Source organism: Macaca nemestrina, chromosome 4, assembly GCF_043159975.1.
Source record: "Macaca nemestrina isolate mMacNem1 chromosome 4, mMacNem.hap1, whole genome shotgun sequence".
Lineage (NCBI taxonomy): Eukaryota > Metazoa > Chordata > Mammalia > Primates > Cercopithecidae > Macaca > Macaca nemestrina.
The window spans coordinates 6,135,230-6,207,318 of NC_092128.1; the positions used below are offsets into that span (position 1 = coordinate 6,135,230).

Consider the following 72,089-nt stretch of genomic DNA (forward strand, 5'->3'; position numbering starts at 1 on the left):
TGCAAGGTGTCATGCATTCAGCTACCTTGTGCAATGGAAGGGGGCAGGGAGGTATTCTTCCTCAACCAGCATGGTGAATAATGATAGAACAGCGTGCAGCTGGGAGCCACCAGCAGCCAGGCTATGGGTAAATCATCTCTAAAGAAAGGATCTTGGCAAAGCACCACAATATTCATTAAAGTTAATCCCTTCCACTGCACAGATCAACTTGCTTTTTACATTAAGTTTGTTTCATTTGAGTAAAGCACTGGGACCACTGAGCACCAAAGAGATTCTTCCCTATGCCCATGTGTGGCAGCAGGCCTACCTCCCACTGGTAATGAGTCAATTTTCCCTGCAGATTGTGACTTTTCTCTTCTGGTTGGTTTCTTGGCACCAAGTGATCAAGCAATGCAGCCGTAGGTAAAATTTCTATGAGACTCTCATCATGTCCACTGGTGGAAGTAATTTCCTTCTGGAAGCCAGGACCTCTTAACATGTAGAGCATGAAATTGCAGGGACCAGAGCATAAATTTCAAGTGAGTCGAAGAGAGTCATGAAGAATGTGGTGTCATCTCTATTTTCCATTTCTTACACCAAGTGAAGACTTGGTGTCATATAACAGTCATTGATTTAGGGTATCTATGCTGTCCTGGAAAAGAGCACCTGTGGTAAATTTAAAACGGCTGCAGATTTTTTGCTACTGGTCCCACTGAGATGTCATTGAGAGGGAGAGTCTATATCCCCTCCTCCTGAATCTGGGCCGGGACTGTGACTTCTGTGGTTAATAGTGTGCTACAGAAGTGATATCCCATGACTTTCAAGGCTGGGTCTTAAGAAACCTTGCAGCTAGGCCTGGAATGTTTGCACTTGGGATCATCCCTCTTGGAATAAGCCAAGAGGCTACGAGAAGCCCAAGCCACATGGAGAAGCCACCAGTGAGGGCTCCAGTTGATCATCCCTGTTGAACTCCCAGCCAATAACCAGCATCAACTTTAAGCTACTGGAGCTAGAGGGATGAGTTGCGGGAGAGGTGCCAACACAATAATAGAAGATATGTGGTCTGGGCCACCTGCTCATGTAGCTTACTTGTACCTGCTGGATTTGTTCTTGCCTACACCTACACGCACCATCTCTGTTTTACGATGAATTTCTTCTGGGCTCACTTGCCTATATCTTTGTGGGTGTGACCCGATGCAGTTCATGATGGGGCACTGGTCAGCTGGTCACCTGATGCTCCATGGTCAAACACTGTGCCTCTACCAGAGCCCAGGACAGGGCATGACAGGAGCTACTTTTGGAATGCTTTATAGTTATCTCCTATGGTTGGTAATGTCCTTGGTCCCAGTAGATCCTAAAGAGATACATTCTGATTATCCAGTTGAAGCTTGCCAAACGTTCCACACAGCATCCTTTCCCACCTTTATGATATCTACAGGGTCATACATTGTCAGGTCAAATGGCAAAAATGGGAGGACCAGCTGTGCTGCAGCCTGGAAATGATGTAGATGCCTGCCTGGGCTTTGGTTCCACTCAAAAATGCATAACCGCCATGTCTCCTCTAAATGGGTACAATCAGTATTCCAAAGTGTCAAAGATGTTCACTCCATAATCCAGGGTGCTTGTCAAATTCTTCTCTTCTTTCCTGGTTGTGGGCAATACTAGATTCAACAATTCATCCTTTATTTAGAGGGGATGCCCCAGCAAGTCCCAGACTTCCAGACACCTACAAATTTTGGGACTATGACAGATCCCTGAACCTTCATAACATTTATTTTTCCATCCTCTGAATAATGTGAACATATGCCTTATCAAGTTCTCTAACATATTTGCCATTTCTTGTTCATCCAGTATGATGAAAATGATGCCATAGACAGAGTGCACCCATGTAGTATCACACACAATTCCTAGATGGTCCAGGGATCTTCAGACTATAAAATAACAGATGGTGGGGGAGTTAATATAACCGCAGGGCAAGACTCTGAACATTTACTGTTGTGCTTTTCACAAAAACACAAGCTGTTTTTGATCCACCTACCTGATGAAGATGTTAAAAATGTATTCACCGTCTCATCAGATGCATACCTAACAGAGGAAACTGTGTTAATCATGGCTTAGTATGTGCAATTATCTGGTCCTTTTGATCCTTTCTTCTACCATCTGTCATGACAGCTCTGGCATTTCTGCTTCACTTACTCTGGGCCATTGATTTTCTCAAGAATTTCAAGAGCCATCCTGGCAATGTATCAGCCCCCTTCCCATGGTCCTTGCCAGTTGTTATATCTTCTGTCATAAGGTATTGCTTCCACATCCATAACCTCTCCTTTACCCAATTCTATGTTCTGTCCCCCTTGATCCAGCACCCTTGGGACACACTCCAATGCCTGCTAGTAGACCCTGGAGGACTTCAGATTATGAGCTTCCTCCTCACTTGGCAGCTCAGCATGACTCTCTTTGGGCTCTGTTGGGATTTGACACTTGTTATTAGATTGCTGCCAGAAACACCCTGAAGGGGAAGGCATTGTCTTTTAAGAAACCTGACTCTTTTGAGACCTCTGCATAATCTTCAAGCAAGGAGCCATGTTTTAGCAAGATGGAATAGGCCACTTCTTTAGGACGAGCAATATAAGAGATGCTGGATGCTCAAGTCTCAAGAGCATCTACTCACCCACCCTCATCTCAGACCTCAGGTTTCTACTCTGTTATGGGGCTTAATTTTGTCTTCCCCAAAATATGCTGAAGTCCCAATCTCCAAGACCTGGGAAAGTGACCTTATTTGGAAATAAAGTCTTTACTGAGGTAATCAAGTTAAAATAAGATCATTATAGTGAACCATAATTCAATATAACTGTTGTTCTTATACAAAGGGGAAATCTGGACATAGAAACAAACATGACACAGGGAGAACGCCACATGAAGATGAAGGCAGAGATTGGGGTGATGCATCTAGATGCCAAAAAACACCAAAGACAGAAAACCACTAGAAGATAGGGAAGAGGCACAAAACAGATTCTCCCTCACAGTCCCCAGAAGGAACCCACCCTGCCAACACTTCTGTCTGGGACCTCCAGCCTGCAGAACCATAAGACAACCAATTCCTGTGGTTGAGCCTCAGTCTGCAGTGCTTTGTTACCAGAACCCAAGGACACTAATGCAAACTCCTTCCCCTCTGGGGTTCCCAGGCTGATAGGAACTGCACTTCTATGTGGCTCTCTCTCTTGCCTGTTTGGATTGTCTATTCTGGGGGAAGTGTCAAGAGCAGCCCCATCGAAAGGCCCACATGGTGACGAAATGAAGCCTCCTGCCAAGTCACATGAGTGAGTTTGGGCACAGGACTTCCATCCCCCATTGAGATGGCCATAGCCCTGGCCAACAGCTTGACTGCAACCTCGAGAGACACCTTGAGCCAGACCTACCCAGCTAAGTCAAGCCTGTTCATAATTTTTTTTTTTTTTTTGAGACAGAGTTTTGCTCTTGTTGCCCAGGCTGGTGTACAATGGCACAATCTCAGCTCACTACAACCTCCACCTCCCGGGTTCAAGGGATTCTTCTGCCTCAGCCTCCCAAGTAGCTGGGATTACAGGTGTCCACCACCACGCCTGGCCAAGATGGGGTTTCACCATGTTGGCCAGGCTGGTCTTGAACTCCTGACCTCAGGTGATCCATCCACCTTGGCCTACCAAAGTGCTGGGATTACAGTCATGAGCCATCACGCCCGGCAAGCCTGTTCATAATTTTAAGCTGCTAAGGTTTGGGCTACACTGTGGTGCTACAGTAGTTAATACAGATGGCCTTCAGGATTTCAGAGACTGAGACATTTTCATCTGTATTCCTCATTAACACAGGGTAGTACAAGGTTAGGACATTTTTACTGGGAACAGAGCAGTTTGTTGTGTCAAAAATTAACGTGCTTAAGATAGCTGAGTAGGAACAGCTCCAGTCTGCAGCTCCCAGTGAGACTGATGCAGAAAACAGGTGATTTCTCCATTTCCAACTGAGGTACATGGCTCATCTCACTGGGACTGGTTAGACAGTGGGAGCAGCCCACAGAGGGTGAGCCAAAGCAGGGTGGGGCATCGCCTCACCTGGGAAGTGCAAGGAGTCGGGGAACTCCCTTCCGTAGCCAACGGAAGCCCTGAGGGACTGTGCCATGAGAAACCGTGCTATGGGGCCCAGATGCTATGCTTTTCCCATGGTATTCACAACCTGCAGATCAGGGGGTTCCCTCCAGTGCCTATACCATCAGGGCCTTGGGTTTCAAGCACAAAACTGGGCAGCCATTTGGGCAGACACCAAGCTAGCTACAGGAGGTTTTTTTTTTTTTTTTCATAACCTAGTGGTACCTGGAATGCCAGCGAGCTAGAACTGTTCACCCCACTGGATATGGAGCTGAAGCCAAGGAGCCAAGTGGTCTAGCTCAGCAGATCCTACCCCCGTGGCGCCCAGCAAGCTAAGATCCACTGGCTTGAAATTCTCGCTGCCAGTGCAGCAGTCTGAAGTCCACCAGGGACGCTGGAGCTTGGTAGGGGGAGGGGAGTCTGCCCTTACTGAGGCTTGAGCGGCAGTTTCCCCCTCACAGTGTAAACAAAGCTGCAGGGAAGTTCCAACTGGGCAGAGCCCACCACAGCTCAGCAAAGCCGTTATAGCCAGACTGCCTCTCTAGATTCCTTCTCTCCGGTCAGGGCATTTCTGAAAGAAAGGCAGCAGCCCATCAGGGGCTTATAGATAAAAGTCCCTTCTCCCCTGGGACAGTGCACCTAGGGGAAGGGGTGGATGTGAGTGCAGCCTCAGCAGACTTAAACATTTCTGCCTGCCAGCTCTGAAGACAGCATAGGCTCTCCCAGCACAGCACTCGAGCTCTGCTAAGGGTCAGAATGCCTCCTCAACCACTTGACCCCCATGCCTTCTGACTGGACGATACCTCCAAGCAAGGGTTGACAGACACTTCATACCCGAGAGCTCCAACTGGCAATTAGCAGGTGCTCCTCTGGGATGAAGCTACCAGAGGAAGGAACAGGCAGCAATCTTTGCTGTTCTGCAGCCTCTGCTGGTGATACCCAGGCAAACAGGATCTGGAGTGGACCTCCAGCAAACTCCAGCAGACCTGCAGCAGAGGAGCCTAACTGTTAGAAAGAAAACTAACAAACAGAAAGGAATAGCATCAACATCAACACAAAGAATGTCCACACAAAAACCCCATCCAAAGGTCACCAGCATCAAAGACCAAAGATAGATAAATCCACAAGATAGGGAAAAAACAGCACAAAAAGAGTGAAAATTCCCAAAACCAGAACGCCTCTTCTCCTCCAAAAGATCACAACTCCTCGCCAGCAAAGGAACAAAACTGAATGGAAAATGAGTTTGATGAATTGACAGAGTAGGCTTCAGAAGGTAATAACAAACTCCTCCAAGTTAAAGGAGCATGTTCTAACCCAATACAAGGAAGCTAAGAACCTTGATAAAAGGTTATAGGAACTGCTAACTAGAATAACCAGTTTAGAGAAGAACATAAATGACCTGATGGACCTGAAAAACACACCACAAGAACTTCATGAAGCATGCACAAGTGTCAATAGCTGAATTCATCAAGTGGAAGAAAGGATATCAGAGATTGAAGATCAACTTAATGAAATAAAGCATGAAGACAAGATTAGAGAAAAAAGGACGAAAAAGAATGAACAAAGCCTCCAAGAAATATGGGACTATGTGAAAAGACCAAATCCACATTTGATTGGTGTACCTGAAAGTGACGGGGAGAATGGAAGCAAGTTGGAACACACTCATCAGGATATTATCCAGGAGAATTTCCCCAACCTAGCAAGACAGACCAACATTCAAATTCAGGAAATACAGAGAACACCACAAATATACTCCACAAGAAGAACAACCCCAAGACACATAATCATCAGATTCACCAAGGTTGAGATGAAGGAAAAAATGTTAAAGGCAGCCAGACAGAAAGGTTAGGTTACCCACAAATGGAAGCCCATCAGACTAACAGTGGATATCCCTGCAGAAACCATACAAGCCAGAAGAGAATGGGGGCCAATATTCAACATTTTTAAAGAAAAGAATTTTCAACCCAGAATTTCATATCCAGCCAAACTAAGCTTCAGAAGCAAATGAGAAATAAAATCCTTTACAGAAAAGCAAATGCTGAGAGATTTTGTCACCACCAGGCCTGCCTTACAAGAGCTCCTGAAGGAGGCACTAAACATGGAATAGAAAAACTGGTACCAGCCACTGCAAAAACATACCAAATTGTAAAGACCATCAACACTATGAAGAAACTGCATCAACTAATGGGCAAAATAACCAGCTAGCATCATAATGACAGGATCAAAATCACACATAACAGTATTAACCTTAAATGTAAATGGGCTAAATGCCCCAATTAAGACACAGACTGGCAAATTGGATAAAGAGTCAAGACGTATTGATATGCTGTATTCAGGAGACCAATCTCACATGCAAAGATACACATAGGCTCAAAATAAAGGGATGGAGTAAGATTTACCAAGCAAATGGAAAGAAAAAAAAAAAAGCAGGGGTTCTAATCCTAGTCTTTCATAAAACAGACTTTAAACCAACAAAGATCAAAAAAGACAAAGAAGGGCATTACACAATGATAAAGGGATCAATGCAACAAGAAGAGCTAACTATCCTAAATATATATGCACCCAGATTCATAAAGCAAGTTCCTAGAGACCTACAAAGAGACTTCGACTCCCACACAATAATAGTGGGAGACTTTAACACCCCACTGCTAATATTAGACAGATCAATGAGACAGAAAATTAACAAGGATATTCAGGATTTGAACTCAGCACTGGACCAAGCGGACCTAATAGACATCTACAGAACTCTCCACCCAAAATCAACAGAATATACATTATTCTCAGCACCACATGGCACTTATTCTAAACTTGAGCATATAATTGGAAGTAAAACACTTCTCAACAAAAGCAAAAGAAGAGAAATCGTAACAGTCTCTCAGACCAAAGTGCAATCAAATTAGAACTCAGGATTAAGAAACTCACTCAAAACCACACAACTACATGGAGACGAAAGAACTGTTCTTGAAAGACTATTGGGTAAATAACAAAATTAAGGTAGACATAAATAAGTTTTTTGAAACAAGTGAGAATAAAGACACAATGTACCAGAATATCTGGGACACAGCTTAAGCAGTGTTTAGAAGGAAATTTATAGCACTAAATGCCCACAGGAGAAAGCGGGAAAGATCTAAAATTGACACCCTAACATCACAATTAAAAGAACTAGAGAAGCAAGAGCAAATAAATTCAAAAGCTAGCAGAAAACAAGAAATAACTAAGATCAGAGCAGAACTGAAGGAGACAGAGACACAAAAAAAAACCCTTCAAAATATCAATGAATCCAGGAGCTAGTTTTTTGAAACTATTAACAAAATAGACTGCTAGCCAGATTAATGAAGAAAAGAGAGATGGATCAAATAGACACAATAAAAAAATGATAAAGGGGATATGACTACTGATCCCACAGAAATACAAACTATCATCAGAGAATACTATAAACACCTCTATACAAATAAACTAGAAAATCTAGAAGAAATGGATAAATTCCTAGACACATACACCCTCCCAAGTCTAAACCAAGAAGAAGTTGAATCCCTGAATAGACTAATAACAAGTTCTGAAATTGAGGCAGTAATGAATAGCCTACCACCAAAAAAAAAAAAAAAAGCCCAGGACCAGAAGGATTCACAGCTGAATTCTACCAGAGGTACAAAGAGGAGCTGGTAGCATTCCTTCTGAAACCATTCCAAACAATAGAAAAAAAGGGTCTCCTTTCTAACTCATTTTATGAGTCCAGCATCATCCTGATACCAAAACCCAGCAGAGACACACGAAAAAAGAAAATTTCGGGCCAATATCCCTGATGAACATCAATGCAAAAATCCTCAATAAAATACTGGCAAACTGAATCCAGCAGCACATCAAAAAGCTTATCCACCACTATCAAATCGTCTTCATCCCTGGGATGCAAGGATGGTACAACATCAATAAATGTAATCCATCATATAAACAAGTGACCAAAACTGCATGATTATCTCAATAGATGCAGAAAAGGACTTTGATACAATTCAACACCGCTTCATGCTAAAAGCTCTCAATAAACTAGGTATTGATGGAACCTATCACAAAAAATAAGAGCTATTTATGACAAACCCACAGCCAATATCATACTGAATGGGCAAAAGATGGAAGAATTTCCTTTGAAAACTGGCACAAGACAAGGATGTACTCTCTCACCATTCCTATTCAACATAATCTTTCCAGGGCAATTAGGCAAGAGAAAGAAATAAAGGTATTCAAATAGGAAGAGAGGAAGTCCAATTGTCTCTGTTTGCAGATGACACGATTGTACATTTAGAAAACCCCATCATCTCAGCCCAAAATCTCCTTAAGCTGATAAGCAACTTCAGCAAAGTCTCAGGATACAAATAAATGTGCAAAAATCACAAGAATTTCTACACACCAATAATAGACAAACAGCCAAATCATGAGTGAACTCCTGTTCACAATTGCTACAAAGAGAATAAAATACCTAGGAATACAACTTACAAGGGATGTGAGGGACCTCTTCAAGGAGAACTACAAACCACCGCTCAAGGAAATAAGAGAGGACACAAACAAATGGGAAAATATTTCATGCTCATAGATAGGATGAATCAATATCATGAAAATGGCCATACTGCCTAAAGTAATTTATAGATTCAATGCTATCGTCATCAACCTACCATTGACTTTCTTCACAGAATTATTATGGATCCAAAAAAGAGCCTGTATAGCCAAGACAATACTAAGTAAAAAGAATAAAGCTGGAGGCATCACGCTACCTGACTTCAAACTATACTACAAGGCTACAATAACAAAATCAGCATGGTATTGATACCAAAACAGATATATAGAACAATGGAACAGAACAGAGGTCTCAGAAATAACGCCAAACATCTACTACCATCTGATCTTTGACAAACCTGACAAAAACAAGCAATGGGGAAAGGATTCCCTATTTAATAAATGGTGTTGGGAAAACTGGCTAGCCATATACAGAAAACTGTAACTGGACCCTTTCCTTACACCTTATACAAAAATTAACTCAAGATGGATTAAAGACTTAAACATAAGACCTAAAACCATAAAAACCCTAGAAGAAAACTTAGGTAATACCATTCAGGACATAGGCATGGGCAAAGACTTTATGACTAAAACACCAAAAGCAAGGACAACAAAAGCCAAAATTGACAAATGGGATCTAATTAAACTAAAGAGTTTCTTCACAGCAAAAGAAGCTACCATCAGAGTGAACAGGCAACCTACAGAATGGGAGAAAAATTTTGCAATCTATCCATCTGACAAAGGGCTAATATCCAGAATCTACAAGGAACTTAAACAAATTTACAAGAAAAAAAAACAATCCCATCAAAAAGTGGGTGAAGAATATGAACAGACACTTCTCAAAAGAAGACATTTATGTGCTCAACAAACATACGAACAAAAGCTCATCATCCCTAGTCATTAGAGAAATGCAAATCAAAACCATAATAAGATATCATCTCATGCCAGTAAGAATGGGGATCATTAAAAAATCGGGAAACAACAGATGCTGGAGATCATGTGGAGAAACAGGAACACTTTTACACTGTTGATGGGAGTGTAAATTAGTTCAACCATTGTGGAAGACAGTGTAGTGATTCCTCAAGGATCTAGAACCAGAAATACCATTTGACCTGGCAATCCCATTACTGGATACATACCCAAAGGATTATAAATCATGCTACTATAAAGACACATGAACATGTATGTTTATTGTGGCACTATTCACAATAGCAAAGACTTGGAACCAACCTAAACGCCCATCAGTAATAGACTGGATAAAGAAAGTGTGGCACATATACACCATGGAATACTATGTAGCCATAAAAAAGGATGAGTTCATGTCCTTTGTGGGGACACGGATGAAGCTGGAAACCATCATTCTCAGCAAACTGACACAGGAACAGAAAACCAAAGACTGCATGTTCTCACTCAAAAGTGGGAGCGGAACAATGAGAACACATGGACACAGGGAGGGGAACATCCCACACTGGGGCCTGTCGGTGGGTGGGGAGCCAGAGGAGGGATAGGATTAGGAGAAATACCTAATGTAGACGATGGGTTGATGGGTGCAGCAAACCTCCATGGCATGTGTATACCTGTATAACAAACCTGCACGTTCTGCACGTGTATCCCAGAACTTAAAATATAATTTTTTTAAAAGAGAAATCTCTCAAATCAGTCATTCAGCATTTGGAAGTTATATTTTCACAATGTATTGCTGTGAAGGGTCAAAAATAAACAAAAATTATATGGTAACAAAATTAATGTGCTTGAGCACTAAAGAACAAAGATTCAGTCCTTAAACACAAAGATAATCATAGATTACTGTGCTCATCAACACCCCCTTCTCAGGGCCACTGCAGTCAAATCCAGCTGCTGAGAATATGGGCTGAGAGCTCACAGCTGCACTTCCCACTGGAATTACCCTCAACCACGTGCAACTGCATCAGCCACAGTTATGACCTGTCAGGACTTTATCGATTCAGGGATACAAAGGATGACCCCCTTGCTTCAAACTGGGAGAAATATGAAGATGTACCCACGCTCCAGGTAGAATCGGCTGGAGCAACAGTTGCAACCGCACTGCAGTTCAGTTTTTACCTCTGCCCAATCCTGCATACCTTACTTCCTTACCATTTCAATGGTTAGTCCCCCTTGTCATTTATTTTGTATATTGTGCTTTCATCTTTCCTCAACCAAAGGAGCTGGTGCTTTGTGATGTTTGTTAACTTTCAAAAAAAAAAAAAGGAAGAAGGTTTCAATTTACATATTTGGTACACTCTTTTTTACATTCTTATTCTGATTTTAACTTTACTATTTCCTTCTGTGTGCTTCCTTTTGGTTTGCTTTGTTTCCTTTGGATCCCTAATTTTTTGAAGTGATACTTGATTCATTCATTTTCATTCTTAATGATCAGTGTTTAGTCCTATGAATTTTCTTCTAATCACTGCTTGAAATACATCACACAGATTTGATAGCTCATTTCCACTATCATTGGTTTTGAGAAATTCTTTAATACCAACTTACATTTCCCCTTTTACACAAGCGTTATTTAATAAAATTTTACTAGATGGAAGGGATCTTTTTTCTTTCAGGAGTTTTATTGTATTGTAAAATAAAAATTTGTTTATAGTGTTTTACTTTTTGAAAGTCTCTATTAATATTTGTTAATATACAGTTAATTTTTGTAAATATTCCATGTAAACTTGAGAAGAAGGCATATTCTCTGTTACGAGAATATCTAGTTTGGTATGTATCCACAGATTATCTTTATAATATTATTTCGGTCTTCCATATCCTCCACTGATTTTTGTCAACATGATCTGTCCTGTACTGAGACTGATGTGTTGATATCTCCTTTGTGTTTCCATTACATCTCCTTGCATCTCCGGTAATTTTTATTTCATAAACATTATTATTGTGTGAATTGGTATAGACAAGTTTATTACCATTGTATCTCCATTAAAAATTATGTTTAGCATTTTAAAACATCCTTATTTGTCACACTTAATACTTTCAGACTTCAATTCTGATATTTGGATTAGCAATCTCTTCTCTCATTGTTTTCACTCGCCCGGTATACTTTTTCATCTCTTTATATTTAACCTTTCTGAAGTATTTCATTGTAGGTGTCTCTCTTGTTAGATAAGTCTTCGATTGTATAACAAATTAAAATCTTTGTATTTTAACAGTGCATTCGTAAATGTCAACATGACTAATACTCCAAATAGTAACTTGGTCATAATATTTTAAGTAGTATGTCATTTTTGCTATGTTCTTTTCTCTGCATGACATGCGTGTTTTGCTTTTTATTCTTTTGTATTTAGGAATTTCGTATTTTTGTTGCAGTGTTTCTCTTTGTACCTATTTTTTTCAGCAGCACCAGCTTGTTTTCCTATTTAAATTTTTCCTATCTGATATATCAATATTTAGTGACATACTACAACTCCCACCTACTTTCTAAAAGACAACAAATGGTTCACATTTCCTTTCCCTCTGTCTTTTCCTCTCATTGTTAAAGTCATATTATTTCTATTTTTCATGACATGTAACATTTGTATGCTAGTCTTTCTTCCTTGCCTCTGCCTTTGTTTTAGCCTTATATGTACAATTACATTGCTATGCAGATGACTGGTCGTTTTGCTGAAATTTTTATAGTCATCTCATTTCAATGAAGCTCACCCCTTGTTAGATACACAATCCCCTATGTTGCTTTATGTCTAAAATGGCTTTCTGTAATCTTGGCTCTTAGACAGTTTGACTAGAAATAAAGAACCTTTTCCACATTTCCTTTCTCATGTTTTTTTTTTTTTTTTTTTCTGTTCCATTTTTGCTTTGCCTTTCTTTTTATGTTGTTTTTAAGAACTCTAATTACAGTTTAATCATTTTCTCTCATATGTTACTTAATGTTTTTGCCTGAAAGTATTGGGATTAAACTTGTGCTCTAAATTTCAAACTTAGTTAAAAAGAAGACATTTATATAGCAGTGAATTTTAAAAGACAATAAATAACTAAATTCTAAAACCAGTCTAATAAAAAAAAGAGCTTGTTTTATCTTGGAAGTCCAATGGTTTTACTAGAGTACATCTTGAAGTTCATTAGTCACTCCTGCTCTATCTTCCCGGGTATTCAGTGAGCTCCTTCATTATGTAAATTTGTGTTATTTTATTCCTGGAAAATTTTCTGGATTCAATTTAAATATTAATTCTGTTCTATTGTTTGGTTTTCTACATCAATAACTTTTATGTATGTTGTTTTTTTATGTATGTTGTTTTATGTATGTTGTTTTTTTTTTTGTATGTTGTTTTATGTATGTTGTTTTATGTATGTTGTTTTATGTATGTTGTTTCTTATTGATCTTCCAGTCAACCACTCTCTCCTGGGCCTTTTTACATCTTCCTTCACCTTATTTGCATTTGAAGACTATTTTCTTGCATTTCGTCAATTCTCTTTATGGTCTTCCATTTCAGTCTTCTTCACTCTGAGATGATTTTGTCTTTTTTTTTTTTTTTTTCCATTTCTTTGCTAAGTTCAATCAATTCTGTTCATTTTTTCTGCTTTTTCTATTTTTGCTTTCAGTTTTCGGATTTCTAATTGAAAGTGGTTCTTCAGATTCGAGATTTGTTTTAGTACATTTAACTCATTTTGAATCATTTCTAACATTTTTATTTTGCTTCATGGTTGTTTCTGGAGAGAAATTTCATCCAGCTGAAACGTGTTAATTCTCACTTTTTGTGTCTTTGTGGTAACTTCGCATAGACTTATCCCATTTCATCCTGTGTCCGGAATTGCTTCCTTCCATTGGGTTCTTGTTCTCACTGACTTCAAGAACCAAGCCACGGACCCTCACGGTGAGCTGTTACAGTTCTTAAAAGATGGTGTGTCCAGAGTTTGCACCTTCAGATATTCAGATGTGTCCCGAATTTCTTCCTTCCAGTGGGTTCATGGTCTCACTGACTTCAGGAGTGAAGCTGTAGACCTTTGCAGTAAGTGTTGCAGCTCTTAAAGGCAGCACTTTCGGAGCTGTTTGTTCCTCCCTGTGGGTGGGTGGGTTTGTGGTTTCACTAACTTCAGGAACGAAGTCACAGACCCTCGCAGTGAGTGTTACAGCTCATAAAGTTAGTGCAGACCCAAAGAGTGAGCAGCAATAAGACTTATTATGAACAGCAAAAGAAGACAGCTTCCACATCTTGGAACAGGACCCAATCCAGTTGCTGCTGCTGGTTGGGGGGTGGCCAGCTTTTATATCCTTATTTGGCCCCACCCACATCCTGCTGATTGGTCCACTTTACAGAGTGCTGATTGGTGCATTTACAATCCATTAGCTAGACACAGAGTGCCGATTGGTGCGTTTACAATCCTCTAGCTAGACAGAAAAGTTCTCCAAGTTCCCACTCCACCCAGAAGCTCAGGTGGCTTCACCTCTCAATACTATTCATTTTGCATATTTGTGGTGGTTTACAAGATTTCTAGTTTAATGACTTGTCATCCTCCTCTGTCTATATAGCATGGTTTAGATTTTTTCAGGGATGAGATTTCTGTTGATGCAGGAAGTGGTTATGTACCCTCTGACTTTCACGTTACCCTTTGCCTTGTAAAACTGTAACTTTTCTTTTCACTGCTTTTATTTTTTACCACCCAGCCACTGGAGTCATTCCCTCTTAGTTTTTCATCTTTTTCTTTCAGAAGTTATACCTTTTGAAGACTGCCACCTCAAATCACATGTATTGTAAGTCTCTTCCCTGTAATCAGCACTGTGATGCAGTAATGTACTTTTTTTTTTTCAGTATTTTCACAGTTCGGATAACTTTATCAGCCTGGTGGTGGTTTTAGAAAGATTTTAGATCTGCTGCTCACTCCCTTCTTCTCTCTTCTATGCAAAATTTTTTTTTTATTTTTATTAGACTGCCTTTGCCTACAACAAAGGCTTGCAGCAGAGTCTGAGTTGTATGTGGTTCTCAAGGTTCTTCCCTTGTGTGCTCTTCTGTATTGTGGTGCGGTGGATTTAGGCAGCTATCATTGTCCCCAAGTACCTAGAAGAAAACAAGTACCTTTTTTAAGATCTGTATAGTCTTAACTTATGCTCTAAATTTACAACTTAATTAAAAAGAAGACATTTATACAGCAGTGAATGTTAAAAGATGATAAATAACTAAATTCCAAAACTGGTTTATTAAAAAACTTTACAGGAATTTGGATATGAGAACGAATTTTGAGAGACAGGCTATGGCATAGTGTTTAAGAAGGCAGGCTCTGGAGTCGGTCAGCAGTGAGTTTGAATCATAGCCCTGCTACTCACCAGCGGTGCTGTCTCAGGTAAGGATTTTTATGCTCATTTTACAGATCAGGAAGCTGAGGTCTAGAGAATTAATCACATACCCACTCTCACCGAATACTAATAGCTATGTGAAATAATGCATAAAAAAAGGGGCTTTCGTTAGAGTTTATGATGCATAGCAAATGTTCACAAAGTATTAGCCATTATTGTTAACAAAAAAAATGAAAGAAATTAGGAAAGGCTTCATAGAGTATCAGGGCTTAATGTGTACATTAAAACCTAGGTGATAATGCTGAAAGGGGTTCCTAGGAGAGTTACAGCATGAGTAAAGATGTAGGAGCGATCCGTGGGCCTGATACATGTGCAAAAGATGGTGACGGGGGAGTTGCAGGAAGATGAGACAATCCTTTCCCCCATCTCATGATTTATTTGGAAAGCAGTGGTAGAGAAGATTGGATTGATTTGTGCGCCTGATTGTGGATGGAACTGAATGAGTTTGAGGACTTAGGATTTACCTAATCCAGAGCTTCTGGAAAAACTTGTCCGGATAAATTTAACAATATGCTCTAATACAAATGTGTTCTGAGTCTATATACATTTGGAATGATAATATTGAGTACAGCTAACATAATTTTCCTACGTAAAAACACTCTGAGCTTCAGTAAGCTGGTTTGCATAACGATTCTTCAAACTGCAGATATCCTGTTCCGCAATATGTCTGAAACTTAAGTATCATCTGTGACCCTTTTAATGTAAAAATAAAATAAAACACAGAGGTGCCAGTTTTACTAGGGCAGAAATAGAACTCAGAACAGGGCCGGGCACGGTGACTCACACCTATAATCCCAGCACTTTGGGAGGCCGAGGCGGGTGGATCACCTGAGGTCAGGAGTTCAAGATCAGCCTGGCCAACATGGTGAAACCCCATCTCTACTAAAAACACAAAAATTAGCTGGACATAGTGGCAGGCATCTGTAAACCTGGCTACTCGGGAGGCTGAGGCAGGAGAATGGCTTGAACCCAGAGGCGGAGGTTGCAGTGAGCAGAGATCATGCCACTGCACTCCAGCCTGGCGACAGAGTAAGACTCTGTCTCAATAATAATAATAATAATTAAAAATAAAAATAAAAAATAAGAACTCAGATCAGTCTGAAATCGGCCTGCTAAGGGATGCTGTTCGGAAACTGACCATTGCCACTTCATCCAGAAGCAACTGAAAGACCTAGAGGACATTAAACTAATTATAAAGGCTGAATTTTTTACCTGATGCAATCCTCTTTCCACACGAGGGGCGCTGTTTATTCCCGTCTATTTACATGGTGAGGTCTGAAGATACAAGAAGCCATTAATTCATCTGCTTTCCCCAGTTATCTTCACACGTCTCTGTAACCTTTTCATTCAAGTCGCCTTGCATCCTACGATTGTCTATGGGCACCTTCCTATCAATCACATCACCCTCTGCTCGGGTTTAAATGTGGTCCCGGAAGGTTCGTGTGTTGGAAACGTGGTTGCCGTTGGGGCAGTGTGGAGAGGCGAGGCTCTGGGTCATGAGGGCCCACCCTCATGAGTGGATTAACTCTTATCACAGGAGTGCTGTTTCCACCACAGGCTGTGTCTTGGCCTCCATGCCAGGAAGCAGAGCAGGCTCCTCTGTTTTTGGGACTCTGCAGTAGAAGGAATGCCAACTCTTTTTTTTTTTTTAATTTTTAGTTTTTAAATGTTGTGGGTACCTACTATGTGAATATATCTAAGGGGTATATGAGATACTTGAAACGGGCATGCAGTGCATAATAATCACATCTTTGTGTTACAAACAATTCAATTACTCTCTTTTAGTTATTTTTAAATGTATAAGTAAATGATTTTGACTATACTAACCCTGTTTTGCTGTCACATACTAGTTTTATTCATTCCTTCTAGCATTATTTGTACTCATGTAACCATCTCCACCTCCTCAACATCCCCCTATACCCTTTCCAGCCTCTGGTAACCATTATTTTTCCCTCTATCTCCATGAATTCAATTGTTCTGGTTTTTACATCCCACAAATAAGTGAGAACATGCAGTCTTTTCCTGTGCCTGGCTTATTTCACTTAACATGATGACCTCCAGTTCCATCCATGTCATTCCAAATGACAGGCTCTCATTCTTTTCATGGCTGAATAGTCCTCCATTGTGTGCATGTACCACGTCTTTTTTATCCATTCATCTGTTGATGGACACAGGTTGCTTCCAAATCTTGGCTGTTGTGAATAGTGCTGCAATAAATATGGGAGTGCAGATACCTCTTCAATATACTAATTTCCCTTCTTTCCTGGTATATACACAGCAGTGGGATTGCTGGATCCTATGGTAGCTCTATTTTTAGTTCTGGAGAAACTGCCAAACTGTTCTCCATAGTGGTTGTTCTAATTTACATTCTCACCTCTGTGTACAAGAGTTCCCTTTTCTCCACATCCTCTCCAGGACTTGTTATTACCTGTCTTTTGAATAAAAGCCAATGCTGACTCTTGCAAAACCAAATGGATTTCATTCTCTCATTCCTCTGTCCCATGTGATGTCTGCACCCATCCCACCTCCATACTTATCCTACCAAGCCTCCAATATATCTTGGATTCTGCATTACTATGAGTGCGGGTTTTTTTGGTTTTTTTTTGTTTTTTTTTTTTGTGGGGGGAGCTGAATCTATCATAAAACAGTCGTATTGCCTCAAAGAAAAACCAAAATACTGAACATGTGAGTTTATGTAATCTTTTAGTGGTGACTTTAGAAATGGACCCACATCAAGGCTCGAAAGAGCTCCCCCAGCTCTTAGGGAGTCTGCAGTTCTCCAAGGCACAACTCTTCTGCATCTGTGTCTCTACTGAGGGTCATGCCCATCTGGAGGGGCTCCAGCATCCTTTTGCCTTGTCTTAGAGCCTGCAGAAATGACTCGCTTGTCTTCCCAAAAGCCTACAATGCATCAGCCGTGCCTTGAAGTTGCTGTGATGGTCCTTGTTTATCCTGGACGGACAGCAGAGTTTGAGTTAGAGCTGCTGGATTCACCTTCACTCTCTAGGAACAGTTTCCACTCTCACAAATTCAGAGTCCAATGTAAGGGTCTTAAACATCACAGTGAGCCTCTCATGAAATCTGTAGATAATCTAATCTTATCAGCCAAGGCTAACAAGGCTACACCTGCGCTCTTTCTCCCTCTTTCTTCTCCTTTGTTGATCATCAGGTGCCTGTCCAAGAGCTGGCCAGCACATGAAAGTATTCTTCAACTTGGTGCTGTAAATCAAAAAGCATCTGAGTCAGGTCTCAGTCAATGTAGAAGTTTATTTTTATTTTGCTAAGGTTAAAAACATGCCTGGGAGGGAGCTCACTGCCTTTCTTTAAAGATGATTTTGAGAATTTCAATAACCAATGAGGCAAAGCAGGCTGGAGAGGAAAGAGGGAGGGTATGGTCACATTACTGAATCCACTTGATGCAAGAAAAAACGGAACAGGGGAACCGTATACATTCACGTTCTCACAGTACATCGTGGCACTTTATACAAAATAAGGTGAACATATAGTAGGTACTTGGAGGGATATTTAACTTTTTCTTTGTAGCTCTTTGCTCAAGAACAAAAGGAAAGGCAGTTTCTTGCATGACTCAGCTTTCAGCTTCAATTTTCTTTTGTCAGAGTGAATTGGAAATCCCAAGTCTTTATTTTCTTTTCACAGTGCCATCAGAGGCTACTGGCATTTCCTAATTCAACAGGAATTTTCAGAAGACAGCTCATCTCTCTCCATCTATTTTCCAAAAATATTACTGGTATTGTTTTGAAAAAGAATTAGATTGGATTCAAAGGGCTGTACTCTATCCATGTTATAAGCAATTCACAAGTATGTTTGTTGATTCTAGACTTGGTTACCTCCCATAGTAGCTGTGATGCTCAGCCCAAAAATTCAAGAGAGATAAACAACAGCAACAACAATATTACTTTTGTCCACCATCTTCATTACTTACTGAGGTCCCCATTCCACCAGAACTCTGTTCTGATTAGGATTTTCCCATCTCCAAAGTGCCCAGGCATTTGTGGAGGAGAATCAGTCTTCAGCCACCAGCCCACACAGCTTGCTCCCGAGGTGTCCACAGGGCCCCAGGTCCTGCCTCCCTGCTGTAAGTGGGCCACCAGCATCTTCACAAACACTGTCAGTCCCATCCTTCTAGAGATTCCGTGGAGCCAGCTCCCTCTGAGTTCCGGCTGCAGCTGCCTCTGGGCTCTGGCTACAGCTCCCTCTGAGCTCTGGCTGCGTCTCTAGCAGAAATTCTGAGTAACAGGAGCCAAAAGTCAGTTTTGGTCTCGGTACTGGTCACTCCCTTGCTTCTGCAAGATTTTCTCAATTTGCCCCAAATTCTCCTAAGCTCTGAGCCTGGAGGATGAGTCATACACACCTCTTTACCTTAAACTCTCCCACACACTTATGTTCTTGACATGAAATATTAAACCTGCTCCCTGCTCATATGGGTGAATAGATAGGGGGAAATTGAAGGAGGAAAAAGGAACGAGCCATAAATTAATATTGTAAAACATCATTTTGCTGTATGTGTAAAATATACTGATGAAAGAGGAGAGAAAACAAAATTGTTCCCACACAGGGACAACCATCACCACTGCCGTAGCGCCTCCTTTCACGGGCGAGATTGGGAAAAAATTATCAGCAAAGCTTGCCTTTGAAATTCAATAGAACTGTCCCAGATGGACCCCTGACAATTACCCATCACCCGGCATGAAATTCTGAGTAACAGGAGCCAAAATTCTGTATGAAGGTGGTTTCACTGCAGAGGTAAGGAGAGATGACAAAGAACGTCCTTTACTGCTGGGAAGGAAGTGGTCCTGTTGTGGTGGTGCCCGCTACACCTTAGGACTCGGTGGATCTGACAATGCCCAGTTCCTGATGGGCAGCTCCAGTCTCATGGCATTTGATGACCCATGGTCACAGCATGCAATGCCTACTAGGAGCAGGGAAGTGAGATGGGGAAAGCAGCAAAGGCAATAACAGTGCACTCATGAGTGGTTTATTGCTGTGAGAAGGTGAGGGCCCAACGCCCCTCTGAATCTCCCTATTGAGGGCCAAGGTGGCTGGCATATTCGTCCATAATCTCCCATCCCTCATAGGTGGAGAGGAGGCAGAGGCACAGGGAGTCTTTGTCATGCAGGACCCTTCCCTGGGTCTCTGGGGCAGGACAGGGGATCTGAGTAGGACACCAAAGTGACAGTCAGGGCACAGGTGGCAAGAAAAATTGGGAAGAAGACAGAGAAAGAGGAAAAGAATCACAAGAAAGGGCAAAGCTGAGGCTGCCTCTATCCCAAATAAGGGAGTCAAATTCAAGGGTCCCCTAAAGGTTGCTCTCCTTCTGCACACAGCCACTCCGCAAACAATCTCAATACTTCCACAATTCCATCTTCAATACAAAGAAAACAACAAAGGCATAAGCCCTAGTTGAGCTCCATATCAACGCAGTCTTACCAGACAGCCTCTGCCGCACATTAGGAAAGAGCAGAAGCCTGGGGCCACTCTGTCTGTATCCAAAGTCCTGCTCTGACTCTGGGTGAGGTTCGGTACCTCTGGTTGCTTCAGGGTCCTCTTCTGTAGACCAGGGACACTAACACAGGTCCTTTGATGGTTAATTATAACTGTCAGTCTGACTGGATGAAAGGATGCCCAGGTAGCTGGTGAGACATTATTTCTGGGTGTGCCTGTGAAGGTGTTTGCAGAAGAGATTAGCATTTGAATCAGCAGCCTGTGTAAGGGAGATCTCCCTTCACCAACATGGTTGGGCACCAACCCATCCCTTGAAGGCCCAAATAGAACCAAAAGGCAGCAGAAGCATGAATTTGCTTTCTCTTCTGGACCTGGGACATCCATCTTCTCCTGCCCTCAGACACCAGCACTCCTGCTCTCAAGTCTTCAGACTCACACTGAGTCTGAAGCCACTGGCTGTTCTGGTTCTCCAGGTATTTTTGTTTGTTGTTTGTTTGTTTTGAGACAAGGTATGGCTCTGTTGCCCAGGCTGGGATGCAGTGCTGCAGTCTCGGCTCACTGCAACCTCTGTCTCCCAGGCTCAAGCGATGCTCCCACCTCAGCGGGACACCCTCTCTCGAGTTGCTGGGACTACAGGTGTGCGCCACTGTGCTTGGCTAACTTTTGAATTTTTGGTAGAAATGGGGTTTTGCCATGTTGCCCAGGCTGGTCATGAACTCCTGGACTCAAGTAATCTGCTGGCCTCAGCCTCCCAAAGTGCTTGGATTATAGGCATGAGCCACCACACCTGGCATGGTTATCCAGTTTACAGAAAGTAGATTGTGGGACTTCTTGGCCTCCACAATCACATGACCCAATTTCCATTTTGTGTGTGTGTGTGTGTGTGTGTGTGTGTGTGTGCGTGTGTGTATGTGTGTGTGTGTTTGTGTGATGTTTCTCTGGAGAACCCTGACTAGTACAGGTCCATAATCCCATATTCATAATTCCAAAACACAAGAAGCTCTGAGAAATTTGGTTTCATAACTTTTCAGCAGCAATTTGACCTGAACTAAAATTAGGTAATTTATAGTCTAGGTTTTCCCTACTAATCATAAATATTCATATACTGCTTTGAGAAAATGGTAACATGTTTAATAATGAGGTGCTGCTGAGGATATAACACTATATGTGGTATAGGCAGCATAAATAGATAGGAAAAGACTTTTATTCAAATCACATCTGGTCTGAAGGACTTTAGATGGGGAGTGTGTGGAACTGTCCACCTGTGTTATGACTGCAGAGTTCCCCCACTAGTGATGATTCCAGATGCAAACAGTGGTACATTACAAACACACATGTAGTGCTTACCACGGATCAGGCACCGTTTGAAGCCATTCACATGCAATAACTTATTTATGTATTGCTTACAACCCCCTAACATTTGTGTCTTAAATCATCACCAATATCGAACCTTTCCAGTTACAATCACAAGGGACTTCCAACATTGTGGGCAGGAAAATCTTCATGAGTTACAGGTTTTGTAAAAATTTAAAACTGGACTTGTGAAGCCAGCCCCCTTGTGATGAACTGGGAGTAGACTATCCACATCACACTGAGAGTGAGTCCAGGACAGAGAGAACCCCCTTCACTGTGGATACAGCCGCTCATGACGTTTCATCATCAGCTCATGATGTTCCATCGCGGTGCAGAAGGCTGACTCCACAGGTAACTGTGCATGACAGCTGTCAAAAGCCGACTTACATCCAGATGAGAAACCATTAGGCGCAGAGTGAGAAGAGTTGGGTGCAGGGAGGGAAAGACAGATGGCCAAGCAGGAGGGAGCTTGCAGTTTGGAAAGCTTGCCTGGCTTTTTTATTTTTTTACTTTTATTCTAATGTTATTTTATTTTATTTTTTGAGACAGGGTCTTGCTCTGTCACCCGGGCTGGAGTGCAGTGGTGCAATCTTGGCTCACTGCAACCTCCGCCTCCTGGGTTCAAGCAATTCTCCTGCCTCAGCCTCCCGAGTAGCTAGAATTACACATGCTCACCAGAACGCCTGGCTAATTTTTATATTTTTAGTAGAGACGGGGTTTTGCCATGTTGGCCACGCTGGTCTCGAACTCCTGACCTCAGATGATCCACTCACCTCGGCCTCCCAAAGTGCTGGGATTACAGGCGTGAGCCACCACGTCCAGAGGGCTTTTTTTATTTAAAATGACACCCCTTAGTCATTGGTGAGGTGCCGTGCTAGTAATGTCAGCACTCACTCAGGAGGCTAGACAGGGAATGCACCAAAGCAGGATTTGAGCTGTCTGAGGGGTGGCATCCAGCTTCTGAAGGCCTCACACTGACAGTAGATGGCCAAGTCCTACCCATAATATGTTCGTTATTGATATTCTTACTGCTAAATGACTGAACTGAAAGATGGATACTGAGGGAAAGCAAATCCACACTGACTTAGCTTGCAGGTGGAATGTTCCCCCAACTGAGATGATCTGCCCAGACACCGGAATCATAATATGATAGAAAGAAAAAGGGCGATGTAGCCGCACGCAGAGGAGTGGGGCAGGAAAGCACAGGGTTTGCCAACAACTCGGCAAGGTGCCAGCTCGGATGTTCCTAGTTTTGTTTTTAATGGCTGACTCATTCTCATCATGTTTTCTGTAGCGTAAGAAATATGGAAGGACCTGGCATGACGCTGGGATCATCTTACAGTTGTCAAAGCCGGAATCGGTGTTTTTTTCTGGATATTCTGGGTATGTATGAATCTAGTTGTTACTAGATGAGTAATAGAGGAGGTGGATATGGTAAAAAATAATAATAATAACGATAATATACCCTATTCACATGCTGTTTAAAATGTACAAGGAACTTTAACGCACAATTAATCCTAATAATGCCAGGAAATAATTAGGACATTATCCAATTTTACAGAAGCAAACCTCATGAAGAGTAAATAATTACTCACAATTGGAAGTGGCAAAGCATGAAATAGGAGTCACGGTCTTCTGGCCCTTAGAAGATGCTCAAGAATAAATGTTTGAGTTGAATTTCAAGTAAAAAATTAGCATATCCTATGAGAAGTATAGTTTATACCTTGTTGGGCATAGAGGAAAGAACAATAAAGAAAGCACAGACAAAGGGCTAGAAATTAGAACACTTTTCTTTTTTTCTTTTTGTTTGTTTTTTGTTTTGTTTTGTTTTGTTTTTTGAGATGGAGTTTCGCTCTTATTGCCCAGGCTGGAGTGTAGTGACATGATCTCTGCTCACCGCAACCTCCACCTCCTGGGTTCAAGCAATTCTTCTGCCTCAGTCTCCCAAGTAACTGGGATTACAGGCACCCACCACCACGCCTGGATAATTTTTTTTTTTTTTTTTTGTATTTTTTAGTAGAGACAGGGTTTCCCCATGTTGGCCAGGATTGTCTTGAACTCGCGAACTCAGGTGATCTGCCCGCCTCGGCCTCGCAAAGTGCTGGGATTACAGGTGTGAGCCATCGTGCCCGGTCAATTAGAACACTTTTCATACAGTCGTGCTGTTCTGACCTGAAGAATTCACTAAAGTAATTTAATAGTAAAAAGATCTAAATGGACTTCATGAGAAAAATACAGGTCAGATAGAAATATTTAGGTATTCGCCTATGTTACCCTTAAATTCAAGCTTTACTCATTGAATTCCACCCAGGTTCCACAGCAGGCTTAAACAAAATGTGAGCGTCAGTTGCCTGCTGAATCCATATGGAACATATGATAGTAAATTAGCTTGACTGATACTTGAATTCATATAACTGAGTTTTGGTCAATTGAGGGTAAGCCCTCTGAAAGACTTTACATGAGTCTTTGATGCTACTATAGCAGACATCAGTTTTTAAACTTCTCTTTTGAAAGAGCCATCAATCCACTTCAGCATCTTTTATTTTTAGCATCTTTCTAGGTGCTACGTCCTCAAGCTTGGAGGGCAAATTTAATATTTAGAAGTAGCCAAAGTCATTATGAGTCCAGTTTTAAGGTAAACTACTACCATTTTTGGTCAAAAGCTAACCTAGTACAACTAATTTAGCTTAAATTGCTTCTTAAGAGAATTCCTAGAGTTTTTAAAAGGTAACACCGTTTTTTGCCATGTGTTTGGAAATGTAGTGCCCTTCCCCCACCAAAAGAACACTTTTAAAACTACCATTTATTTTAGTGCATAGTTCCGATAGGCAGCTAGTAAACCTTTTACTTTCTGTCTTCTCACTAGTGTTAGTATAATGTCTTCAATCATGCATAAGCTCCACATTCTACAGTTCTCGTGTTCAGGGCAGCTTCCATCAAAAGGCTCTTGGGAATTCTAGAAAGATGGTGAAGTAGAAAGCATCAAGAATCCGTCTCCTCATCTAGACAACTGCAGTGGAAGAATCTGTCTCGTGTAACTATTTTAGAAATCTGGAATGACTTGGAGGCTCCCCTTGGAGGCTCCAGGGGAAGGCTTGGATGCCCATAATTTTGGTCAATTTCAGCTTTTAGCACACTAGCAGTCACCCATCCTTCACCCCCAGCCCCATGGCTGGCAGCTGGGCATGTGTTCTTGGAGGAGCTTGCACACAGCTTGTGGGTGGGCAAGAAGCACCCTGTCCTCCAAATATCAGAGATCTGTGCTTTGATCACTAATTACTATTTCTGATCACAGAGGTGCAGTCAGAGGGTCTGGAAGCCATTGTTGCTTTACCTCCCCCGGCTGGTGTTGCTAGCCCCTCTCCCTGTGACTGAAGCGACTTCCAGCAAATTTAAACAGCCAGTGCCCTTTCCCCCTTGATTAATCTTTTCCTTTTTCCCCAGTAAGAGCCAACCATTAAAGACCAGGACATTCAAAAGCAACCACATTTACAGGAAAAAATAGAAACTGTCTGTACACGTCCAGGGAAAGACGTAGGCTCAGGAAAGACGTGAGAAAACTTGAAGTTTATACTTCAGGCTGATCCTTGGCACACAGATGTACTACAGTAACCAAAAAATGAAAACAATAAACAAAAACAATAACAGAAACAGCAAACTCTAGGCAAGGGGGAGAATCTGCTTTCCAGAGCTCCCACATTATTAGATTCAAATGTCCAGTCTTCGACAACAACAACAAAAACTCTAAAGCATATGAAGAAACAGCAAAGCATGGCACATTCAAAGAAAAAAATTATCCAACAGAAACTGTCCCTGAAAAAGATCTGATGACTGATCTGCTAGACAAAAAGTTTTAAATAACCATCTTAGAGATGTTTGAAGAACTAAAGGAAGATAAAGAAAAAGTCAATAAAATGATGTAGGAACAAAATGGAAATATCAATAAAGATAAAGAAAGCTTAAAAACAAAAAGGAATCGTGGAGATGAAAAGTACAATAACTAAAATTTAAAATGTCTAGAGAGGGATTCAAAGACAGATTTGAGCAGGGAGAAGAAAGAATTAGAGAACTTGAAAATAGCACAATAAGAATTATCAAGTCTGAGGAATAGAAAGAAAAAATAATTGGACAAAAGCAAACAGAGCCAAAGGGACATGTGAGACTTCACGTTGGGAATCAACACATGCAATGTGGGAATACCAGAAGGAGAAGCGAGAGAGAAAGGGGAAGAGAAAATATTTTTAAAATAATCACTGAAAACTTCCCAAACTTGTTGGAAGACAAGAATATAAACATTCAAGAAGCTCAACAAATTTCAAGAAAAACTCAAAAAGACCCACACAATATAATCAAACGTTTAAAAACAGAGAGTCTCAAAAACTACAAGAGACAAGAAACTCATCACATATAAGTGACTGTCACTAAGATTAACAATAGATTTATCATGGAAAACTTTGGAAGCCATGAGGCGGTGGGCCAATACCTGCCAAGTGTTAAACACACACACACACACACACACACTTGTCAACCAAGAATCCTATATCCAGCAAAACTGTGTTTTCAAAAGTGAGGGAGAAATTAAGACATCCACAGATGAAAAAAAGCTGAGGGGTTCATAACTACTAGACCTGCCCTACAAGAAATGGTCAACAGAGTCCTGCAGGGTGACATGAAAGGACACTAGACAGTAACTCAAAGCTATATAAAAAAATAAGACCGGGTGTGGTGGTTTACGCCTGTAATCCCAACACTTTAGGAGGCCAAGGCAGGTGGATCACGAGGTCAGGAGTTTGAGAAAAAGTAAAGATCTCAACAATGGTAAGTACATGGACAATTTTAAAAGCTAGTTTTGTTATAACAGTCTATTTTCTACTTGATTTAAGAGAAATCAATAACAGGAGAAATATTGGAAAACTCATAAATACATGGAAATTAAACAGCTTGCTTCTGAAAAACCAATCGGTCAAGCAAGAAGTTAAAAGAGAAATGTAAAATTATCTTGAGACAAGCTAAAATGAAAATACAACATACAGACATTTATGGGATGCAGCAAAAGCAATTCTGGGAGGGAATTTTATAGTAATAAACACCTACATCAAAAAGAAGACGATCTCAAATAAACAACCTAAAGTTAAACCTCAAGGAAGTAGAAAAAGATCAAAGTAAGCCCAAACAGCAGAAGGAAAGAAACAAAGATTAGAGCATAGACTAATACATTGAAAGAATAACAGTTACTAATCTAAAAGCTAGTATGATTATAACTTTGTTTTGTAACTCCACATTTTGTTTTCTACATAATTTAGGAGACTAATACATTTTAAAGAATTATTAGTTTATACTTTGAAACACACTATGTACAAACCTACATCAGAAATATCATGGGCTCAGGTCCAGACTACCACAATAAAGCAAATATCATAATAAAGAAAGTCACACAAACTTTTTGGTTTCCCAGTGCATATAAAAGTTATGTTAATACTATTCTGTTGTCTATTGTGTATATAATAGCAATATGTCTTTAAAATGCACATACTTCAATTTAAAAATACTATATTTCTAAAAATGCTAATGAGGTAAGCACATGCTGTTGAAAAAAATCATGCTAATAGACTTAACACAGGGTTCCTGCAAACCATCAATTTGTACAAAATTCGAGACAAAGTGCAATAAAGACAAAACAATAAAATTAGGTATGCTTATAAAAGGATATAATTTCGTGAAATCAACAACTAAAAGGAGTGGGGATGGAGCTGTAAAAAAGCAGAGTATTTGTATGTTGTTACAGTTAAACTAATATAAATTTAAATTAGAGTATTATAACCTTAGGATGTTAAATGTAGTCCCTATGATATCCATAAAATAAAATAGCTATAGAACATACACAAAAGGAAATGATAAAACATTTCAACATTTCAATACCAAAAAAAAATCAACTAAACACAAAAGAAGACAGTGATGCAAGAAATGAGAAACAAAAAAGCTATAAGATGTATAGAAAACAGGTAGTAAAATGACAAAAGTAAGTCCTTTCTTATCATTGTCCAATAAAAGACAAAGAGTAGCAGAATGCATCAAAATACATGATCTAATTATATACTGACTACAAGAGGCTCACTTTAGATCCAAAGACACAAATAGGTTGAAAGTGAAGGAATGGAAAAAGGTTGAAGAACTCATGCAAATATTCACCAAAAGAGAGCAGGGATGGCTATAAAGGTTCAATGTCTCTTATCTAAAATACTTGGGACCAGAAGTGTTTTAAATTTTAGATTTTTTATTTTAAAATATTTGCATTATATTTACTGATTCAGCATACCAAATTCAAAAGTTCAGAATCTAAAATGCTCCAACGAGCATTTCCTTCAGGCATCATATGATTGCCCAAAAAGTTGCAGATTTTTAAAAATTTACAAAAGACAAAGAAAGACATATATTAATAAAAATGTCAATAGAGTAAGAAGTTATAACAATTATAGGCCAGGCATGGTGGCTCAAGCCTGTAATCTCAGCACTTTGGGAGGCCAACGCAAGAGAATCACTTGAGCTCAGAAGTTCCAGACCACCCTGGACAACATGGTGAGGCCCCATCTCTACCAAAAATTAAAAACAAAAAACAAAACAAACAAACAAACAAAAACAAAGCCAGGTGTGGTAGTGCATGCCAGTAGTCACAGCTATTTGGGAGACTGAGCAGGGAGGATTGTTTGAGCCTTGGAGGTGCAGACTGCAGTGAGCTAAGATCATGCCACTGCACTCTAGCCTGGGCAGCAGAGTGAGACCCTGTCTCAAAAAAACAAGAAGTTATAACAATTATAAACATTTAAACACTTAATAACAGATCATTAAAATAGACAAAGCAAAACTGATAGAATTGAAGGCAAAATAGTTCTATAATAATTGAAGCCAAAACAGTTCTATAATAATAGTTAAAGACTTCAATGACCCCCTTCGCAGTAATGGATAGAACAACATACAGAGGATGAATAAGGAAACAGAGGACTTAAACAATACAATAAAACCAACTAAATTTAACACACATCTACAGAACACTCTGCCCAACTGTGACAACATACGCATTCCTCGTAAGTGCACATGGGACATTTTGCAGGATTTGCCATATGCTGGCCCACTAATTAAGCCTCAGTAGATTTTAAAAGATAGATGTCATGCAATGTATCTTCAACCACAACAGATGAAGTTAAAAATAAATAATAGGAATAAAACTAAAAAGTCACAAATTTGTGGAAATTAAATAACACACTCCTAAACAACCAATAGGTCAAAGAAGATATTACAAAGGAAACTAGAAAATAATACTTAGGCATAAATGAAAACAAGAACACAGCATACCAAAATTTATGGAATGCAATGAAAGCACTGCTAAAAAGAAATTTTATAGCTATAAACACTGACATTTAAAAAAAAGATTTCAAATTAACAACCTAACTTGACAACTTTAGAAACCAGAAAAAGATCAACAAACTAAACTAAACCCAAATCTAGCAGAAGGAAGGTAACAATAAAGATTAGAACAGAAGTAAGTGAAATAGAGAATACAAAAACAATAGAGAAAAATCAATAAAACCAAAGTTGGTTCTTTGAAAAGATCAACAAAATTGAGAAACTTTTAGCTGGATGGATTCAAATTTAAAAAGAAAGAAGACTCAAATTATTAAAATCAGAAATGAAAGTAGGGACATTGCTACTGGTTCCACAGAAATAAAAAGAATTATAAGAGAGTACTATGTACAACAGTACAACAAAAATTGAATAACCTAGATAATTTGGACAAATTTCTAGAAAAACAAGACCTACCAAGACTAAATTGCAAAGAAATGGAAAATCTGAATAGATCTATAACTAATAAAGAGATTGAATTGGTAATAAAAATCTCCTAAAAGAGAAATGCCCTGGACCTAATGGCTTCACTGGTGAATTTTACCAAACATTTAAAGAACTAATACCAATTTTTCTCAAACTTTTTCAAAAAATTTAAGAGTAAGGAACACTTCGTAACTCATTCTATGAGGCTAGCATTACCCTGAAATCAAAGCCAAACAAAGATACTATTGAAAAGAAAACTCTATCCCTTATGCATATTGATGCAAAAATTCTCAAGCAAGTACTAGCAAATCAAATTCAACAGCATATTAAAAGAATCATACACTATGACACAGTAGGATTTATTCCTAAGTTGCAAGGATGGTGCAACATACAAAAACTGATCAGTGTAACATGATCCATTAACAGAATGAAGGGAAAAGCCAAGTGATTATCTTAAGAGACGCAGAAAAAGCACTTGACAAAATTACACCCAAGAAACCAGAAATAGAAGGAAATTACCTCAACATAATAAAAAGCCACATATGAAAAACCCACAGCAAACACTGTATACTCAATGGAGGAAAGACTGAAAGCTCTTCCTCCAAGATCAGAAACAAGGCAAAGATGCTCACTTGCATCATTTCTATTCAACATCATACTGGATATTCTAGCCAGAGAAGTTAGGCATGAAAAATATATAAAATGCATTTAAATTGAGAAGGAAGAAGTAAAATTATCTCTATTCAGAGATGATACGACCTTATATATTGGAAACTCTAAAGATTCCCCTCAAAAAACTGTTAGAATTAATAGGTTTAGCAAAGTAGCAAGGTATAGAGTCAACACATAAAAATCAGTTGCATTTCTAATCACTAACAATTAACAATATGAAAAGGAATTTACAAAAGTAATTCCATTTAAAATAATATCTAAAAGAATAAAATAATTAGAAATTAATTTGACCAAGGAGGTAAAAGACTTGTATAATGAACACAATAAAACATTGCTAATACAGAGAAACTAAAGAGGTCACAAACAAATGGAAATATACCCCATGTTCATGGATTGGAAGAAAATACTGTTAAGATGACAATACTATTCAAAGCAATTTACAGATTTATGCAATTCCTATCAAAACCACAATGATTGTTTGCAGAGATAGAAAAATCTATTCTAAAATTAATATGGAATCTCAAGGAACCCTAACTAACCACAACAATCTTGCAAAGAAAACAAAGTTGGAAGATTCACACTTTCTGATCTCAAAACTTACTACAGAGTTACAATAATCAAAACAGTGTGATACTGGCATTAAGACAGACATATTGACCACTGGAATAGAATAGAAAGCCCAGAAATACCTACTTATATAATACGATCAAATGATTTTCAACAAGGGTGCCAAGACCATAAAATGGGGAAAAGACCATTTTTTTCAACATATGGTGCTGGGAAAACTAAATATCCACATGCAAAAGAATAAAGTTGGCTCTTTACCTAACACCATATACAAAATCAAAATGGATCAAAGACTTAAATCTAAGACCTAAAAGTATAAAACTCTTAGAAGAAAACATAGGACAAAAGCTTCATGACATTGCACTTGGCAATGATTTCTTGATTATAACACTAAAAATACAGACATGAAATAAAAAAATAGACAAATTGGACTTCATGAAAATTACAAATTTTGTGCATCTAAATGCAATATCAAAGTAAAAAGGCAACCCACAGAATAGGATAAAATACTTGCAAATAATATATTTATTAAGAAATTAATATCCAGAATATATAAAGAACTCCTAAAACTCAACAATGATAAACAGTTCAATTCAAAAATGGGCAAAGGATTTAAATAGACATTTCTCCATAGAATATATAAAATGGCCAGTAAGCACATGATAAAATGTTCATCATCACTAATTATTAGGGAAATGTAAATCAAAACTACAATGAGATACCACTTCACACCCATTAGGATGTTTTCTATAAAATAAAATAAAAACAGAAAATAACAAGTATTGGCAAGGATGTGGGGACATTGGAACCCTTTTGCATGGTTGGTGGGAATGTAAACTGTTTCAGCCACTGTAGAAAAATGTATGTTGTTTCCTGAAAAAATTAAAGGTATAATTACTATGTGATCCAGCAATTGCACTTCCGTTTTACCAAACATTAATCAGAATAGAATAGATTTTTAACCACAATAGAATATTCTCACTCCACCTAAGATGCCAAGTTGCTCTGCTCTTTTATAACTAACAGCTTAAAATGTACGAGAAATGCTTAAGCTTGCTTACTAAACTCCGAGAGCTCAATGTTCTTTAAATGTTTGGTAAAATTCACCAGTGAAGCCATTAGGCCCAGGGCATTTCTTTTTTAGATTTTTGATTACCGATTCAAAAGAATGTAAAACAGCATCTCCAAAAGATATGTATACAACCTTGTTTATAGCTGCATTACTCCCAATATCTAAATGTGGAAGTAACCCAAGTGTCCATTAACAGATGAATGGGTAAGTAAAATGCGGTCTACACAGAGAATGGATTGTTAGCCCTACAAAGAAAGAAAAGCCTGTCACATGTACAACACGGATGAAACTTGAAGACATTATGCTATGTGCAATAAGCCAATCACAAAAGGACAAATGCTTTAGGATTCCACTTATATGAGATACTTACATTAGAATCAGAGACAAAGTAGAATAGTGGTTACCAGGGGCTGGGGTAAAAGGGAATGGAGAGCTATTGTTTAATGGGTACAGAGTTTCACTTTTGTGAAATGAAGAGACGTGGAGACAGATGGTGGTGATGGTTGTGCAACATTATAAATGTATTTAATGCCAATGAACTGTAAATTTTAAATGGCTAAGATAATAAACTTTATGTTATGTGATATTTTACCACAATAAAAACAACTGTGGGGAATAAAAGGTCCTGGGTACAGGCTTACACCAGAGGCTTCACTCTTCTGACAGAAAAGAAGAAAACAAAATCCCTCGTGTTTGCCTAAGTTTCCTCTTCTCTGATTCCATTTTTATTTGAGTGGAAAATGAAAATATAGAATTACATTTTTCAAGATAATACCATGCCACTCATTTCCATAAGCCCCTTATGATTTTTAACCAGAATAGAATATTCTCACTCCACTTAAGATGCCAAGTTGCTCTGCTCTTTTATAACTAACAGCTTAAAATTTACGAGAAATGCTTCAGCTTGCTTACGAAACTCCGAGAGCTAAGCTTCTATGCAATGTTTATACCTGGTAGCTAATTCCACTTGCACTAGCAAGGAAGCTTTTGGTGATGACCTAGCAAGTCTTGCTTTAAATGTATTTGTTTTAAGACAAAGCCTCGAAGCAAAGATATAAGGTATATTCTCCACATCCAGGTATAATACCTGAACAGACACAGCCTCACACCTAACATTTTGTAGTTGTCGTGTTTACATCTGAAGGTAGTCTCTTGCTGAAAGAGTCATATTTCCCTCTTTAACGTGCTTTGATTTACTGTTCTGCTGTGTTTCAGACAAAACTCTTAGTAGAAGATGTTTATCAGAGTAGAAGATGCTGTGTTATCAGACAAAACTCTTAGTAGAAGATGTTTATCTACTAAGATGTTTATCTTCATAGAAGATGTTTATCAAAGGAAGATAAGCAAGGGTGCTTGTTGTCTACTCTAGTTAGGGATATCATTATTTTCCATTAAGTGTGAGTCTCTCAGCTACAGCCTAGGAGTGAATTTAGCACTTTGGGAAATTATATTTACTCTCGCAAGCAACTAAGGCACTATTTAGCCAATTACTGATCCAAAGCAATAAAGTTAGTGCATGATAGTTTTCCAAATTCATTAGAATAATGAAGCTCTACCCAAGTTGAAAATCTGCACTGACACACCTCTTATTTATCACCACGGATATCTCCTTACTCCCATCCTCATCCTGCGATGGCGTGGATTCTAAAGTAAGAGAGAAACAACCTCAACATCTAACATCTACTAAACTCCGAGCACTTAATCGTAACCTGACACATAGTAGGTGCCCAGAAAATGAAGTATCGAATGAAATAGTACAAGTCACTGTCCTAGACACAGATGAAGGGAAGAGGCCAGAGGGAAAGGTAGGGATGTTGGAACAGCATTACATTGGGTCTTTGCTCTCAAGGAGCTTGAAACCTGATTCAGATAAGGCATCATAATGTGAAAGTTAATTAAATTGTGTCATATTATCTCTATAATCCCAAAGAAGGAGAAGAGCCTCACATGTTTAAAAAATAGACAGAAAATCATTAAGCCTAGCTACAACATAGTGCAGAGTGTGAGGATACGAGACAGGGAGTCGATGACGGGCCACAGACAGCAAGGAGCCTGTTCATTCTGACAATCAGAATCCCCTGATAGGTTTTAGGAGGCAAATGAAAGCTTGAAAAGTCACTGTAGTTGACAGTGGAAGAATGACTAGAATGGGTGAAAGAGGAAGCAGAGAGACCTTTGAGGAAGCTTTTGCCTTACACCAGATTGAAAGTGAAGGCAATAAGGTCTACAGTAACAAAAATGGAGAAAGTCAATGCAATGGTGATCTATGTTGGAGATGAAGGTCTGACTGTGTTTGCAGATGAACCAGATGGTCAAGGTCAGGTAAAAGATATCGAGTGAAGGATGTTCTGTAAATGTTTAGCCGGTAACCTGTCACCTCTCCACATGAACCCTGAATGGTCCTCTTCCAGCCTCCCCCACTTCAGAAAAACGGCAGCCATGAACTTCATTTGGACAAATGAATTCTGAGATGTGTATTCACCCAAGTAGTGGTGTCAAGTAAATGGTTGGACACATGAGTCAGAACTCAGCTTAGTGGTCAGGACTGGAAGCACCAGCATCCAGGAGATTTTCACAGTAACAGAACTGGATAGAACCACTGAAAGAATAAATGAAGATAGAGATGAAATAAGATCTCAGGTCAAAATCCTGGAACACCCCAGCATTCATGATGCGGGCAATTGGGAGAAGCCTACAGAGGAGACTGAGGAGAAGAGGCCAAGAAGTAGCAGGAAACCCTTTTTGAAGCCAAGAATGAGAAGATTTTCAAGGAAGGAACCATGTCAGATGCTGCTAAGTTGCCATGTGAGAGGAAGAATAAAATGTCACGTTTGGAAAGACTGAGGTTGTGGATAGATTTGACAAGACTGGTTTCTATACAGTGACAGAAGTAGAAGCCACAGGGAAATGTTTGCAATAAAATAAAAAACACCAGACATCACCTAACCGTACCACAGAGGAGAAAATTCTCAGGCCTTTTGCCCAAGCACAAACTTTGACTTTCTGTGATCGTGAATATACAGCCTTTGCCACCTCTCCAGTGTCAGTGGAATGTATGCTCCAAAAGGTCAGAAGCCAGCATGGAACTGCACCATACGACAAGCTTCTTAGGCACCAGGTGCCTACCAGTGCCTCTAACATGCATTATTGTTCATATTCTATGTGCATAAGTATTAATCTAGAGCCCCTGGAGTTAAGGATTTAAGAGGGAGTATATGAGACTATATCCAAAATTATGTACAAATGCATTTTTCTAGTGAAAGAATATAAAGCTTTTAACAAATTTTCAAGGGGTCCATGACTCCCCCTCAAAAAATGAAATATTAAGAACTTTGCCCTACACCAAAGAAATTATACAGCTCACCAAACTGAGAGAGACTTTCTCTGAGATCAAGCTCCTATGAGAGCATCATTTATCATCATCCAGGGCACTAAGTAACATTTGCTCCACAGTCAAAGAAACTCCAAATAGCCCAGCAGCCTAATAAATCACCCACCCATCTCAACTAGCACTCCTCTAAGCTTTTAAAGGCTTTGAATCCAGGGAAATGTCACTTCTGGGCATGGAGCTTCAGAGGCTGATAAATGCTCAACGATCCATCAAATTGTATGAGGACAGTGCAGAGCTTGAGTAGGAAGCCACACCGTGCTATGCCTAAAGAATCATAGCTCAAGCACAAAGCACTATCTGACAAGGGTCCTCCTAATTCAATTTCTGAAATCAGTTCCCATCGGGAACTCCTGCTGTGGGTAAGATATGGTGGCTGGCTTGTAAGTGGTACTCGGCATTCCGATTGGGTCAGTGTGCTATCTCAAGGGTTTCATTCCCTTTGAATACGTGGGCAAAGGCTGCTAGAAGTGTTCGGCAATGATAGTGAATCTGCTTGTTCCAAGAATATAAAGGAATTTTAGGACATTCGTGCTCTTCAAAGTGCCAGAGGTGAAGCATAAATTGGTTCTCTACATCCGCAGAGCAGCAGTGCACTTCTTGCAAGCCACCATGAATGGGTCAGATGTGAAGTTTCGACCTCACCTAAAATTCAGGTTTAACTCCTCAGCTGCCACCACCATATTTGGTCACTACAGAGTCAGAGCTCACATCCAATCAGGAATATGACACTTAGCTACCAGTGGAAACATAGCTGTCTGTATTCTGAAATATCCTTCCTTGGGAGTACTCTTTCAATCTTCAGTCAAAACACACAAAGGTACAAAATATTCAGTGCCCCAAGGCATGGCAGGGGCTCAGGACAGGGATGATGCCTCTCACACACATTTTTTTCCAGTCATGAAATTTCAAGACAACAGATGTTTACTCAGTGACTTCTCTTTTCATTTTTCAATCCCTGGCATCCAGCACAGTGCCTGGCATGTAGAAGGAGCACAATTTTTTAAATCAATAAATCAAGTATGGAGAGATTAGAGGAATACTCTATCAGTCAGGGTCTGATCAGAAAACAGAAACCAGGCTAGGATTTCACACAAACGGAATTTAATATGGGGAACGGCTTATGCGGGTATCAGAAGATGGGGATGCCTAAAGAGACAATGAGGCAAACTAGCTTCTAGCAACTGCAGGTGTCGTTCTCAGTCCCGGGTACGAAGCAGGTCTCCCAGGGCTGAGAGCTGGATAAGCACAGTGGGGCTGCCTGGCCACAGTCAGGAGTGCAAAGGGAAGGGAAAGGGCTGCCCCTACAAGAGCCAGAGCACTGAGGAGGTGCTGCCTGAGACAGAAAGCAGGTGAAAAAGCCCTGACTTCTCTCCTTCCACCCTCCTGTCTTGCACTAGAGTGTCCATTGGCAGAGGGCAGGGGAGGCTAAGAGATGTAGCTGTGATCCACAGCGGAGCACACAAAGATGGTGAATAGGCAACTGACTCCCACAAATACTCCTTACGATACGAAGAGCATATGACAATTTCCCAAGGAATTAATTAGTATGTATTAGTGATAGCATCAAGGAATGCATGAGATACACATGCTTTAAAGGGTGCTGTAAGGCTGCGGAAGTCTGAAAAGAGCAGTAGAAACAGTCAACCCTGAAGCCATCCCCAAGAAGGAGAGATGCCTACGCTCCTCAGAAGACAGGCTGGGGCATTCCCCTCTAGGACTCAGCACACAAAAGGTGTTGATTCAAAAGACATGGACTGAGGCCCGGCGCGGTGGCTCACGCCTGTAATCCCAGCACTTTGGGAGGCCGAGGCGGGTGGATCACGAGGTCAGGAGATAGAGACCATCCTGGCTAACACGGTGAAACCCCGTCTCTACTAAAAATACAAAACATTACCCGGGTGCGGTGGCGGCGCCTGTAGTCCCAGCTACTCCGGAGGCTGAGGCAGGAGAACGGCGGGAACCCGGCGGGCGGAGCTTGCAGTGAGCCGAGATGGCGCCACCGCACTCCAGCCTGGGCGATGGAGCAAGACTCCGTCTCAAAAAGAAAAAAAAAAAAAAGACATGGACTGCACTGATTTCCATTGTTGACGAGAATGGTCTGAAAGGGTTTCCATGGAGCACATGAATGGGTTCCTGCTTTTGAAAGAGGAGAAGAAGTACATAGAAAAGGAGAATACAGGAATTCTAGAATGGCAGCCAAAGGCACGTAGAGGCTGAAACGAAGAACAGAGACAACACCTTGTGCCCCAGCATGGCTTGCCTCTGCGCACCGCTCGTGCCCTCTGGGTCTCTCTAATTACTCCAGAGCTAATGTGTCTCCATCTCAACATTATAAAATCTTTGAAGGTAGGAATGGCTCTACTTCATCTTGTCCCAAGCCTCTCAGTTCTCAAAGTGTTGTTCAGCCGCTGGTTTCACATCCCCTGTCTCCCCTTGACCTCTCCCTGGAATCCCTCTCCCCACCCATCACCTTTTTATTTCAAGAAGGTGGATAAAGTCCACATGTTTATATCTCCTCCTCTCTAAATTTCCACTGAAACAAAAGAGACAAGAACAATCTATAGGTCACTGGAAAACAAAAAGGGTGCAAACAGGAAAAATAATGGTTAGGGAACTTCTGCGTAGTAGGACGACGATGGATGTGGACAACTGGGAGTGAAGAGGCAACTGACTCCCACAATGAGGATGCAGACAAACCAGCCCCGGCACAATAGAGGCTGTGAGGATGCGGACACACCAGCCGGCACAGCAGCAGCGGAAGCGGGGAGTGAAGCCAGAAGTGCTCTGCCCTTCGGGCAATTTTTCCTTGCCCCTCTCAGGTGAGATTCCCATTCTTCCCACTCTCTCCAGCAAGAGCTTACTTAAATCATTTCTGTTTCCTCTCCAAGGAAGGAGGATGCAATCGTGTAACTGGTCAGGACCAGAGGCTCCTATTTCACTGGTTCTCAAAAGCAAGAATGGGCCAAGTGCTTGTCCCCTGTGCAGGTGTGACAGATGCCTCTGCCACCTTCACTCCTTGCCCCCTCTGCTTCTGCCCAGGTGCACAGGCCATCTGGAGGGAGCATTTCTCTCTTCCAGCATCTCTGCTTGTAACAAAGACACATTTATCAACTCCGAATGCACCAACTCTAAGGATGGATTCATCAGATTAAGTCTTGAGTTTGAGGCAGATCCCAGCTACCTCGAAGGCAAGTGCCAATCTTCAATCCAGTTTTTTTCTTAATGGAAATATAATTATTCAAAAAAGTACACATTTCAAAACAGTTTTAATAGGCAGGATGTGCCTTTTAGGGCTTACAGGACACTCTTGTCGCCTTAGATAAAGTTCTCTCTGTTCTACTAGCTTTTTCTCTACACATAAAGTGCATCAGCTAAGACCTAGGTGGGATAAAGGGAGGCATGGACCCTCGAATCCTCAACAGGAACCATTCCCTAACCATTCTGGAGGGAAAGGCCTCTTGTAGGTACCTCCTCCTTGGCAGGGTAAGGGGTACACTAAGGAAATGAATGCTGAGGCTTAGAGTTCTCAGATACTTCACTCCTATTGATTAATCAGGACCTGCCATCAAGTGTAAAGAAACATTAACAGGCAATGAATAATCACCAGCTATTAGAATAAACAGCCACAAACAGGGAACTAATTTCAAAAATTTCACAAATTTCAAAACACTTCTTCATCGCCAAGACAATTTGCTTCCGTCTCCTAGAAAACTGTGACACACAGAAGCCCACTATGATGGCAGTATAAATGGTGTGCCCTCACAGCAATATCACAGCAAGCAATTTCACTGCTACGTCTGGTGCCTTTTACTTTTTAGGCAGAGCCAGCAAATTTTCAGTTAAGTGAATATCATCATTACCTCTAACGCAATATTGAAGAATTGACTCCTAATTAAGGTTCATAAAAGAAAAAGTCATCAATAACTAAAATTCAAAAGGAGTCATAAAAATCTTTCCAGGATGACTGGGGAGAATGGAGAGCATGCAGAAGGCCAGGAGGAAGTAGCTGAGGGTTTTGTTCATAAGCTGCCTTTTGTGTAGGTGATTGCCTCTCTCTAGTCTTCTCTGGTTGGTAGAAACCTTTCTCTTTTTTTCCTGTAGTAATTTAGTTTTACATCTTATTTCCATTGACAAGTGGTTTTCCTTGAAAATTTAAAGAGAGACCTAAAGAGATGATCATTGCAATAACTCGAGATATATCAGTAATCTTAGTAGGTTAAATTCCCTATTAAAACGCATATGATGAGAGTGTAAGTACGTGCTGTTTACAACAGACTTATCCAAAATCAGATGGCACAAGAAAAAATAATAATAAATAAAGTAATACATGAGATACATGGAGAAAATGCTAACAAAGGAATCAGGTGTAGCAATACTAATATGATTTCAAAGCAAACATTCTTAAATGGCAGAAAGAAAGAATTTCATATTGATTAAAGAGATAATTACAAAGAAAACACAATAGTCATGAATCTTCAGGCACATAACAAACCATCAAAATATCTACAGCAAAAGATACATAAATTCAAGGAGAAACTGGAAAAGCAGAAACACATTTCTCAAAAATAGATTCAATTTTTAAAATGAGATTTTAGAATTTGATTAACAAGACTAACGAATTTGGTATAATATTGACTAATTATAAAATTTTACACCCGAAACCAAAGTAAGCATTTTAAAGGACTAATAGGATATTTAATAAGAATTTTATTAGTTAATAAACATAATCTTCATACGTTCTTCCTGAAGTAGAAATCATACAGAACATGGTTTTTAAACATTACTCAACGAAACTAGAAAAGAAGAATGAAGAACAGGATAGTCAAAATAAATCTAAGCACATAGAAAATATAAAATACTCAAATCTTTTGGACAAAAGAAGAAATCAAAATAAAAACTGCAAATCTCAGGTGAGTGTAAAGAAAAAAGAGGCCAGGCCAAAATCAACAGCTTTCCACACTGGACAACTGTGTGCATTTGTCTGTAACTTGCCTGTTAATTGCCTGTATCCCTTTTCTATTCAGTTGATGCCTTCTCATCTATACGTGGAGGGAAATCCACCCTTTGTTATCTGTGTTGCCCGTGCTTTCTTTCAGAGTTTCGCTCCTATTTTGATTTTCTTTTCTGGTGTCTTTACACATACATTTTAAATTTTTATGTGGCTAGGACTGTCAGTCTTTTTCTTTCTGTGTTTCTAGTCTTACTCAAGCAGATACTCCTCCTCGGCCCACATTACAAAACTATTATCCTCAAATTTCTTGTTTTCAGTCACTTATATTTTTATCTTTAGTACATTTGAAATTTATTTTGTGTATGATTGGTATAAGAGGTCTAGTTGCTTCTCATAAGAAGCCAGTTATGCCAGATCGATCGAGTGGGGTTCCTTTCCCCTTTGACGTGGACAGCAATCTTGATAACGTATTTAATTCTGTAGTGACAGTTCCCTCTGGCTCATTCTCCTCCCTCGTCCACTTTTAAAGACTCTTGTGATTATACTGGGTCCACCCAGGTAACCTAGGATCACCTCTATTTTATGTATGTATGTATATATGTATGTTGTACTGTTGCTGCTGTTAGTAGTAGGGACATCATTTATTCTTTATTCTTTATTTCCATAGGTTTTGGGGGAACAGCTAGTGTTTTAAAGGACATGAATAAGTTCTTTAGTGATGATTTCTGAGATTTTGGTGCACCCATCACTTGAGCAGTATGCACTGTACCCAATGTGTAGTCTTTTATCCCTCACCCCCTCCCATCTTTCTCCCCAAGTCCTCAAAGTCCATTGTATCATTCTTACGCGTTTGCATTCTCATAGCTTAGCTCCCACTTATAAGTGAAAACATATAATGTTTGGTTTTCCATTCCTGAGTTTCTTCCCTTAGAATAATAGTCTACAATTCCATCCAGCTTGCTGTGAATGCCATTATTTCATTCCTTTTCATGGCTGAGTAGTATTCCATGGTATATATATACCACAATTTCTTTATTCACTCATTGATTGATGCACATGTAGGCTGGTTTCATATTTTTGGAATTGCAAGTTGTGCTGCTATAAACATGCATGTGCAAGATCTTTTTCATATAATGACTTATTTTCCTCCGGGTAGATACCCAGGAGTGGGGTTGCTGGATCAAATGGTAGATCTACTTTTAGTTCTTTAAGGAATCTTCACACTGTTTTTCATAGTGGTTGTACTAGTTTACATTCCCACCGGCAGTGTAGAAGTGTTCTCTTTTCACCACATCCATGCCAACATCTATCATTTTTTTATTATGGCCATTCCTGCAGGGGAGCGAGGTGGTATCACATTGTGGTTTTGATTTGCATTTCCCTAATCATTAATGATGTTGAGCATTTTATCATGTATTTGTTGGCCATTTGTATATCTCCTTTTGAGAATTGTCTATTCATGTCCTTAGCCCACTTTTTGATAGAATTGTTTGTTTTTTTCTTGCTAATTTGTTTGAGTTCCTTCTAGATTCTGGATATCAGTCCTTTGCTGGATGTATACATTGTGAAGATTTTCTCCCACTCAGTGGGTTGTCTGTTTATTCTGCTGATTGTTCCTTTTGCTATACAGAAGCTTTTTAGTTTAATTAATCCCATATATTTATCTTTATTTTTGTTGCGTTTGCTTTTGAGTTCTTGGTCATGAAGCCTTTGCCTAAGCCAATGTCTAGAAGGGTTTTTCTGATGTTATCTTCTGGAACTTTTATGGTTTCAGGTCTTAGATTTAAGTCCTTGATCCATCTTAAGTTGATTTTTGTATAAGCTGAGAGATGAGGATTGTTTCATCCTTCTATATGTGGCTTGACAATTACAGGATAATCTCTATTTTAAAATCAGCTAATAAACAACTCAATTCCATCTGCATCCTTAATTCCCCTTTTCCATGTAACCTAATATATCCACAGGTTCCAAAAGTAAGAACATGGACGTTATCTTGCTACCACAGAGTATATGGCTGGACCTGTCACCTCCCTCTCTGAAGCTAGAAGTCCAGGGCTGCCTGTCCCCGCCTGCATGAGATCATGAGGGTGCCCCACCTGGGCGTACGAACTCAGAGCTTGCATGCTCACTTGCTACACAGGCATGAAAAGACTTAAGAAGCAAGAGAGGTGGGGAGCAAAGGGCCCTGCTCCTGCTAACCAGAGTTCAACAGGTGCCAGATGAAACCAGTTTAGCCATACTTAACAAACCAGTTGCTCTTACTTGCATGGGTAGGGAGTGAACTAGTGGCCAATCAGACCAGAAGTCCTTCCCCTAGGCAAGCATTCATTGATCACTTGCCTCCTTGCTCTCACATCCATTACCTCCACTTCCCCTATTTGCTCTGTGTTCAGGACATTCCATTTTCCAGGTTCCCATGCCAAATGGCTTTCTGGTGATTTTGGCCAACAAGAGGTGCATGTGGAAGACTGAGGAGGAAGGAAAAGGAGGAAGGGAATCAGGCTTTACTCCCTCCCTCCACTGCCTCAGGCCGATTTCCAACTTCTTCATCAATAGGTCTCACCAAAGTCTTCTCCCTAGATCTTCCAGAACCTGACAAAAGGCCCCAGATCCTCGATTGTGGTCACACTACCTCCTTCAATTGTCCCCTCACACACAGACAAGGCAATGTCTTCCTGCTGTTCCTAATCCATCTATTGCCTTAGTGTCCTACTTGACTTTTCCGGTTTTTGTCATCGATGGACACTGTTCCCTATATTCAGTTCCCTCTGTTCAAAGATATAGAGTGGTTTCTGCTTCCGTGGGTTTGAACTAATATATGGTAGTAAATTCCCTCTCGAAAACATGAATGTAATAGAATCAAGGCCCAGATATCTAAAACAGCTATCATTAGAGTCAAAAGTAAGTAGAACTTCACAGGGGCACATAGTAGCTCCAACTGCAAAAGTAGATGACTAAAGACAAAAATTATCAAAATGCTTTCAGGGCTGAATTTTTCAGATAGAAAATATTACTGCCACTGTCTCCATTTCCAGACTGATTCACTTACACAATGCAGTCCTTGTGCATAAGCCGAGCTTGTGTGTGTCAAGAAGTAGCGATGCTGTAAGACACAACGACCTAACATTGGGGTTTACACAAATAAGCTAAGGGGCCAGTTTAAAAAAATAAAATGTATATGCTCCAACTTCAAACATTTAGAAGTTCTAGGTGAGGCCCCTAATCTGCATTTCAGTACACCAAGTGATTCTGACACCCGTATTCCATGGACTACGTGCTGAGAAACTCAATATGATCCGTGATCTCCAGAAGGTTATTTCAATGTTCTTGGCCTCAGCTTCCCCACCTGTCACATAGGAATGGATACAACAACCTCAAAAATATGCCATAGGATTAAAAAACCTCCTATATTATAAAGCATCCGGTCTATGCAGGGTAAGGATAGCAAAGGAGAAAGGGATTGCATGCATCCTACACATTAATTTTTGCTGAGTATTCAAGACAAGCATCATTCTTTGATATTCTTATTTTAACAACATATTTTAATGTCTTGGGATATTAATATTGGTGATGCAGATCTGTACTCAGAATGTGTCCCAAATTTCTTGAGTTGATACAGAATAGAAACAGTTAATCCAAGCCCAATATCAATTTAAGTTAGAAAGTCTCTACTTCTGGTATAACTTAAAAAGTTATCTGACAGATAAGAGATATCAGCCGTATTTTTTAAAAATGCTTATTAACTTTGCTATCTGGTACACTAAACTAAATTTTTTAAAAAACCTCAGAATATTTAATTAAGACTAGTTGAATTATTTATGTTGAGGGAATCAGTTCATAAGGCCCAATAATCTTTTAAAAGTTACTTCTTTTAAATGTAGTTATAAAATGTTAAAAACTACTCTGTTAACAACTCTTCAGAAGCTAAACCTCACCATCTCCTGCATTCCTGCCCTACCCTCAGAAATTAGCCAATTGAAGAACCAGCCAACATACACAGCAATTTAGAGATCCCTTGATAATACAGCATCCAATTGTTACTTAATCATGAATAAAATGGTTTTAAAGTGAGTTAACATGCTAATAGCATCAACATTAACAGCCCCATTTATTTTTCACATTATGTGAATAATTTGTGGGTAGAGCTCTCTGCCTGAATGGAGCTTTGTTGTCTCACTGGGTAAATATCCCACAAATCCCACCCATTGCACAATCTGCCACACAGATATGTGCACACACTTCTGCAAAGTATTAGGGTGGGAATCAGGGTCAAGCAGAAGTAAAAATTGTGATGCATATGAGCATGGAGATGTAAAAAGGAATAGTAGAGAATTGGAGGGAATTCTAGAAAATAAACAGCAAATCAATTGTCTTTGTTTGGAATCTATGATTTTCAAAATCTTTTACAACCAGGAAATGTTTCCAGTGGGGGGAAAAATGTGTAATACCTCAGTGTCTCAGAGGAGGTTGGATTCAAAAGTACCAAGAAAGCCTTGGGATGGCCACCATGCCACAGGTTTGGAAATAGAGAATTTGACAGCTATAGGTAGTTACAGACATCTATGAGTAGGGGAGAGAGATTGCAGTAATAAAGTGTCCCAAGTCCAGTGCTTTCCACAAAGAACACTGGCAATAGAGGTCCACACATAAGGGAGCAGACTTTGTGTCCATGTCCGCATCCTTGGTCAGTGAAGACGCAGTAACAAGGCAGATCTTCCTTCCCTCTGCCCTTCCTTAGAATGGAAGCCTGTTCTACAGATATATGGAAGCTTCTATAATTCTGAGACTCTGCATAAGTCTAGAATTCCAAAGACAAATTCAAAATAAGAATGCAGGTTGAAATAAGAAATGTAAGGGGAACTATGCTACAACTAGATCAGGTAAGTCAACGAAGCAGGAAAATTAAATGTCAAAGAAATATCCATCCAGCCACTAACCCACTATCTGCCTGAATAACTAGAAAGATAGAACTAATGAAAACTGAGCTTAGCTCTGCAAAATGTAAGTCATTTCTGTATCTTCCATGAAAGACAAAGAAAACCAATGTTAGGAACCTGACTAGCTATTTTTCAGAAGCTCTTTAACAACAGGCCAGTAACACAGTAGCCAGTTAATGTTTGATATGCAGTGGAAACCACACCACCAACATATCCATCTAATTGTTCAAACATTATTATCAAGACAATCACAAAGGATATGATAAAGTTATTAAATGCTATCGCTCAACTAAGAATTTTCTGGAAATTTGTTCACTGATAGCCTGTGGTGTGGGTAAAGCAAATAAGTTCTATTAAAATGGTCACTTAGTGACCTGGAAGAATCCCCGATGTTGCTGGGTTCCCTGCAGAAGACAGACATCAGAGACAGGAAGCTACAAATTGCCTTTGGTCTAACTACTGATATGGTAAAGTTCTAACTAGTAATTATTTTCCTGTATTAGCAGTGCACACACATACAGACACACAAATACCCTTGCCAATAGACTCTAGGAACACAGTTACACTTGGGTAGGGGTCTTCCAACAGTCTGTCAACTATCAAACCTGAAAACACAGCCAGCTTCTCTGCAAAGACAATCAGCACTTTCCATTCCATTTGCACATAATATAATGATTATAATGTATACTATCAAAACAACTAACATTGAGCACTTACTATGTTCTAGGCACTATGAAAGGTGTTTTATATATAATATCTCATTGAATCTTTACAATAGCCTTTTGAAACAAGCCGAGAAGTTCTTATAATTCCCACAGTATCAGCAGACAATCAAAACTCGTGAGTCGCAAGTGCATTAACCCAAGATTGCCACGCTAGCAAAGACAAAACAAGACCTGAATCCAGCCTTTTAGGTCTAAACCAGTGTTCTTTATACTATCACAGAATTTTTTTAGTAAACATTATTTATTTCCATTTTTTTCTCCATTGTACTTCAGAGTACACTATTTTCTTAACTTTCTATTTTGAAAAAAGATTCACAGATCAAAGGGTACAAAGTTGAGTTATATTCAATGAGTAAGTCTAAACATCTAATGCACAGCATGAGGATGGTAGTTAATAATATTGTACTCTGAAAATTTGCTAAGAGAGTAGCTTTTAGGTGTTCTTACCACACACAAACACACATTAACTATGTGAAATAATAAATATGCTAATTGGATTGAGTGTAATAATCATTTCACTATGTGTGTGTATATATACATTTATATATTATACATGTTATATATATTTTTATATATAATCATTTCACTGTGTGTGTGTATCTATATATATATCAAAACATCATGTTGTATGACTTGAATATATACAGTTGAAAAAAAGATTCACAGGAAGTTCCAAGAAACATACAGGGGAGTCCTATGTACCCTTGGCCCAGTTTCCCCCAAGGGTAACATCTTGCCTAACCACCCTAGAATACCAAAATCAGGAAGCTGACATTGATATAATCCACAGAACTTATTCAGATTTCACCAATTATGCATGCACTCATTTGTGTGTGTTCACATAACTCAATGACATTTTATCACACATGTGGTTCCAAGTGGCTACCACCACAATCAGGATTTCCAACATCATCACAATGCTCCCTCAGCTAGCCCTTTTATAGACACACCTACTCCCTCCCCTTCATCCCTAACCCCTGACAACCACTAATTTGCTCTCTGTTTCTGTAATTATGTTTCTCAGTATTTGTAATTCATTTCAATATTCATAATTATATGACCAAAGTCATATTTTAAATATCACGTAGCACATACCCTTTTGAGGTTGACATTTTTCACTCAACATCATTCCCTGGAAATTAATCCAAGTTACTGTAGGGATCAATAGCTCACTCCCATTTATTGCTGAATAGTATTTCACGGTATAGTTGTGCCAGTTTGTCTAGCCATACATCCATTAAAGAACATTTGGTGGTTTTTAGCTTGGGGCTTTTGAAAATAAAGCTGCTATCACATTCGAGTACAAGTTTCTCCATGAAAATAAGTTTTCATTTCTCCGAAATAAATGGCCAAGCATGCAACTGCTAGGTTGTATGGCAAGTCCATTTTATGAAGGTTTACGAAGAACTGCCAAACGATTTTCAAAGCAGCTGTACCAGCTCACATTCCTAGCAGCAATGTGCAAGTGATCTGGTTTCTCTGCACCCTTGACTAGCATTTGGTATTATCATTATTTTTCACTTTATCCTTTCTAATAGGTATGTGGTAATGTCTTACTGTGGTTTGTTTGTTTGTTTGTTTGTTTGTTGTTTTTTGGTTTTTTTTGAGATGGAGTCTCCCTTTGTCACCCAGACTGGAGTGCAGTGGCACAATCTCAGCTCACTACAACCTCCACCTCCCAGGTTTAAGTAATTCTCCTGCCTCACCCTCCTGGGTAGCTGAGGTTACAGTCACTAACCACCATGCCCAGCTAATTTTTGTATTTTTAGTAGAGTCGGGGTTTTGCCATGATGGCCAGGCTGGTCTCGAACACCTGACCTCAGGTCATCCACTTGCCTTGGCCTCCCAAAGTGCTGGGATTGCAGTTGTGAGTCACCGGGTCCAGCCTCATTGTGGTTTCAGTTTGCATTCCCTAATGACTAATGAAGTTGGATATCTTCTCGCATCATGAAATATCAGTCTGTGTTTTATCCATTTTCTAATAGAATGTTTATTTTTTGAGAGTGGAGAGTTTCCTATATATTCTAGATTCAAGTCCTTTGTAGAACACGTGATTGCCCACAGACTTGGATACTTGTCTGTAATACTTGGGAGCTGGTAAGGGCTTTAAAAATGAAATTCCATCATGTTGTAGCTCATGGAATTAAACGTATCAGGAATGTAAACACTCACCGTGCACTTCATCAGGGATCCAGCAGAAAGCCTGAGCCTGGCTTTCACAGAAGCAAAATCTAGAGACATTAGACCAAGGATATTCAAGCACAGAACTGTGAGGTGTGGACAGCACCTGCGAGGAGGGTGTAGCCTGAGGGAGATGCTCTAGGGTGGGCTCCAGGGTTCCTCCTCACCCCACCGCCCTGCCTCTCGCCTGCGGGGCTTCTCACCATCTCTGCAGCTCACGCGCCACCTTGTGGGCCCTGCGAGCTCAGCAGGACCCTGCAGAAAGCAGGCTCGGCTCGTGCTTGGAAAACACCTGGTGTGTTCTCACCCAAGCTCGCCTCCAGGAATGATCTATGCACCACACTGTCTACCCTTGGGACATTCATCTCCTACAACTGCTTCCAAGAGGAAAACTAGTTTGGGTAGTAATCACTGGTTTATTCTTTGTGATTGATAAACCACCAGAAGAGTGGGAGATAGCTGAGAGGCCCCGAACGCAGGGGAATCCCGTAAACTACACATACCCAGGCCTACGGGTCTCCTCCTGTGGCTGCATGCTCGCTCTACAGACTGCTGCTTGGCAGATGGAGCTCACCTGCCCAGCAGGACATTCACCTTGAGAAAGGGGATCTCAGGGCAGCCTTTCTTTGACTATTAGGATAGAGGCTCCAATGGGCTTTTCTCCTGGTGTTGCCACTGATGTGTGCTGTGTTGCAAGAACATGCACCAGGAAAGGCCAAGCTCAATTCCTGTTTCATTTTAAACAATAAGAATGTAAGAACCAAGGGAAACAGTGACTGCATTAACTTTTTCCTTTTGAATGAAAAATAAAGATTTGTATCTGACACAGGCTTAACCAATAGCACAAACATTCAAAATGGCAGCAGTCATCATAATTACATCATCTAGCCCAGGAGCTTTTCTGTAAATAGAAACTTATATTGCAACCCAAACATGTAAGGAACATAAATGTGGTGGGAAGCAGGAAGAGGGGAAGGGAGTATGAGCCCAGGGGCCCCCAAGACCTCTCAACGGCAGATCCAGAACAACTGAGAAACCCACTACCATGTTGTAAATGGTAAAAGGGATCCAGAAATAATGACCTCCCAAAAGGCACATGACTAATTAGGGCAGAACCAGGGTTAGAATCCAAGTTACTTACCTGGTTCCTCATGAAACCTTCATGCTAAATATTTGGTGTCTCAATACCTTGTTTCAATGGACTCTTCATGCCAGAGATCAAGGTGTTTTCTTCATGGGGCATGAAACAGCATTGTCACTTTCTCCAAGTCTAGCAAAAAGCTGAAACCGTAAAAGGAGGAATCATGCCATACAGGAAAGTACCCACAGGTCTTTTTTCTAAGGTCTCCAGAAACCCAGCCTGGGTTCTTACTGCCGCACCCTCCCAGACACAGAAAAGGAAACTGTTACAGGCATTCCTTCCCTTTGGTCTTTGCCTTCGGTGAGTCTGTGGAGAAAAGCCTTTGCCACCTCACAACAGCCCCAAATTTTCCTATTCTTCTCCGTCATTGGATCACTATGGAGACGCTGAAACAGCTGAGCACAAACTACAGCTCTGAGGGAAGGGCTCAGAGGGGCAATTCTGAGGGTGAAGGAGGGAATTCATCTACCCAGAGGGCAGAGGGAGGGATAAGGGGTTATGCAGGAGAGGGCCTTCAATGACGGGAAAGCACAGAAGTCCCGCCTCCCAGGATGGAGAACAGATAGTTAGAAAAGGGATGAACACTGCACAGTGACAGCTGAGTTCCAGGCCTTTACCTTTTGCTGACAGCCGGGCCTGAGGGAGCAAGTCCTATCTTGGGAGGAAATCAGATGTCTACCTTCTGGCCATTTGCCTGTGGCCCAGAGAATTAATATCAGACAATTTCATTTTAGCAGACTTTTGCAAACTCCACCAAATTGACAGATACGAATTTCTTTTCTTCAGGATTGCTCTTTCTAACCCAATCAACAGAAGATGCTGAGTCATGGCAGAACCCGAATCACAACATTTGCAGAGAGGAGCACAGAGCAGTGGACCTGGACCGTACACGAAGTGAACACCGAGCCTGATCAAAAAGAGTATGTTCTACTTTCACGACCTTGGGTCTCCAAGAAGTACAGCTCCCTGTGTAAAGAGGGCTTTCAATCCCTTGTCATCACCAGAGTTTGGAACCAATTATATTTCACCTGGCCCCAGAGGTACCTATGTTAATTAAGACAACAGCAGCTGCTAAATAGCTCACCCTTGAAACCTCAGTGGTCTAACTCAATAAAAGTTTGTCACCCAGTTAAAGTCCAAAAGGAATGTTGCTGGTCATTGAGTGATGTTCCTTGAAGTGATACTTTATAAACCAAGATTTCTTCCATTCTGTGTCACTTTCAGTTACCACCCACAGTTTCAGAATTCACCTGGGAAGGTAAAAGAACGGGAATAATTGCCCTGGGGATGCTTGGATGGGCCAGGCCTTGAAGTGGCGCATGCCAATTTCACTCGCATTCTATTGGCTAGAGAGCAGTCATATGACCAGACTGAACTGCAAGGGATTCTGGGAGATGTAGTCCAACTGCCCAGGAAGAGGGTGCCAACACAAGGCAGTCTCAGAAGTCACATGGTCACTTTGGTATAATTTTCCCTGGTAAATTTTTCTGAGGCCACTATGGATATCCTGGACTTCTGTGCAGAAAAATGTGTAAAAGTACTTCCATAATGCCTTTCCAGAACCTGCTAGTGATGTTATTTGAAATACTTAATTTTAGAGAACAGGGGAATACATCAGTAAACCATTTTAATTGTGTACTACTTTAGAACTTGCAAAATGATTTATCATTCTTTCATTTGATTTTCTTAGCGCTCTTCTCTCAGTGTCTATAAGATTCATTCAGTCAGAAAATATTAACTGATTTCCCATTTTGCCAGGCTCTGGTCTGGGCACTAGAGATGTAGTGGTGAACAGAAAAAAAGACCCCTGCACTCATTTTTCCTATATCCAAGGAAAAGCAGCTTATATTTACAAGTTTCAGGGGCTAAGAGTCCCAAAAAACAAAACTAGGATGAAATGATGGAGGATAAGGCCACATGGGGTAAAGTATGTGTTAAAATGTTCTTGGGATTTTGTTTTAATCAGTGTGGTAAGATGACAGACATAGGGACAACTGCCTTGAAAAAAGAGTTTATTACTCACAGTTCCCTACAGGAGGGGGATGCCATGAACTGCAGTGCCACATGGGGAAGCACCAGAGTTGGCCAGGAGGCAGTGCAAACAAGGAGAAAGCATGGGCAAAAGCCATTATTTTAAATTTCACAGGAAAGAATGAGGGGGTCAGGCTGGGCAGGCAAAGCAAGTTTAGGATTGGATACCTTGGATAATTTCAGTGGGCTTTTGACTATAGCAATAGTCCTGAGTTGTCGGGTACCTGGCCCTGGGATGATTTAGGACAGGAGGAATATTGGCTTGGTGTGTGACTTAGATAAAGGAAGTGGTTGAGGCATGGGCTTTGGATTGGTTGATTTGCATATGAAAGGCATGCTTAACATGATGAAACCCCATCTCTACTAGAAATACAGAAATTAGCCAGGCATGGTGGCACATGCCTGTAATCCCAGCTACTTGGGAGTCTGAGACGTGAGAATCACTTGAACCCAGGAGGTGGAGGTTGCAGTGAGCCAAGATTGAGATTGTGCCACTGCACTCCAGCGTGAGCGACAGAACAAGACTCTTATCTCAAAAAAAAAGGAAGGAAGGAAGGAAGGAAGGAAGGAAGGAAGGAAGGAAGGAAAAGAAAGAAGGAAAGAAAGAAGGAAAGAAAGAAAGAGAGAAAGAGAGAAAGAAAGAAAAGGAAACAAAAAGGCATTCTTGCAGGCAAGTTGTTTCCTATTCCTCGGAGCCAGCCCTAGAGGGGCAGTTTCTCCAGGATAAGCAAAGCCCCAAGATGTCAAAACATCATAAAACACAGAAAATAAAAACATGATTAATACAATGCAGCAGTGGGCACACAAATTTAGAATGGAGGGTCAGCAAAGGCTTTCTTGAGAAGTTGGTATTGGAGATGAGATCAGAATCACATGAAGATGCCAGACACACAAAGATCCAGAGGAAGAGCACACCAGGTAAAAGCACAAGGCAAGCACAAGCTTAGCCCAGTCCAAGAGGAGGGAAAGGGCCAGCATGGCTGAAGTAGGGAGTGAAGAAAGGGTAGTAGAAGATGAGGCCAGACAGGCAGAACTCTGGAGGCCACAGCAGGACTTTGGATTTTATTAGGACTGCAATAGGAAGCTATTAAAGGGTTTTGCACAGAGCAATGCCATCTGATTTGCATTTTTAAAAGGTCACTCTGACTGGTGAGAATAGATTGCATGCAGGCACCAGTGGGAAGCAGTGAGATGAGTCAAGCAGGGCGTGCACTAAAGCATCACTTGAGAAGTAAGACACAGCAACTTCTCCCGCTTTGTCTGTCTAACCCTGACACTCTGACATGCCTGTACTTTATGTGGCTTGGCTCAAACGTGACCTTTGTTTGAAACATATCATTCGTTTATCACTTTTTTTCATAAATCATTCTCAAAGTGATCCTCCCACACTTTTCTTGCCTGTCATACTATTGATGATAAGAAGGACCCCAGTTGAGAACTCTCTATGGATTGTCCAGTGTGTGCCCCCAAGTGTTTGGTAACTCTGGGAAATATAAATAAAGTTTATTGGATAATGGTCCTAACCTGTAAAGAACTGAAAAATTCTACTGCTAACCCAAGAGAATATGCTAACTCAAAAGGAAGAGAGATTATCCCTAAGATAGAGAGCTCCATCCTACATGACTCAGAGCAGGATTCACGAGGAGGTAAGACATAAGCTGATCTCTAAAGAGTTGGAATTGTACTTCTTGAACCTCAGAGCACTGAAGATAGGCAGAATATCCCAGATCCTATCACCCACTCACACCGCAACAGAAAAAATTTTTTTCATAAAGAATTGAAAGGAGTATAATAGAAAAAATGCTATTATAAACTGTCAAGTTCCAGTTTGATGACTTGCTTATGATTTATTTCATAACAGAAAAATATAAAGGGGTATAAACCATTATAAATGTTAAAAATAATTCAGTGATTTTAAAAGACTTACCTTGATCATAAGTTACATATTATTTAAATAGCACAAGTTCAGAGGCTCGTCAAAGTTGAAGATATATCATACTCAAAAATTGCAGAATGGGGCATTCTATGCATCTATTACACAATAGGAGAATGGCCAATTCCTATTTGTACCACAATATACACACATTTTAAATTTTAGATTGTGGAAAAGCATAAGTCAAAAAATACTGTTGACTCAAATACACATCAGTCACTCTACTTTGAAGAGGTAACCAATCAGTTGAAGCTAAACAAATTGTAATTTATAATCAAACAGCAGCAATTAAAGCCCATGACCAACTCAAGGCAACACAAATGAGACACCAATAACATATCTACTTGCAGAGAAAGGATGTATCTGTGTGGGCACACACATAGAAGCATGTGGTGACCTTAGAAAGACAAAATCTTCTTAGGTGATCATTGAATTACCACCCTGGAATGCTCTGTTTATCTTGTGAACATTATTGGTAATTCTCCATAATAGATTTTGTGAATTGTCAGTGGGTAAGGCCTTTAATGTAAAAAGAAAAGTCTACAAAATTCCTTGTCATTTGCCTAAGAGAACCAAGGGATCAATTTGCAACTTGTCAGGAGAAAAAAGCTTCCTGCCCCTAGATGCTAATATTACCAATATAGTTTGAATATTTGTCCCTACCCAAATCTCACGTGGAACTGTAATCCCTAATACTGGAGGTGGGGCCTGGTGGGAGTTGTTTGGGTCATGGCAGTGGATCCTTCATGGCTTGGTACTGTGTTCATGATAGTGAGTGAGTTCTCACGAGATCTGGCCATTTAAAAGTGTATGGCACCCCTTAAACACACACTCTTTCTCTCTCTCTCTTGCTCCTGCTTTCATGTGATATGTCTGCTCCCCCTTCGCCTTCTGCCATGATTGTAAGCTTCCTGAGGCCTCCCAAGAAGCTGAAGAAATGTTGGCACCAGGCTTCCTGAAAAGCCTGGAGAACCATGAGACAATTTAATCTCTTTTCTTTATAAATTTCCCAATTTTAGGTATATCTTTATAGAAATGCAAGAACGGTCTAACATAGAAAATTGGTACCAGGAGTGGGGCATTGCTATAAAGATACCTGAAAATGTGGAAGCAGCTTTGGAACTGGGTAATGGACAGAGGTTGAAAGAGTTTGGAAGGCTCAGAAGAAGACAGGAAGATGAGGGAAAGTTTGGAACTTCTTAGAGACTAGTTAGCTTGTTGTGACCAAAATGCTAGTAGTGATATGGATAGCAAAGTCCAAGCTGAGGAGGTCTCAGATGGAAATGAGGAATTTATTGAGAAATTGAATGAATGTCACCTCTGTTACACCTTATCAAAGAACTTGGCTGCATTCTGTTTATGTCCTAGGGATCTGTGGAAGGTTGAGTTTCAAAGTGATGGTTTAGGGTACTACCTGGCAGAAGAAATTTCTAGGCAGCAAAGTGTTCAAGAAGTGTTGCAGCTGCTTCTAACAGCCTACACTTAGATGTAGGAGCAAAGGAACAAGTTAAAACATATTTAAAAGAAAAGCAGAGTGTAAAAGTTTGCATAATTTGTGGCCTGGCTATGTGGCAGTGAAAGAAAAAGCTTTTTCCAGAGAAGAATTTAAGCAGGCTGTGCAACAGTAACTTGCTAGAGATATTTGCGTAACTAAAAGGGAGCCAAGTGCTACTATCCAACACAGTGGAGAAAAGGCTTGAAAGGCATTTCAGAGACTGTTAAGGCAGCCCCTCCCATCACAGGCCCAGAGGTCTAAGAGGGAACAGTGGTTTTATAGGCTAGGCCCAGGGCCCCGCTGCCCTGCACAATCTCAGGACACTGCCCCCAACATCCTGGCCACTGCGGCTCCAGCCATGGCTCAATGGGATGCATATACAGCTCAGGCCACTGCTCCAGATGGCACAAGCTATAAGCCTTGGTGGCTTCCATGTGGTATTAAGCATACAGACATGCAGAGTGCAAGAGTGAAAGAGGCTTGGCAGCTTCCACCTAGATTTCCGAGGCTGTATGAGAAAGCCTAGGTTCCCAGGCAGAAGCCTGCTGCAACATCAGAGCCCCCACAGAAAACCTCTGTGAGAGCAGTGCAGAGGGGGAATGTAAGGTTGGAGGTCCCACAGAGAGACCCCACTGGGGCACTGCCTAGTGAAGCTATGAGAAGGGAACCACCATCCTCCAGACCCCAGAATTAGTAGAATCCACCAGCAACTTGCACCCTGCACCTGGAAAAAGCTGCAAGCACTCACCAACCTGTGACAGCAGCCACAGGGCCCTTACCCTGCAAAGCCACAGAGGCAAAGCTGCCCAGGGCCTTGGGAGCCCACCCCTTGCACCAATGTGCCCTGGATATGGGACATAAAATCAAAGGAGATTATTTTGGAAGTTTAGGATTTAATGACTGCCCTCTTGGGTTTTGAACTTAGATGGGGCCTCTAGCCCCTTTCTTTTTGTTGATTTTTTTTCCTTTGGAGATGGGAATGTTTACACAATGCCTATACTTCCATTGTATCTTGGGAGTAAATAACCCGTTTTGATTTTACAGGTACATAGATGGAAGGAACTCATCTCTAGAGGAGACTTTGGGCTTGGGACTTAGAACTTCTGAGTTAATGCTGGAATGAGTTAAGACTTTGGGGGACTGTTGGGAAGGCATTATTGTGTTTTTCAATGTGAGGGGACATAAGATTTGGGAAGAGCCAGAGGCAAAAGGATATAGTTTGGATATTTGTCCCTACCCAAATCTTATGTAGAATTTTAATCCCTGTTGCTGGAGGTGGGGCCTGGTGAGAGATGTTTGGGTTGTGGGGGTGGATCCCTCACGGCTTTTTGCTGTCTTCATGATAGTGAGTGAGTTCTTGTGAGATCTGGTCATTTAAAAGTGTGTGGCACCTCCCCTCCCCACTCCCACACTCTCTCTCTCTCTTGTTTGTTTTCACCATGTGATGTGCCTGCTCCCCCTTCACCTTCTTGCCATGATTGTAAGCTTCCTGAGTGCCTCCCCCCAAGAAGCTGAGCAGATGTTGGCACCATGCTCCTTCTAAAACCTGCAGAACTGTGAGCCAATTAAACCTCTTTTCTTTCTAAATTACCCAGTCTCAGATATTTCCTTATAGCAATGCAAGAACAGCCTAACACAACTACCAAGGATTAGAGGTTCTTTCTCAGAAGGGTTGAGGGAGAGCATTCTGGCTCTGACCTCACTTCTTTTTTCAATACTCCAAATCAGTCCTAGAGCCAGACCCCCTGGCAGGTTCAGAGTCATGGCCAGTGTCCTCCTTCTCTGCTAGCACAATTCTGAAGCCCTTGCTCTTGGAGGAGCCACACCATTTGGCATCACTTGATCTTCTTCAGCTGTCCTCCTCAAGGGCTGGAAATGTTTATTGGTTCAGAATAAAACATACAAAAGGTTCCCAAATAAACAAAACCTGCAATTCAAATCATGAGACTGTCAGCCATGGAAAAGACCAGAGTGCTTAGGGCTAATACACGGCTTAACAACAGAAGTAAGCAAATTGCTTTTGAGTAGCAGTGACCCCAAGCAAGGACACCAGTGGAGAATTGTTTGTGTCTGAAACTGAAGGCAAGTGGTACCTGTAAAGCTTCACTAACAAATGGCATCTATTTATTACAGGTTTTGTTCTTCTCATTCATGCCTTTCCTTTCCTCTCCCAAAAGTCTTAAGGCAGCCTTCATACAATAGTTGCGTTCCTAAAAGTTCCCTATAAACCTAACTCCAATAGATACATTGATATGTGTAAATGCACTGAATGTCCCATGTTTAAAAGGTGCCATTCCGCCAGATGGGACCCATCCTCCTGGCCCCTCTCTGCTGGTACCACTGCAGTTGCCATTGTACTCCACTCTCTCATGACCTGCTTCAAATCAGGCCCAGGATTTGTGTTGGATTAAGACCTGATATGGTTTGGCTCTGTGTGCCCACCCAAATCTCATTTCGAATTGTAATCCCCACAGGTTGAAGGAGGGACCTGGTGGGAGGTGATTGGATTATGGGGGTGGTTTCCTCAATTCTGTTCACGTGATAGTGAGTGAATTCTCACGAGATCTGATGGTTTAAAAGTGTGGCACTTCCCTTGCATTTTCTCTCTCTTGGCGTCTTGTGAAGGAGGTACTTGCTTCTCCTTTGCCTTCCACCATAATTGTAAATTCCTGAGGCCTCCCCAGCCATGCAAAACTGTAACTCAATTAAACCTGCTTCCTTTATAAATTACCCAGTCTCAGGCAGTTCTTGTTAGCAGTATAAAAATAGACTAATGCAGGACCCTTAAATAAAGCAGGTAAAAAATCCCAAAGAAGTAGAGAAAATGCCTTTGCAAAAATTGTAACTTGAGAAAATTATGACAGCGAAACAGATCTGATCTAACCAACGCCTATTTTGCCTTTAACCTCCAGACTGCCCTTAATCATTCCTGGGCGTAGGCCAGGCTAGCTTTGGGAGACATTTAGTTTGTAGTTTAAGTGATAACAGCCCTTCCCCAAAACTAAATCACCTTATGAAGCTAATGAAAGACCACCAGAATTGGAAGATGAGGAGGTTGAATTTTGCTAAGGTGTAGACATAAACGATTACCAGCCACTATTCTGGAGGTCACAAGATTTGCAACTCCCCCATGACTCCTGCAGATACTATCACTACTGCAGAACTAAGATTGGCCTTTTGAGTTGTCTTTCCAGGTATTTGCATTTCTGATGACCAGTGGCTCCACCCAGACCTGCCAAACCTCTGCTGACCAGTCCTTTGGCCACTTTCAGAAGTGGACTCCCTGGCCCACCAAACTATCTTTGAAAAACCCTGGCCTCTGAATTTTCTGGGAGATTGATCTGAGTAATTCCTCCATCTCCCCATGGCCTGGCCAGCCTCGTGTCTACTAAACTCTTTATTTTAATGCCATGGTCTCAGTGAATTGATTTTGTCTGTGCAGTGGGCAGGCAGAGTCCATCGGGTGGTTACAGTAGCTTCAGGAGGGCCCAGTAGCACAGAGGATCTTGACATATATTTGTTGTCCTACAAGTCATTCCCTGCCTCCTCTTTTCTTGGAGACGTCACAGAGCTATTTGTTTAAACTTTTGCCCGGTATCTGCAGCTGCCCTGCATTTCCACACTTAGTGCAAACCAAAAAGAATTCCTTTTAATTGAGAAACCATTATTTGCTGGGCACATTCATGGTCTGTTTACTTTCTTATTTTATCCCTCAGATAAGCTCATGATGCAGATACTCTTTTATTTCCTATGGAAATACACACAAAGGCATTAGGGAACTAACTGAAAGTCCACAGCTAGTGCCAAGGGACAGGACTCAACTCAGGTCCATCTCCACATGGCAGATTCTATGAATGATAGTCCAGCTGCCTAACTGGCCCCAACCCATCCTTGACCTTGTCCTTCCCCTTCTCTGTCCTGAACTTGGCTTGCCTCCCTCATTCTGGCTCAGAGCCTTGACTGGTCCACCCCTTCCGGGATTCTCTCTCTCTAAACCTATAGCATGTTTTTGCCTTATTAAGAGAAAAATGTTGAACAAATTCATGCCTAAATCCAAAGTTATCTTATGAAAGATGGGCTATCTGGCCATGGTGTAGTGGCATTCCACACAGTGGGTGCCGGGAGCCTGGAGGACACAGAAGGAAAATCTGCATCAAGCAATGAGAGACTTTTGATGGATTCCTCAATTCCTTGAGATGTGATGTGCTCCATGTCCAGAGTAGTCTTCCTGAAAGCCCACAGATCTCATGGACAAGGATGTTCCTGGACAGTATCTATGAGAGAGCCAAATTTCAACCCTTGAACATAGAGGTTTTATTTTCAGGAAATCTGTGAAAAGTCAGTGATGTAAAGAAGCCCAGAATAGCAGTACCAAGTTTCAGGACCACAGATAAAAACTGCAGGGCTGATTTATAACACCTCTATCTCTTTACATATGTGGCAAACTGGTAATGACAAATTGGATACACTGGTCACTATTTTATGCCTTCTCGATTACTCAGGACTAATTTTAAAATTGCATTTAAAAATTGACCTACTGACAGCATCAAGAAAATTCAGGAATTTGAGTCCTGTTGGCACTTGCATTACCAGAGTAACTATTTCATCTAAATGTTTTGCTTTACCAAACATAGAGTCATACATATATTATGTCCTCAGGATTCTTAGAGGTCTTCTAACCCAAATCCCTCATTTTTAGAGACTAGGAAATTAAATTTTAGACAACCCACCAAAGGAAGTAAAATTCACTGTTAGGTGTTACTTAGAATCATCATTCTTATGTCTTATACTCTCCTGCACAGCCTCCTTTCTGACCCTGAGAGCCAGGAGAAGAAGGAGGCGGGGAGATCATCTTACTGCTACATTTTCATGGAAACCTCCCCTTGCACCTGTGAGTGGTGGTCTGTAAGGCAGGTGTCATAATCTGCCTGGGAGGCTTACTACCTCTTCTATCTTCAAGGCAAAGAAAATGACATCTCACACCCAGCTAGCTGGAACTTTTGCTCCCATCTTCAAGGAAGAACAACATAAAAAGTTACATGTGTCATAAGGTTTAGTACATTCTGAATTTGTGTCAAGTATGAAAGGATGATTGAAAGTCCTGACGTTTGCATTTCAAGAAGTTTTTCGGCCGGGTGCGGTGGCTCATGCCTGTAATCCCAGCACTTTGGGAGGCCGAGGCGGGCGGATCACGATGTCAGGAGTTCGAGACCAGCCTAGCCAACATGGTGAAACTCCATCTCTCCATCTCTACTAAAGATACAAAAAATTAGCCGGGCATGGTGGCACGTGCCTATAATCTCAGCTACTCGGGAGGCTGAGGCAGGAGAATCACTTGAACCCGGGAGGAGGAGGTTACAGTGAGTTGAGATCATGCTACTGCACTCCAGCCCGGGTGACAGGGCGAGGCTCCATCTCAAAAAAGAAGATTTTGGAATCAATAAGCAGGAAGAATCAAACAATATATCACTGCCAACAAAGTGCAGCATACATATTACAAAAACTAAATTTGCACAATTAGTTGTTTAAGCAACTAAACTTAGAAGAAATATTATATATTTTACTCTTTTGTCTATAACCTCTGCTCTGCTAATTTAAACAAGAGTATTTTGACTGGCCAATAGCATATTTCCTAAGTTTTATTCTTGTTTGTCTGGATCACAAGAGGGGTGATTTCTCAATTTCTAAAAGAAGCAGCTCATGTTTGTCATTTTTAAAAACATTGCCAGAGACAGGCACATGGCTCACATCTGTAATCCCAACACTTTGGGAGGCTGAAGTGGGAGGATCACTTGAGCCCAGGAGTTCAAGACCAATCTGGGCAACACAGTGAGACCCTGTATCTACAAAACAAACAAAAAATTTTAATTAGACAAGTATGGTTGTGCATGCCTGTGGTCCCAGCTATTCAAGAGACTAAGGTAGGAGGATCTGTTGAGCCCAGGAGTTCAAGGCTGCAATGAGCTGTGATCGTGCCACCGCACTCCAGCCTAAGTGACAGAGGGAGACCCTGTCCCAGACAAACAAACAAAGAGAAAAATAGCCAGGTGCTCACCTCCTTGGAGGAGATTTTCATGAACCCCTCAGTGTAGAGGGTTACGTACTGTTTTAGAGCTTGTAATGTTGTATTTTAACTGTGAATTAGCATCTCTTCTCCACTTATCCTGGGATGTTCTTGCAGCCAGGGGCTATTCTCACATCTTTAGTGTCTCCAGGGCCTGCCACAGTGTCTCCTACTTATTAGATGCTCAAATGTCTGTGGAATGCATGGAAGCCCCTGCGGAAGGCATGTCCTGCCCCCGGTGCTGCCAGAATGCACGGCTTAGCAGTAAGGATATGAAAAAAAATGAGTGAAAATAAACCTCTAGGGATTTACAAAATGATTTGTTTCCTGGATCTTCTGTTTAAAAAATTAATTTACTTGTTCAGACTCACAAACTGACATAAATGTTCTATGGAGCCATTCACTAAAGGGTGTTCATGCAACTACTGCCATGCAATGGAATTGCCTGAGTTTACTGACGGACAGTTTCTGATATAACACGTTTACAATGCTGAAAAATCCTTTAATAACAAATATTTTAAAACTCTGCTACATTAAGCCATGTTTGAATGACATCAGACTTCAGCAGACCTATGCCTGCTATATAGTTACTACCCGGTTTTAAGTAGTTTCATTTATATTTTAGAAAAGAAGTATCCCCTTTAAGAGATCAGTTTTACTTAAAATAGGACTAAGACTCTCAAAAGAATGTTTCTCAATCACATAATCTTTCTTAGTGAAAACAAAAATTCATCTTATACTCCCTCTGCACAGCCTCCTTCCTAACCCTGAGACCCCGGGGACAAGGGAAGCAGGGAAGATCGTCTTACTCTTACATTTTCCACGGAAGCCTCCCCTTGAATCTGGGAGTGGTGGTCTGTAAAGCAGGTGCCTGGTGGGCTTCCTACCGCGTGTCCCTCCCGCAGCTCTGTTGTTTTAAGATTTGACCTAGATGTTCAAGGTTCTGAGGTTGTATTTACCTTGTGGAGCAATAGGAGAATGGTTAAACCTGGGCTTTTTTCACTAGTGCCTTTTCCTGTGTGGCTACAATCCTTATCCTGGGAGCAGAAGATAAGCCCATATGGAGGTCCCAGAGCACTAAGACTACACTACGGCAGATGCTCTGATAAAAATATTTATTTTCTTCTTCCAAAGCCTGATTCACTGACCTAAACAATATCTTTATTATTTTTCTCTGTATGTGTAATCCATATTATGAGAACAACAAAGCCATCAGTGTTCACGTATAGGTTAAAATGTCCTTAGATTGCCCCAGGCATAAAGGGAATGGAACCATGTATTAGTCCGTTTTCATGCTGCTGATGAACACAGACCAGAGACAGGGGAACTTGGGTGGAGACACAGCCAGACCGTATCAAACCAGTTTACATGTTCAAACCAGTTTACAGTTCAGTATTGACTTGACCAAAGGCCAGAGGGGTCTGTGAACCTCGAAACTGGCTCCCACTGACTCTGAGAATCACACGTGCAGAGCCCTCCCCACCGATGCCTTGTCACCATTTGCCTTTAGAACTTAGCTGCTACCCTAGGGAAATAGGGAATGAAGAACCCCAGATTAATATACAAAAACTCTTTTTTTTGAGATGGAGTCTCGCTTTGTCGCCCAGGCTGGAGTGCAATGGCACAATCTTAGCTCACCGTAACCTCCGCCTGCCGGGTTCAAGCAATTCTCCTGCCTCAGCCTCCTGAGTAGCTACGATTATAGGCGTGTGCCACCACACCCGGCTAATTTTTGTATTTTTAGTAAGGACGGGGTTTCACCATGTTGGCCAGGCTGGTCTCGAACTCCTGACCTCAAGTGATCTGCCCACCTCAGCCTCCCAAAGTGCTGGGATTACAGGCATGAGCCACTGCGCCCAGCCTAATATGAAATTTCTATCACCCCAACAGAATGATGCTTCAAATTAGATGTTAAATTTTGGAAATACAAGTTGCATTTTCTAGACACCTAATTTGTAAATAGAAATTTGAATCCAATATATGAGATCTATCTAGAATCTCTAGAAATCCTCATACAGTCGTGAACTGTTTAAAACCCTACAAATAGAACCAAGGCAACTGGAGGCAGTGACTAGGACCCCTGGAGGGAATAGTGAGTTAGACCTTCAGGCATCATGGATGACTTGCAAAATCATGAGCTGTAATGAAGCTGCAATTGAACAAATATGACAAAACGTTTTAAATGTCCTGGGTAGATGCAGATTGAGCATTAAAAAAAGAAGAAAGGAGGCTGGGTGTGGTGGCTCATGACTGTAATCCCAGCACTTTGGGAGGCCGAGGTGGGTGGATCACAAGGTCAGGAGATTGAGACCATCCTGGCTAACACACGGTGAGACCGTGTCTCTACTAAAAATACAAAAAATTAGCTAGGCGTGATGGCGGGCGCCTGTACTCCCACCTACTCTGGAGGCTGAGGCAGGAGGACCGCAAATCACTTGAACCCAGGAGCCAGAGGTTGCAGTGAGCCGAGATCATGCCACTGCACTCCAGCCTGGACAACAGAGCGAGATTCATCTCAAAAAAAAAAAAAAAAAGAAGAAGAAGAAAGAATGTAGCCTTGCTACAACAAAGCTTCCTAATAGATTAAATTCTTTGGGGACCAGAAGAACACTTCAAAAAAGAAAAGTGTGCAAAATGAGATATACCCCTGGTGTCAGACCTCCTCCAAGTACTGCAAAGGCAAGAGTGACTCCTGCACCACCATCTCCAGCCACTAAGGCACTGAAATCCCAACTTCCAGCAAATGACACACCCATTCCACTGCTGTTTATATTTAAGGGCTGGGAATGCACACTGAGGTTGTGCTTGGAGAAGGCAGCCCGCCCTCCCAGATAGAAAGCACTGCCCAAGTACAGAGGGAGAGGGTTTCTGGGAGATCTCCTGAGGCCCTGCTGTGGTGTTGTGATGGTGGTTGTTCTGCTTTACCTGTAAGACAAGCAAACATCAAGGTATTTGTGCACACAGCTACTAGTGGAAGCTAGGGTGAGCTTCCCGGGAGTTGGCATATCTCAGAAAGCCAGCGGGAGCCACGGAAAGTGTCCATTGGTCCTGGGAGAGGCTGGTCTCTCTCCCTCTCACTTCGAGGCAGTCAAGACAGAGAGACTGGACGTGAATCTGAACGAGAGGCCATGACTGGAGAGTCACGTTGGGGAACCAGCTCCTATTACCTAATGCCTGTAAATAAGAAAGAGTGTCTCACCCCTCAGGTGTATGTACAGATTGCAGGCTTATGTCAGCCCAAAGCAAGCTCTGCTTCCATCCTTTCCCATGGCTGTGTGGGTGACAAGCACCTCGAAGAATGCAGTCTGGGAGTCAGATGCAGTTTCCATCCTGGTAGAGTCGGGGAAGGATGGAAAGTAAATTTTCTTTGAAGGCATGTAATGACTTATAAGGGCTAAACAGTATTTTTAAATATTTCCTGCATTTTGTAGCATTACCTGGGCCTTCTCCAATTGTCAGGCCATTTTGCACTCATTACCGCCGAAGCAAAGACTAACAGAAGGCAAAAAAGGCAAAGACAACCAAGTCTTACCTTTTAAATGACATAAGCCAGGGACTCACAGGAACTAAAAAAAGACTTCTGCAAAGAAAATTGATTTGGCAGAAAAATACGGATTAAGTGTAAAGCTTCCTGTCCCTGACATGTGGCTGGGAGAGGACAGTCTGAGGAGGGAACAAGAGCTTAGGTGTGGCAGAGCTGAGATCCTTGGGTTTGGGGAAATGCGGGACACAAAATGGAAACTCAGAACGAACATGAGAGTCCGCACTTGGGAGGAACCTGCTCCCCTTGCCTCAGTGGAGCACGGGAGGCAGCAAGCACCAGAGTGTACGGTGCTCCCTGGCAGTGCTCTCAGGTGTAACTGGGTGGATGGAACCACAGAATCCAGACCCTGTGTGATGGCTAATTTCATGTGTGAACTTTGACAGGCTATGGTGTCCAGTTGCTTGGCCAAGCACTATTCTACAGGTTGTGACGATATTTTGTAGATGCGATGAAAATGCACAGTTAATTGACTTTAAGTAGAGAAAATTACCCTCCATTCTATGAGTGGGCCTCATCCAACCAGCTGAAGGCCTTAAGAGCAAAAACTGAAGATTCCTGGAAAAGAAGAAATTCTGCCTCAAGACTACAACGTAGAAATTGTGCCTGAGTTTCCAGCCTGCCAGTTGTCCCTGGGGAGTTCTCACTCAAGACCCCAGCATCTGCTCTTGCTGAGTTTCCAGTCTGCTGGGCTGCCCTACGGAGGTCAGAACTGCCATCCCTGCAATTGCAGGAACCTACTGCTTAATTGCTCAGGAATAATACATTTTTACATGTATCTATGCCGATATTTTAGAACAAAGCAATTCTTTAAAATCCACCCCCCACCACACACACACACACAGAGTTACATACCACATAAAGACATTTCCGTCCATGATGAACCATGTATACAACAGTGGTCCCATAAGATTATAATGAAGCTGAAAAATTCCTGTCACCTAGTGATGCCATAATCATGATAAAGTCGTAGCCCGACTCATTAGTCACATGTCTGTGGTGATGCAGGTGTAAACAAACCTACTGCACTGCCAGTTATGTAAAAGTACCTATGGCACATATAATTATAGTTATAATAAATATGTTACTGGTTTATATATTTACTGTACTTTTATCGCTATTTTAAAGTGTACTTCTACGTACAAAAAAAAAAAAAAATTTAACTGGAAAACAGGCTTGGCAGGTCCTTCAGGAGGGATCCCAGAAGAAAGCATTGGTGTCATAGGAGAGGACAGCTCCATGCTTGTTATTGTCCCTGAAGACCTTCCCATGGGACAAAACAAAGCGGTGGAAAACATGACATTGATGATCCTAACCATGTGCAGGCCCAGGTTATGTGTGTATTTGTGTCTTCATTTTTAACAACAACAAAAAAGTTTAAAAAGTAAAAAAAAAAAAAAAAAAAAAAAAAAAAAAAAAAAAAAAAAAGATAAACATTTTAAAAATAGAAAGAAGCTTATGGAATAAGGATATAAAGAAAAGACTTTTGTATAGCTGTGCAATGCATTGTAAGCCAGGTGTTATTATTACAAAAGTTAAAAAGTTACAGTAAGCTATGGTTAATTTATAATATTTTTCTTTAAATTTAGTGTAGCCTGGCCGGGTGCGGTGGCTCACGCCTGTAATCCCAGCACTTTGGGAGGCAGAGGTAGGCGGATCACAAGGTCAGTAGTTCAAGACCAGCCTGGCCAATATGGTGAAACCCCATCTCTACTAAAAATATCAAAAAAAAAAAAAAAATTAGCCAGGTGTGGTGGCGGGCACCTGTAATCCCAGCTACTCAGGAGGCTGAGGCAGGAGAATTGCTTGAACCCGGGAGGCGGAGGTTGCCGTGAGCAGAGACCGCACCACTGCACTCCAATCTGGGCGACAGAGTGAGACTCAGTCTCAAAAAACAAAAAATTTAGTGTAGCCTAAGTGTACAGTATTTATAAAGTCTACAGTGGTTTACAGTAATGTCTAGGCCTTCACATCCACTCAGCACTCATTCACTGACTCACCTAGAGCAATTTCCAGCCCTGCAAGCTCCACTCATGGTAAATGCCTTATAAAGTGTACCATTTTTATCTTTTATACTGTGTTTTTACTGTACCTTCACTATGGAAGTATATGTTTAGATACACAAATACCATTGTGTTAGCATGGCCTTACTTACTAATACATTTTTCAGAACGTATCCTTGTCATTAAGCAATACATTATGTATATCTAAAGTGTATATCTAAAGTGTAACTGTGCATCTAAAGTGTAAAACTAATTAAGCTTTATTTTGTATTAGTCCATTCCCACATAGCTGTAAGAAATACCTGAGACTGGGTAATTTACAAAGAAAAGAGTTTAATTGGCTCATGGTTCTGCAGGCTGTTCAGGAAACGTAGTGGCTTCTGTTTCTGAGGAGGCCTCAGGAAGCTTACAGTCAAGGTGGAAGGTGAAAGAGAAGCAGGCACATCTTAAATGGCCAGAGCAGGAAGAAGAGAGAAAGAGGGAGGTGCCGCACACTTTTAAACAACAAGATTTCATAAGAACCCTATCACAAGCCAGCACCAAAGGGATAGTGCTAAACCATTCATGAAGGATCCACCCTATGATCCAATCACCTCCCACCAGGCCTCACCTCCAACATTGGGGATTACAATTCAACATGAGCTTTGGATGAGGACACAGATCCAAACCACATCAATGTCAATAAACATCATATTGGTTATATTTCACAGGAGAACCCTGACTTCTGATGCATCCCTCATGGTATAGGAAATGTAGACCAATACTCAACCCTGAGAGTCGCACAGAAAGGAAGAGAAACCTTAAAAACTGCATAGAATTGGGTGTGTTGAGAACAACATAATTTCCCCATGTTCTGGAGAGGGTGCAGAAGACTCTGGCTCAGGAGGGACATTGAGAGTGGCAGTGAGGATTGATTCTCAGCAATGTGCCTGGAAGGATGCCAGGGAGGAGCAACCCTAGTCAATGCTTGCCCCCAGAAATTGCATGTAATCCTGAGGAAAGGAAGAAAGGGAAATCAAAAATTATTGAGACTGGCAGAATGAGGGCTTGAACATGAATTGAGGTCAGATATTTTTAAAATTTGTGGTCTGAGATTCATGTTTACTATAAAAGTCTATAATTTAATTATAGTTCACAATATAAGTAAAACCTAATTCCCTATACACAAATGTATTTGTTGCCAATGTTAGCAACAAGCACTAATTTTTTACATGTCCTTAATATTGATATGTAAATGACTTCAATAACAAACCCCTAAAAGAAAAAAATCCCTGCCTACCAATGTCTTTTCTCCCCATCCAGGCATTGTCATATTCGTTACCTTAATTCTGGCTTCTCATTCTCTAGGCAGTTTGGCCTGGATTATTGGCTGTTCGTCATTCAGTCTGTTAGTTGATGTTGCTATGTGGTATCCTACACTCTGAAACCAGTGTTCCTGGATAGACCATGCCTGATTTCATTGCCCTGCTTGGCTGAAACTCTTTTGATACGGTTTGGCTATGTCACCACCCAAAATCTCATCCTGAATTCTAATCTCCATAATCCCCATAATCCCCATATTCCCAATGCATCAAGAGCAGGCCCAGGTGGAGGTCATTGGATCATGGGGACAGTTTCCCCCATGCTGTTCTCATGATAGTGAGTTCTCACGAGATATGATGGTTTTATAAGGGGCTCTTCCCCCTTCACTCAGCACTCCTCCTTCCTGCCACCTTGTGAAGAAGGTGCCCTGATTCCCCTTCACCTTCTGCCATGCTTGTAAGTTTCCTGAGGCCTCCCCAGCCATGCTGAACTGTGAGTCAATTAAGTCTCTTTTCTTTATAAATTACCCAGTCTCAGGTAGTTCTTTATAGCAGTATGAACACAGACTGATACGTCCTGGAACTTTACTTTTGGACAATTGGACTTATAGCATCTACCAGCCCAAACTCATGCCCATCCCTCAACCCAGCCCAGATCCCTGCCACAAGATGATCTGTAGGACTCAGACACAGAAGAACTCTATGAAGCCACCAGCCTCCTCCAGCCCCCCAAAAATAGACATATAAAGAGGACAAAGCAAAAACACCCTAAAGAAGAGAAGGTAAAACTGTGAAGCATGAGGTATTTCCACATTTCACACCAAACTAGATGAACATATCATGAACATATCACGATTGCCAAGGCACAAACACGTATTTATTCAGAGCTGGCAGCATAAGTAATTTTCAGTTTCAAAGCAATGAAAAGAGTTGATACGAATAATACATTTTTATCTATGCCAATATTTTAAAACAAAGCAGCAATGTCTTATTTGTGCAAATCTATCTGTTTCACATTATGTTCTAGTATGAGTGTTTTAGTAGAAATTCCATTTGAAATGGGAAATTGTTTATGCTACTGATACAAATCCAAAACAATCCACCATCTACGGATTTACCATTGTAATGGATTTTTAAACATGTTTATTATTATGGAATTACTAAGGAAAAGAGAGCCCGCAGATGTAGCACAAGTGTGGTTCTCTTCACATTCCCCAAAGATATTTCTCTTGCAGAGATTCAAAGTCTGTGAGCAGTACAGACACCCTAAGGAGATATATGTTCAGCCATAGAAAAGAGGGAACTCTAGCTCAAAGCTAAAATGTAGGAAATGTAGACCAATATCTTTGCTTCACCTCTGTTGACTTCAAAAGTTTCCAGAATAACAATTCAAATGGAAAGGAAATATATTGGTAGCTTAAACACAAGAAAAAAAATTTAGAATCCTAAGCTGTTGATTCCAGTGGTAATTCCAAATCACTACCAGTACTGTAAAACATTAAATGTTGCAAGTCATGCCATGCCTAGATGTGGTAGTGAGATCTACTCTGGCCAGTTGCTGGGGATCATCATCTTGCCACAATGGTGAAGTTTTATATGTCCGGTGGTCCAGAGTGCATCAACATATCCTTTCATGGAACAGGGAGGCTGGGCTCTTCTATGTGCCTGAAAAATACTGCAGCCATGGTATGGAGGAGCAGGCAGACTATGCCCCATACAACCGCCTGCCCCAGCAGCTCCCTGCTAAATAGGACCTGCCTTCTTCTGCATCAGGTCCACAATGCAGCCACCATGCCTCTAATATGCATTTTAGCTGCAGCCGAGGTTCTTCTGAGAGCCCAACCCGCAGAGGCTGGTGACCCCCTCTTTGACTCCCACAACAGTGGCTGCTGCCACCACTGCCGCCGCGGCCCCTGACACCCCAGGACCAGGAAGGGGGTGAAGAAACCAGGCACCTTCACATGCCCCTAACAGCAAAATCCGGTGCTGCTCCAGTAGGAGGGAAGTACCAGCAAGCCACGTGCCCCAAGCTGCCATCCTCCATTGCTCCAGCTGAAGGGGCCTGCCTTCCCCAGTGAAAAGCCCGCAGCTCGGCTACCCTGCTCCCCACGCGGCCATTCCAGCTGCCACTCAGAGCCCTTTTGAGATCCTAGCCCCACAGGCCTATGATCTGCCTTGGGGCTCCCACTGCCCGAGCGTCAGCCACTGCCTGTGCGTTCTGCCTGCCCACCTATGACAAGTCATCTATGGATTTGGTTTTCTAGTATTTTGTTGAGGATTTTTGCATCTATGTTCATCAGGGATACTGATCTGTAGTTTTCTTTATTTGTGGTGCCTTTGTCTGAATTTGGCATCAGAGTGATACTGGTTTAATAGAATTAGCCAACATCATACTGACAAGGAAAAAGTTGAAAGTATTCCCTTAAGAACTGGAACAAGACAAGGATGTTCATTCTCATCATTCCTATTCAACATAGGACTGGTAGTCCTAGCTAGAGCAATTAGGCAAGAGAAAGAAATAAAAAGCATCCAAATTAAAAGAGAATTCAAATTATCTGTTTGCTGATGATATGATCTTATACCTAGAAAACCCAAAAGACTCCTAGACCTGACAAACAACCTCAGTAAAGTTTCAGGATGTAAAGCCAACATACAGTAATCAGTAGCATTTTTATACACCGACAACATTCAAACTTAGCAGGAACTCAATCCCACGTCCAGTAGCCACAGAAAAAAAATAACATATGTAGGAATACAACTAGCCAAGGAGGTGAAAGAACTCTATAAGAAGAATTACAAAACACTAATGAAAGAAATTATAGATGACACAAACAAATGGAAAAAATATTTTATGCTCATGAATTGGAAGAATTAATACCATTAAAATGATCATACTTCCCAAAGCAATTTATAGATTCAGTTCAACACCTTTGAAATTACCAACATCATTGTTCACAGAATTAGAGAAAAACAGTCCTAAAGTTCATATGAAACCAAAAAAGAGCCTAAACAACCAAAGCAATTCTAAGCAAAAAGAACAAAGCTGGAGGCATTACATCACCTGACTTCAAATTATACCACAAGGCTATAGTGACTAAAACAGCATAGTACTAGTACAAAAATAGACACATAGATTAATAGAACAGAATAGAGAACACAGAAATCAAGCCACATACCTTCAATGAACTGAACTGATTTTTTACAAAGTTGACAAAAATAAACAATGGGGAAAGGACACCCTATTCAATAAATGGTCCCGGGAAAATTGGCTAACCATATGCAGAAGAATGAAACTGGACCCCATCACCATATACAAAAATTAACTCAAGATGAATTAAAGACTTAAATGTAATACCTGAAACGAAAAGATTTTAGAAGAAAGGCTAGAAAACACTCTCCTAGACATTGACTTCAGCCAAGAATTTATGACTAGCACCCCCGAAGCAAATCCAATAAAAACACAAATTAATATCTGGGACCCAATTAAACCAAAGAGTTTCTGCACAGTGAAAGAGGTAATAATCAACAGAGTAAACAGACCACCTACAAAATGTAAGAAAACATGTGCATATTATGTCTCTGACACAGGACTAATAGCCAGAATCTATAAGGAACTAAAACAACTCAATGAGAAACAAACAACCCCTTTAAAATGTGAGCAAAGATCCATGTCAAGAAGAGTTTTTCTTATGAACATACCTTTTTCAAAATAAGACAAACAAGTGGCCAAAAAACATACGAAGAAATGCTCAACATCACTAATCATCAGAGAAATAAGACCCGTGAATTTCTATTTCTCATCAAATATTGAAAATTTGCAGCTATTGTTACTTCACATATTCTTGGGGCCTCAAAATGTTTTTTCTTCTTTTGCAACTCAAATGACACGTTATTCTACTTGATATTGTCTCACAGGACACTGAGGCTCTGTTCAATTCTTTTCCAGTTAGTTGCCTCTCAGTGTTTTATTTTGGATAGTTTTTATTATCCAGTTTTCTACTTTCCTGACCATTTACCTGTAGTGCCTAATCTGTTGTTAAGAGCACCTAGCTAATTTTGTATTTTATATATTATGTCTTTCAGTTTATCATCACCGTTTGGTTCATTTTTATAGCTTTTATTTCTCTATTAAGATCTTTCCTCATTATACTCCTGGTTTCCTCTAAATCCTTGAGCATATTTATGACTGCTGTTTTGAAGTATGTTTCCTCTAATTACATCAGATCTGTCATTTCTGTTTCTGTTCTACTGACTAATTTTTTTCTTGATTCTTGGTTACTGCTGCTTTTTCACACATCTAATGACTTTTTTCTTGTGTTGCACATAGAACTCCCCTGAAACACGACTCTGAGGTGGAGATTATAATGTAGCGCATTTATTAGGGAGAACTTTAGAACCAACATCTGCAGAAAGGAGGGAAAGAAAATAAGAATGGATAGAAGGAGAAATTAAGCTGCTGTAGAGTCCCAAAGACAGCACCAGTTGACCCCAC

At 40.9% G+C, this 72,089-nt stretch overlaps 1 long non-coding RNA gene across 1 annotated transcript; it reads right to left on the reverse strand.

Moving 5' to 3' along the window:
* Positions 1-17,643: 17,643 nt before the first annotated feature.
* Positions 17,644-50,018, reverse strand: LOC139362682 (uncharacterized). The gene is made up of 4 exons (XR_011621836.1): positions 49,230-50,018; positions 20,401-20,630; positions 18,896-19,199; positions 17,644-18,171 (listed from the first exon to the last, which is right to left on the reverse strand). It is a non-coding gene; the product is annotated as an uncharacterized lncRNA (long non-coding RNA).
* Positions 50,019-72,089: the final 22,071 nt, after the last annotated feature.